Consider the following 72,089-nt stretch of genomic DNA (forward strand, 5'->3'; position numbering starts at 1 on the left):
CCACTCAATTTATATACTGACTAAATGGATTTTTAAAAAGTGATTTAAAATATTGTGATTTTGTTAGGATTTGTAGCAACCACAATTCCAAAATATTGCTGATAGGAATGTAAAACGGTATACTCAGTTTGTAAAAGTGATTATCAGTGTCTTACATAGTCAAACATACCTATCAGATAACCTAACAATTATACTCCTAGATTTTTCCTGACTGGAAATGAACACGTGTGTCCACACAGAAACATATATTCACGTGATCATGCAGATTGATCCAGAATAACCAAAGATAGAAACAACCTAAGTGCCTGTCAGCAGGTAAAAGGATAAATAAAGTGTGCTAAAAGTACTCAATGTCATACAACTCAGCAATAAAACGAATCAACTTCAATACACACCATAACATGGATAGATCAGACGAAACATAATGCTGAGCAATAGAAGCCAGATCAAAAGAATACATACTCGCCCTAACCAGTTTGACTCAGTGGATAGAGCGTCAGCCTGCGGACTGAAGGGTCCCGGGTTCGATTCTAGCCAAGGGCATGTACCTGGGTTGCGGGCACATCCCCAGCAGGGAGTGTGCAGGAGGCAGCTGATCGATGTTTCTCTCTCATTGATGTTTCTAACTCTATCCCTCTCCCTTCCTCTCTGTAAAAAATCAATAAAATATGTATTTTTAAAAAGAATACATACTCTATCATTTTAATGTATATGAAATTCTAGAACAGACAAAATGAATGTGCAGTAGCAGAAAGGAGGTCCATGGCAGCCAGTGGCCAGAATTGCAAAGAACAGATACCCTGCAAATCTGTGCTGGGGAATCTTGGGGTGACAGAAATGTTCTGCGTCTTAAGGCTGGCAGTAGCGGCATGGTGTGTGCATGTGCTCAGGTTCACTGGATTATATAACGCTTTTGGGACCCAGAACAACCGAGATGAAAGAAAAGAGCGCCTTGAAAATGGCAGGTACTGGCCATCCCTTTGTGGCCCTGGGGGGATCAGAACCAGATTTAATTTGATTTAGGAAAACAAAGCAAGGTGATGTTTCATGTGCCTGAATATTGTGAAGCAACTATCTCCCGCATGCCATTGATTGGTACCTTCCTTCCTGAACCTGGAAAATGCTAATCCCAAAGCAGGATACATACCCTACCCAGTCCTGTTATATTCCCCAGACCGTACATTATCTTGTTGCCAGGCCAGTTAGCAAAACTAACCATACTTTCTGTTGCCTTCAAAACAAACAGGGCTTTACTTAAAAACTTTAAATGGCACGATTGCTATCATGGTGTAAAGGTGCCCTTCAGCTTCTCGTGGTATTACAGCCAAGCAGCTTTGACCCTTTTCCTGTCAAAGACATCTGTCCGCCTAGACTCTGGCCTTTGCTGCTATTTGGGGTACTTATTATTTTTCTTACCGTTATTGAAACTGTGCTCCCTCCATCCCAGCCTTCTCCAGTGTTTGGTAAATTCTGCCATGGAGACCACACTGGCAGCTTGATGCCTGGTGTGTAAAATAACGTGTCAGTGGCCAACCTTGCTCGGCAATGAGAACTGGCGTGTCTAGGAGCTCAAGCCCGGCAGAGCCAGAGCCTTTTGCTGCGAGTGGATAATATATATTTGAAAAGAACCCTGATCACTCCTGTTCCTTATCTACTGCGTTGCATATTGTGTTCTTTTGATTTACAACCCACTCTCAGATTTCTGGTTTGGTAGTATCAATTATCTATGGTTGTCACTTGCAAGAATTGAACTTTATTTTCTTTACCTCTCTTAAATACTTGTGGTAGATAAGAAATGGTCTTCTCTGTGCTCTTATTTTCACAAACTATTCATTAAACAGTTGACAGGGAAGTCCCTCAAATGTACATATGAAAGGTGTATAACAAAGTGTGTGTGGCGGGGGGGGGGGGGTGGGGGCGGGAGCCTGGAAGAAAAAAATAATGAATAGACATTGAGTTCTTGTTATAAAGAGAAAGAAGGAAAATACGCGTGTGTTTTGACTCTCACGCAAGGGTATATTTATTGGTTTCAGAGAGCAGGAGGGAGAGAGAGAGAGAAACATCGATCGGTTGCATCCTGAATGCACCCCGACAGGGGACTGAATCCTCAACCTAGGTATGTGCCTTGACCAGGAATCAAACCACAGTGTTTTGGTGTATGGGACAATACTCCAACCAACTGAGCCACCTGGCCAGGATGAAAATATGCTTATATTTTATAGTTAGAAGCAAAGGGATGTTTGATAAAGAACTCAAAATGGATATCATGTACCTGGCTCTCCTGCCATTTTCTAAGTTAATTAATATTTCAGGAATGAATATTTTTCATGTTTAAAGTAGTGATTGTCATTCCTATCCCACTATTTTGTTTTGAAGATTAAATCAGAAAATGTGCAATGTCTCGCACTTAGAAAGTAGCTATTATGTACACTGGGTCAACACTAGTGTATCATGGTACATTAGGTGCCAATGATTAAACTGACACCATTTGGACAGAAACACACTGTCTTTGCCTAATGTCAAAAGAGCAAAGACAGCAGAAGTCATATTTAGTGTGCTAAAACTTCTAAATATCAATCCACAGACGGCTGCTGAGGTTGAAAAGCAAAATCCTAATAGTCACAAACAGCTGAGCGTCCTGGAATGGGCTAGCAAGCCTAATGGAAGACATGGACAGAGAACACAGCTTATAGTCTCAGGGGACATCACGTCTTCATAGGTAAGAAGTGGAAAAACTGCCTTTCTCTTCTGCCCTTGGCACAGACAGCCCCCCAAACAGGATTTGTGAGCCATGGGCTTAGTGGAAACCTGAATCTCTGTAGTAGTGATATAAGGCCTCTAGAATTTGCTTTGGGATCAGGCCATGGCAACTCCAGGCCACAACGGCCTTGGTCCAATGTATAGCAGCTTCTAGTTCCCTGTCTTGGGTTGTTGAAATAGTTTTATACATTTTGTCTTGAATGTAATATAAATAAACTTTTACAGTGTTTATTTTATTTTATAAGTTCATAGTGTCCCACTGCATAAGAAATCTCTGACTTCCAAGAACTTAACTTCTGAGTCGTTAGACTTATATATCATTCTTACAACCTATGGGCCAAGCACTAACATTTTGAGTGTCTGAGTTTTGTACCTGGGCAGAAATATACACCAAATCATAGGCAGGTCATATAATCCCAGAATGGAGGACACATTAGACATTGCTTCTCCAAGCAGCCATTTTTAAAAATCTTAGGACTGGCCCTAGCTGGTTCGGCTCAGTGGATAGAGCATCAGCCTGTGAATTTAAAGGTCCCAGGTTCAATTCCAGTCAAGGGCACATGCCCGGGTTTCGGGCTCGATCCCCAGTACGGGGCATGCAGGAGGCAGCTGATTAATGATTCTCATCATTGATGTTTCTATCTCTCTCTCCTTCTCCCTTCCTTTCTGAAATCAATCTATAATGATAAAAGTGTAATATGCTAATTCGACCAGACAGCCTCAGGACAACCTTCTGGATGAAGCCACAGCTGCGAGGGCCGAGGCAGAGGCAGCCTCCATGGGCCTCTAGTAAAAAATAAAAATAAATTATAAAAGTTTGAGGACTGAAAGGTAATTAATTTTAGCGATTGGTACCCACATCCTTTTCTTATATTATATTCAACAAAGTAGGAAAAAACACAGGGTTTTGTTGATCAGCTATCCCACTGACAATTAGTATATCTTATCTGTAGGTTCATCTCCCCATATCTATACACTTGGCTATATTACTCAACATTGCCACATAACGTTAGGTAGAAACCAATCTAAGACAATAACCATTACTGCCTCTCACAGTTTATGGGTTATCTGGGAAGTTCTATATGTGCTCAGCTGACATTGGTTGGCCTTACCTCTGAGTCTGCTAGTGGGCTGGATGAGGACCCCTGGTATAGAACGGCCTCTCTCCCTGACTAGTACTTCATCTGAGATAATGAGGTTGACTATTCTGCTCCATGTGGCTCACCCTCTAGAAAACTAGCCTGAGCAGAGGAGCAAGAAAGAGAGTAGAAGTCCACAAGACTTTCTGAGGGCTGAAGTTGGAACTAGCATTCTTTTGCTTCCATTACTTTCTATTGACTAAAGCGAGTCACAGCGTCCACTTTCAAGGATTAGGGGGAAAGACTTCACTGCTTTTTGGAAGATCTGGACAGATTCATTGTAAAGGTCATGGTTGTCGTAAACCATCGATATGTGCTACCATTGAGGAAGTTATTCTCTTGTGTAGTGATAACATTTATAATTCTTTTATGTAGATGTTGAAATCATTTTTAGCCTACCTTGACATTGATGGGGACTTTCAAGAATAGAACTTACAAATCCCCAAAGCTCACAGTTTGTTAAACCCCAGAGTGAGGCATCCTGATGGTGATATATGCGATACAAATTATGCACAATGAATCAGACTGCCAGGGTCTTGAGAGAGAACTTCCAAACCAAACCAACAGCTTCTAGCCTTAGACTCCTGGATTTGAAGCTTTAGGTACAGTATAGAGGGCTGTTTGTGGAAGACTTCCTTCCATTGCTGATCTGTTGAAAGGAGCTGTAGAAATATTGTTTGTGAGTTATAAAATTTATACAGTAAATTTACAAAAACTATACAAATATATTTATAATAGACATCCTATTTATAAATAAATATACACATATATGTTTGCATGTGTGTTTGTATATATGCTATATTTACATATGGATATGTGTATATAACATGTATTTGCATGTATTATAAATTGGTCTCTGTAAATTACTTATGATGGTGGCAAATACTGCTAGGTATAAGTTTCAGGCTGAAAGTTTGCTGAGATAAAAGATATCTGTAAGATTAAGGAAGAATCTGTATAACAGTTTGTCCCAAGTCCAGAGAAGGTGATCAGGGAAGCTGCACAGGTAAATAAGGCAAATCTGACCCTAAATTGAATCGAACACCTGGTGTAGGTATTCAAGTCTTAGGCCAGTCACTATATCATCACACCCATGCCCAAATTGAGTAGATTAAAATTCAAATAAGCCATCAAGATGGAAAACATGCATGTGCCCTTCTACCTTGAAATATTCTACAAGAACATTCTTATTGCTGACTCATCTATCTAGAAGCCTGATGTGCTGCTTGGACCCACCTTGTCACCAGGACCAAGGTCCTTCATTTGGAAGCCACTGTTGGGTAGTTGACAGCAGTGCATGGATAATAACCACGTCTAAAGAAGCCCACCAGCCCTGTCATAGTTCTCCACTGTCCCTAATAGCCCTGAGGCAATGTTGTCTAGAGCAAACAAATGTTAAGTTTGAAAATCAAACTCCAAACAGGACACTATATATTTGTACATAAGGATATATTATATGTGTTTTTCTATACTTTATGACATGAATTATTATGAACACACAGTATACATAAGACACTCACCAAAATCACACTTTCCTAATGACTGGTTTGTTGGTGAAGCTTTTTGGAAATTTAAAGAGCAAAATAATTTGCAAATAAATAGCAAGGGCTTCCATGTGGTTCTCAAGTAAAGCTTTCAATTTACAAGTCTTTCATCTGCCCTCACTTTGCATCTGCCTTCTTCCCTTCAACATTATTTGAACCACAGCGTTTCCATTAGCATGAAGATTCTGAAAATTACTTGAAGGCCTCCCCAAGGAGCACTGAGCCATCTATTTAGATATTTTAAGTTTCTTTTAATTGTAGGACAGTGGTCTCTGGATACCTCCCATATGGGTTGGTGAAATTCAATCAATTCAAGATTAATCTGAAATAATAATAATGGTGACAATAATAATAGCAGTAGTGGTAGCAATAATGCTAGTAATAATAATAGTAGTAATAATACTAGCCATATGATGATCACTACGTTGTCTCACTTAATCGTTTTGACAGCCTCTAAGATAGCTCTTTTAAAAGATGAAAAAACTGGCTTATATTTTTCTAAACCACACAGCTAACACATGGCAGAGGCAGGATTGAACCTAGGTCCATCTGACTCCAAAGTTCATGTTCTTAACTACTTTTCTATGTTGTTCCTGGATAGACTAAAATCAAGCTAATTTGCATGTTGCACGACTGCTAGGCTGAGACCACTAGACCAAGATTATTGGCGACTTTATCTGTAGATGTTCAAGCCTTGGCTCGTAGGGAACCAGCAGTACACCAGGCAGGCCAAAACAGTGACCATGGAGAACCACACGCCCAACTCAAAGCAGCAAAGGCAGCTTAGATCCCACCTTGACAGAAAGACACTTTGGATGGAGTCTATGATAACTAGAGATAGGCTGACTCTGAACAACCAGCAGGGCAAAAGCACAGAACAGAGTGACAGGTGACATGCAGCAATAGGCCTAGCAGGTTTTCAAGAATGTGGCTCAGAGAGGTCAGGTGCTACACTCATGGCCTTGGGCACTGTCCGCAATCAGAGAAATATAAGTCATATCACCCCTAAAGTGTCAACCTCTAGTTGATTTCATATACACTAAACATGCATTTGTAATAGTGTATATTTGTTATTCACAGGCCAGGTAGCACACAGAATTACCAATCCTTTAAAATTATTTTTAATTAAATAATTTCTGCATACTTTATATTAGATTCAATATGTTTCAGCCACTAGCTCCTGACTTTGAAAACTATAGAATCTAGAGGGGAGATAGACACATAATTAACAATTGGAATCTATTAAAAAAGATGGACACACGTATTTCTACCTCTCTAAGTAGAAGAATGTTTGAAGTATTGCAGTGGGATTAAAAAAACACTTCATTGAGTTATGATTGACATACAAATAGCAGTACATATTTAATGGCTACAACTTGATAAGTTAGTGGTAAGTGTACAGCCATCAAACCATCGCCAAAATCTAGCCATAAACCTATCTAGAACCTCCAAAAGTTTTTCCAAAGGCTTGTACTATCAGGCTCCTGCTGATAAGTTGGAATTATATTTATTATTGTGGAGCACAAGGTACCAACCTTATCCCATGATAGACGTGCATTTATTCACTTATCCATTCAGCCAATATTTCTCAGTGCCTGTATTAAATGCCAGATACTATGTTAATCGCTGGCATATGCTTACGGTCAATATAAAGTGGCTGGGACAGACATTTTAAAAATACAGAAATCTATGTGTCATTATAAATGTGATTCGTACTACGAAGAAGTTCAGGATAGTATGGAAGTGCAATATAGGAGGTCTAACATGGGCCTAATTCTGTGTCTTTTAAATCAAGAATTGAGTGAGAATTTGGCTCTTATTCTATAAGGAAGAAGGTGGGAAGCTTCCAGGCAGAGGAATAGAATATGAAACATCCATGAAGGAGAAAACTGGGACCTCTGATGAATGGAAATGTGACTGTCGTAAAAACAGAGGGAAAAAAGAGAGGCGCCAGAGGAGGCTAGGGAGACAGATGACATAAGACACTGTCAACCATAGTTTGTATTTCAGACTTTATTCTAAGGGCCCTGAGAAGTCACATGAAGGACTCAAAGCTGGGGTGTGACATAATAAGAAGTCAGGAATTCTAAGCACTTTACATATGTTAACTTTACAATCTATGGGGTCATAATTGGAGAAGGTCAGCCTGAGAAAATTTCAGTAACTGATATCAGGGGCCAGAAACAAAGCTGAAATGGGAGCCACACCCAAGCAGTCTGGCTCAGAACCCAGAGATCACACCGTCTCTGAGGATTAGCTCTGTGTTTCAGGGGGGAGTGGGTGGGTCAGTGTGTTCCATGCACCAGTCATGTCAGTTCACGTTAGCACATAGTGTTCACCCGCGTTAGAGTGGACTGAGCTTTCAGGAAGAAATCGCTGGTCACCTGTCTGCCTGGGGTACGTACAGCTGGAGGAGGCCTTTTGACAAATGCGAACATTACTGGCAGAAGTACTTTCTGCACTACTAAGCCGTCCTGCATTAAGAAATGGGAGGCAGTCCGTATTTCAGCCACGTCCATTAAGCAGTGATGTACCTTCCCTGTATCTCCTGCCTTACAGAAGCCTTGGATTAATCAGATCTTCTCTACTTAATGCAAGTTTTCCCCTCTCACCTGCCCAGCCATCCTGCATTCTGCTTCTGATATCGCAGTCTAATCACTGTAATGTCAGATGCATAAGGTCATACCCGCATCTTGAGCCCTTGGGTGGTTGTGAATCATTTAGCAATTGCAAAACTTTAATGACAACTAGAAAGTATTGAACGTTTTCAGCTTTCCTTTCCCCCAAAGGATCTGTGTAATAGAGCAGTGATAATCATGCTCATATGCAAATGTGCCTTTTCTGAAATTCTAGATAAAACTCTGCCCCACGCAGTTCCCGCGTATGAGAAACAAGGGGAATATAGTAGTAATATGTAATCATGTAATTTTGTTTTGTGTATGCTTGTATATGGAAAATTCAAGACTATCAATATAGAACTCTATAGATGTAAGTGTATCTTAATTCAGCATTTTAAGCTGTTGAAAGTGATTGCTTTGCAAAATTTATCTTTTAAGTAAGTAATATATTCACAACACAAATTTTCCACCCATCCCACTAAAAAATGTATGTATATGTGTGTGTGTGTGTATAGACATATGTACATAAAATTCTAGTTTCCCATTCTTTAAAATAAATTGAGGCATATTCAACACTAACAAGTTTCTTAACTCATTCACTGTTTTTAGGACATAGCATGTGTGGGTTGCACTTACAATTCTATGGTTCATGAGCCTTGATAATATTTTGACTATTATTCAACAGCTGAGAAAATTTTCTCTGATGCTATGTACTCATCATCTGAACCATTACTATTAGGATAATTGGCTTTCTTAAATGAGGCAAATTCTCACTACTCCATAGGTTAGTGGGTTCAGGAGAAAGGATGCAAATGACTAGCATTAAAACAATAGCATCACTTTTTTTACTTCTAGTCTGCTCACTCCAGCCCCATCTCATCACCTCACCTTCTACAACTATCAAGCAACGTTGTCCCTTTGGTGCCAAATGAGGGACTTGAAGGCCCCCTCTTGCCCCTCAAGTCATTTTACATGCTATTCAAATAGCTGTGGTGAGACGTGAGCTGGGGCAGGAGTATAGAATTTTAGAGCATGTACTTTGGGATGACACAGACTTGGTTTGAATCCTAGTTCTATAACTTGTTAGCTTTGGGCAAGTCGAACTCTCTGAGCTGTTCCCCATATGTAACATGAAGGTTATCATACATGCATCATGAGTTTGTTGAGGGTTAAATGAGAAAAGGTATTGAATTTCTCATCCCAGTACCTGACACCTTGCCAGGCATTATCATTGATATTATATATCAACAATATATCACTATTATGATTATCAGCTGTAATGAGGAAAAGATTAGACCCTTATCTCTCCCTCTAGCAGTCAGTTCAGTATCTCCTATCTCCTGTCCAAGACCTTTGAAGGGGTATGCCAGCCAAGTTCGGGCTGTTGTTGCTATTTTAATCATTTAATATTCACTGAGCACTGAGACAGCAAAGCACTTGCGGAAGCACAGAAGGAGGCAGGGGCAGCCTCTCTGGCTCTGAGTGGAGCTGGGAGCATGGAGCTGGCTGGATGTGTGACTGAGAACAGCTCAGCCAACAAAGACCATCTGGCCCAGTGCAATCAGGGCTCCCAGGAAACCTGTGGGGCCTCTGACTAAACCAAGATATTTGGCTTCTGATCAACTTCACATTAACATTCTCCAAGCCTTCCTGTCTAAGACGCTAATTCCTCCTAAAGAGGCGTGTGATGAATAAGAGACCTTCTCAATCAGGCTGCTGTTATTTCTTCTGCCTCATCTTGCTCCTGTCAGCTGGGTTGATCCACTGTAAAACACAGACTTTTTTCTTATACTAAAGCAGAACCTTCATTTGGATAAACATCCCTGCCACAACCTCGCTTTAAGAGGCCTGAACACATTTGGGGGTGTATGGCTCTGGGCCTCCAACGGTGCTTCTCCTGGAGTTGAGGCCAGTTTCCCTTTCTTGTTAGGGAAGTGGGCAAGCTCTTTTGAACCAACTGTGTTTTCTAGGACCACCCAGTCTTTAACTTTCAACCCTTCTAAAGGTGTCTGAAGGCCAAGGGTGTCCTTAATTCTAACTTAACATTAGTTAAGCTACTCCAACATGTTAGCAATAGGATCCTAGACAAAGCCACAAAATGAATCCTGTCATTGCTGTCTTGACTTCAATACCTGCTTCAGCCAGGTAAAGGCATTCAGAGAAGCCTAACAACAACTTAAGCAAGATCTTCCTATTTAAACGCTGTATTATAAAGTAGGCCTACAGTGCCGGGGGAGACTTGCGATCAGATCCTCTGCCTCCCTTTCCATTGAATTCCCTTGAGTTCCCCAGATAGTGTCAGGCATAGCAAGCTGCTTGGTCCATGTTTGCCGAACTGAGCACACCGTTACTACCAGAAGGATTATTTCTCAGCTTCCATGGATTTGGATTTGCAATGTTACTGTCAAGTAGTCTTACAGGAAGACCTCAATAAACAGTTCTTCATAATTCAGACAAGCAAATAGTCAATGTATATATGAGTATGTGTGTTTTACTGGATATGTTGGAGGTTGGAGAGGAGGGGCCGCTATACTCATACGGAAGGAGGTAAATCTATTGTACAATTTCTACAATTTAGGGCCATGCAGTAATATTTGCATTTAGTAATAATAATTTATATAATATATAATGTAATTATATATTGGATTATATAATGGTATATAGAATGGCTGATTATATAATGGTTTGCAGTTTACAAAGTACTTTTGACTATGCTGTCTCATTTGATCTCTATAACAATTGAAGGGAGTAAGGAGAGTCAAGATTCTTAGTCTCATTTTACTTGTGGGGAGACCGAACCCCAGAATCAGCCATGACTCATTGCAGTGACAGAACTGGCTCTGCTGATGCCTGTCCTGTTACTCTTCCTACCACCTGTTCCCATCTACTCCACTTCCTCAAGGGCTCTGCAGGGATCTGTGAGCCACATCTATGTTTTAAAAGTTGATATATTCCATAATTATTCATTCAACAAACTATCCCTTGATTACTTAGGTGCTAGGCACAATGATGGGTTCTGGGAGGGGATGAAAAGCTAAATAAGTTAAAGACCACTGCTTTTTAAGGGCTCAGAATCCAATTGACAGTCAAAATTGTAAATAACTATTTTTGTGGAACGTGGCAAATGCCTACAAAGCAAAGAAGACAAAGAAAATAACTCTTCTGAGGAGTTCAGAGAAGCTTCAGAGAGTCAATCATTGACAAGGCTTTGGGTGATGAATAGGAGTTTTGGTGTGTTTTTTTTTTCTTGCTTTCTTTCAGTTTTAATAAGATACTAGAGACCTGGTGCACAAGATTCGTGCACTCAGGGCAGGGGGAGGGGGTCCCTCAGCCTGGTCTGCGCCCTCTCGAAGTCTGGGAGCCCTCAGGGGATGTCCGCCTGCAGGGAGCGGGCCTAAGCCAGCATTTGGACATCCTTAGTGCTACTGCGGAGGTGGGAGAGGCTCCTGCCACCACCGCTGCACTCGCCAACCTTGAGCCCGGCTTCTGGCTGAGCGGCGCTCCCCCTGTGGGAGTGCACTGAACACCAGAGGGCAGCTCCTGCATTGGGCATTTGCCCCCTGGTGGTCAGTGCATGTCATAGCAACCGGTTGTTCTGCTGTTCAGTCGATTTGCATATTAGCCTTTTATTATATAGGATAATGGACTTATAATATTGCATATATTTATAGTATATGATGTATATAATGTAATCATTTGATAAGTTTAGTTATCATCCACCAGCTCATAAATTTCTTTGCTTTTGATGAGAACCTTTAAGATCTACTCTCCTAGCAGCTTTCAAATATACTGTACATTATCATCGACTATAGTCACCATGCTTTACATTACATCCCCAGGACTTATCTTGTAATTGCAAATTTGTAGAACATGAGATTTTAATGAGGATGGGGGAGGGGGGGAGAGCGGGTTTTTCAGGAGAAGAATGAGCCAAAGCACAGAGCCATGAAGCAGTATGGCCTACTTGTAAACAGATGAGAAGCTCAGTGTGTGGCAAGTATAGTATACTTAGGAAAAGTGATAACAGATGAACCTGGGAAATGAAATCAGGCCAGATGACCCCTAACTGAGAAGTCGTTTATTTTTAATCTTTATTGTTGAGATTATTACAGATGTCCCTCTTTTTTCCCCCATTGCCTCCCTCCACCCAGTTCCCACCCCGCCCCAGGCCTTCACCACCCTATTGTCTGTGTCCATAGGTAATGCATATATGCATATAAGATCTTTATTTAATCTCTTCCCTCCTACCCCTCCTTCTCTATGAGAATCATCAGTCTGTTACATTTCCTATTTTATTCACCAGTTTAGTTGTAATTTTGATATGGTTGTGGGAGGCATCAACTACAGGCATTTACCTACGCCACCATATTGGTCCCACCTCCTAAGAAGTCTAGTTTTTAACACCGTGTTATATGCATTTTCAGTATTTAATTTTTAAAAAGGCAACAAGATTTGAAAATAATTCTCCCTGACTCTATCTGACATGTAGTTGATCAATAAATATTAGAGCCCTAGCCGATTTGGCTCAGTGGATAGATTGTTGACCTGCAGACCAAAAGGTTCCAGGTTTGATTCTGGTCAAGGGCATGTACCTTGGTTGCAGACTCCTCCCTAGACCGGGCCCTGGTCAGGCTCATGCGGGAGACAACCAGTTGATGTTTCTTTTACATCGATGTTTTTTGTCTTTCCCTCTCTCTGCCACTGTTTTGGAAGATCAATGGAAAAATATCCTTGGGTAAGGATTAACCAAAAAATAGTAATAATAAAGTAAATATGAGAAAAATTAGTTACATGAATTAATAAAAAATATCAGGCTAGGAGATTACAGGTTTTCTTCAAAACCTATATATTGAAGTATCTCTGCTAAATTTTATACCCAAGTAAAACATCATCCATAATTGGGTATAAGTGCTAACATTCAGTATATTTAAAAGCTATCTCTGAGCCCTGGCCAGTGCGGCTCAGAAGGTTGGAGCATCATTCCGTGCACCGAAGGATCACAGATTCAATTCCTAATCTGGGCACATACCCAGGTTGCAGATCCCTGGTCAGTGTGTTTGCAGGAGGCAACCAATCAGTGTTAATCTCTCACATTGATGTTTCTCTCTCTCTCTCCCTCTTTCTTCCTCTCTCTAGAATCAGTGAAAAATTTGTCCTATGGTGAGGATTTAAAATAATAATAGCTACCAAAATAATATTAATAAGAAGGAGGAGGAGGAGAAAAATAATTTGCATGTTCTCATTGGGGCTCCTTGGTCATAGTGCCTCCCTCTGAATTTTTTCTTTAGTTAGCATTAAATATGCTATAATCAAAAACCCTAAAAAATCTTCTACATGGTTTTATGCTTATAAACAATTGGAGTTTGAATGGGAAAAGAATCTACTTCTTGTTTCTTAATTCAGAGCTTACTGAGCGCATGGAACCCGAACTGTTCCTCCCTCATACATATTCGTACAAGGTGCTGCACTGTCTGAGGAAGTGGAAACCAGAAGAAGAGGTGGCATCTTTCTGGGCTATTAATTATTCATAGAAAGTGTTGCTCTAATGAAATGTCAATACCGGCTACTCATACTTTTCTGATTGTGGACTTTGGCCATGTCAGAGAAAAAGTTGAAGTGAAGAATGGGGCAGTAACAGAAATTCTTGTTAATAAGTCCCATGTATATGCCACATAAAAGGCCCTATTTGTCTGTGAAAATATGGGAGAGAGATGGAAAAGCAGCAGGGCATTAGTTTATTAAGATCCTACCAAATCCCGTTTGGAGAATGTGGTTCAACTTCAAGCAAGACTCCAAAGTCACACCTGACTTTGATTCTATTGTGCAGGTTAACTCGCCATGGTTTACAATATCTTCAGGCCTGGCGCTCTTTCTTCTTCTGTAACCCCACCCCTCCCAAAAAAAAACAATCCTAAACCCCGCAAACCTAGGGAAATAACATCTGACAGTAGCATTCGACTGTGGTTTCAATGGCTGCACATGGGACAATTATGTTTTTAGCAAATGGGTGTCACTTTGAAGAAAGGAAATGCGGGGCAATTATATTGATGCGTGTCTCCCAGGGCTTGACCAACACACCTGAAAAGGGGGCAGTTCAGCTTGACATCACTCATCGCTTCTTGACCTTTATGGTGGAATACGCACAGGTGTGTTTGTGTTTTACAGCTGCCAAGGGCTGCTGCCGCCTCTGAAACCCATTGGGGTTTCATGCCAATGACCAGGATGGTTTCAAAAGTGACCCTGGCTCTTAGATCACCTTTGATCTCTCAAACCAACCTGCTCCCAAAGGGGCGATTCCCTCCAAGAAAAGGTTGACAGTGGAAGAATGTATTCTCATTACAATGGTGTCATAACAAACATTTTGTCATGATTTTAGTGGTAAAAAGATGACAACTTAACCCACAACTCTCTCTTTTTTCCTGATTTTGTTTTAAATAACACACTTTTAACATTTTAAAATAATTTAAACAGGTGTCCAGTAACAGAATGGCAAACGTTAAGTGTGAAATCTGAAAGTTAGGAAACCGAACTACATATGGCCGGGGTTTTTTTAAACATCCTCCTGGGCTGGACTGCTAAGTGGTTTCATCACTGTCAGGCCAAGCAGGACTTGTAAACCCTGGGAGGTGGGCATTCAAAGGCAACATTTGCTCGGTGCCTTTAATGATTTTTGTAATTAGTCATTTAAACAGATTGCCCTGTGATCCAAACCTGGGAATGCAGGGAGATGGACTGAGAAAGTCATTTTCTGAAGGAACTATAAAGCTAATTGCGGAAAATGAGGCTTGTCTTTGCAGGCTTTTCTGGCTCATATTTCATTGGGTGGGAATGGAGGTGGAGAGCCACATTCTCCAACAATCTATAAAATGAACATGCCCAGAAGGCCTTCTCTCTGATACCAGAGAGCTAAAGGCCTTTGTTGCCTTGCAAAGTTTAACAGATGAGTAAGTGGTCCAAATATGCAATGACAATTTAGAGACCAGAAGGAAAGGAACCAAGAAAGTGATATTTCAATGAAACGGGATAAGAGTTCTGGGAGATCGATGATTCTGCCTTCATTGAACACAGTTATACTTTGTTGGTGCACTTTGAGTAACTAATTCAGCTTTCACTTCAGAGATAAAAGTAGAATTTTTCAGAGCATGTCAGAAAGGGACTCAACTGTGTTAATGAATCCACGGCTCCCTCACTAGGTAACAGTCGCTCAGATAACTAACTGTCTTGATCTCAGCACGCCTCAGTTGCTCCACGTGAGAGAAAGGGCCATTTAATTCTCACCAACAATTTTCTCACTCCCTTCTGAGAGTTTTATTGATGGCTCAAAACTTTTTAAAAGTTTGGATGATATTAATCTCTGTGTTTGGTGCACACATACATACACACTCACTTTGTTTATAATAATAGATAATTGCTAACATTTACTAAGTGCTAATTGCATGCTATACACAAGTCCAACCTCTTTATGTGGCCTAATGTATTAAATTCTCAGAATAGGGAGGTTTTGCTGATCAGGAAACAGAGGGACAGAGCATTTAAGTAACCAGCTCAAGGTCATAGAGCTAATAAAGGAAAGAGCTAAGCTTCAAACTCAGGCAACCTAACTACTGAACTGATGTTCAAAGTACAAACCTTCTTTCCTCCACGTCCTTCAACATTCCCAATTCCCATCTGTAACCAAACATGAAACACATCAATTTCTTTTGTGGGCCCTCACATCACTATAGAGCTTGAGATAAAATATTGATTGGCTGCTGGGTGACAGAAAAGCATATTGTGGATGGAGGGTGGAGGAAAGTTGTTTGATTTCAGTACTCTGAAAAATAAAATGTGTAACTCTGAAAGATAGGGAAAATCATTAACTGTTTTTTTTGTGTGGGGTTTTTTGGTCTTAATCAGTTTTTAATTATTTTGTTATTATTATAATAGTTATTTTTTTATTGATTAAGTTATTACATATGTGTCCTTATCCCCATGTTACCCCCTATCCCCCCCCACTCATCACTTCACCCCCCTGTTGTCTTGATGGTCGGAGACAATACAATGCCACAAAGTAAAGGATGCTACTACGCTCTACCCATAACTTCAATGGCCGGGAGTTCCGACCATGCCAAGGAAGGGCAAAGGGAGAAGCCGACCTTCAAAACTGATGTCTGGCACCTAAAGTCCCTTGGTGGTATCAGCTCTTTCATCTTACATCCTTAACATCCCCTTGCAGATGCAGATAGTCTTGTGTGTTTTTTTAACCTTAAAATAACTTTGTAATGTATTTTATAGACAAATATTACAAGCTATAAGAATTTTAATTTGATAAGAATCTACAGAAAATAAGTATTTTTAAGTGGAGAAACAGTATGAATAGGCAATTCACAGAAAAGGAAATGGACTATAAACTTTAAAATATATTACAAAAAATGCAAATTTTATGAAATAATTGAATATTTTTTATCTATTAGATTGGCAAAACAAATTTTTTAAAATACATTTTATTGATTTCTTACAGAGAGGAAGGGAGAGGGATAGAGAGTTAGAAACATCAATGAGAGAGAAACATTGATCAGCTGCCTCCTGCACACACCTCAGTGGGGATATGCCTGCAACCAAGGTACATGCCCTTGACCGGAATCGAACCTGGGACCCTTGAGTCCCCAGGCTGATGCTCTATCCATTGAGCCAAACCAGTTAGGGCGGCAAAACAAATTTTTATAATATATTTGTAAAAGGGTATGGGCTAACGAAAAGTATCATAGACTGCATAAAAATTGGGTCACCCAATCTGGTGGGTAATTTTCTCGGCATCTATTTAACATTTTAGTGCAAGTAATCATCTCAGTATCTACTACAGAGAACACATAAAATTTTTATTTTTTATCAGAGAAACATCTGCCATCCAGAGTTTTCAATCTACCCAACTAAGGGAGTAGAATTTCAGGGAAATAGCAGAAATGGAGGTTGGGGTAGTTCCTTTGGTTGACTTACAAATCCCCCTTCTTGGCATTCAATGTGTTCTTGGCGTGAAATTTAAGATAAACATGACTTCAAAAAGAAAGCAGAGCAATGAATTACACTGGAACATGTGTGCTTGCAAGGTCATCTGGTCCTTAGGGCTCTGTCCTGCACAAAATATGGAAAAGCAAAACCATTCCGGGGCCCCTGAGGCAGGAGAAATGATTTGGGGTGAACTGTCCTTTCTGGTTTGAGAGCCATCTGGGGCAGGAGTCGTTAGGAACCTGAGCGGTTCTGATTCTGGTTGCCTAATTCACAGTGCCTACTGAGGTGGCGGACCAGTCTATGTGCCTCCACTGAGCAGGGCAAGCTGCCAGCAGAATGCTAAGTGGCTATTTCAGTGGCACTGATTGATTCGCAGAGATGGCACAGCTGTGACCTCCTCAGTCAAAGTCAGTGTTTTCTTGGTCCTCAAAATTTCAGAGAAATACAAACGCAAATGAAAAATAATGACAAGGCCCACATAGCACCCCAGAGCCATTGCCGCAACAATTATGAATGCCTCCTAGGCTTCCAGCATCCCGCTAGGTGCTGACAGTGACATAAAAATCATCGAAGACATAACTCCTGTTCTCTACGACATTAATAATGATAAAGTAGCAAAAGTTATGTAGTTGTAAAGATCACAGAGTTTATCATTTCTTTTGCCACCTATATTCTGCTTCTTAAACACTAACAGACAAATATAAACATGCCTTGTGCATAATCTTTTTATGTAGAATGCCCTTTTCTTTATCCACCTGGAGAACCTCCGTATATAATACAAAGTCTAGCATGACCATCGCCTTGATGACATGAAGCCTCAATGGCTGTGCACACACTGCAATCCTCCTCACTTTCTCTGTGCTCCCTTTAGACCCCCATCCCATCCACACCATTGCAATTCTAGATGTTATTGTAAGTATCCGTGTGTGTCTGAATCCCCCGCTTGGGGGATGGGGGTGGGGGTCCCCTTTGGTTGAGGTTCTTCTAGATTCTGGCTGTCCTTTAGAATCATCTCTGGATATGGTGTGTGTGTGTGTGTGTGTGTGTGTGTGTGTGTGTGTGTGTGTGTGTGTTTTAAAGTTCAGATTCCAAACCAGACCCATTGGTTCAGAATTCCCAGGGTATAGACCTGCACATCTTTATTTTATGTTACTTTCCACGAGTGATGTGGACTTAGAGTCAGGGCTTAGAAGCACTCACTGTGCCTGATTGCTTTTTATAGCTCCGATGCCAGGAACAACACCTAGCACACAGCAGATGCCCAAGTCATTGCTTGTGGAGGAATGAATTACTCACATCCACTTTATGTCTCTTTGTAGGTAAATATCTAAATTATACGTGACACCAACTTGCTGGGGTCAACTCGGATGTTTTGTAGGCTTCTCTTAAAGATGTCTGGGTTTCTACAGCTACATTCTTTGGTTGGTCCCAGTGCTTTAGCATTCAGATAAAGGAAGTGATCTGAGGTGGAAATATTTTCTTTTTAACAGTAAATGTATGAAATTTTGCAATACACAAGCTAGAATTTAAAGGTTGAAGGGATTTATTGCCAAAATGTGACAAGGAAATATAGATTAGTTGTAAAAGACCTCTCTGTATATTCATACGCATGTCCAAGTTCAGACTAGAAAAAAAAATCCCAAGAAGTTGTCTATTTTAAGGTCTGTGACCACATTTCTAACTGCTCAATGGAAGTTCACATGTTCAGATAACATACTCAAAATGGAACTTACTACATTCTTCCTACACAGCTCCTCCTCCTTGTTGGAGGTAAGGACTTAAGTGTAGATGTTGATAGTATTATATGGTCAAGGATTTAGAATGAGAGAATTTGGTCTTTCCTCTGGCCTCCCTTCCCCAAGGAGAAGAGAAGTAGCCAAACAAGGAATAATAGCCAAATATGAATCAAAATACCATATCACTGACACCTGAGTCAGGATCCAATAACCCAGTGAAATGTTTCCTGGTTTAGAACATATTATTGGGCTAGGGACTGAAGTGAGCCATCCATTTCTTTACTACTATTTAAATTTAAATCTTGAAAGCTGGACATTCAGTTCTCCCTGTGTACATTAACGTCTGCCTTTATACCCCCATTGTCACTGGCATAACTCAGGTTCCCTGGGAGAAAGGTCTTTTGGAGGGTCAGCCCACAACCACTTCCATTCACTCAGTGTCCTCTTTCCTTAGCCAAACTCTGTAGAGATGGTTCAAGTTTTGTGCTCCCCAGGATAAGATACACTAAGAAATACTCTCAGTTCTTCACTTTTAAACTCAGCAATTTTTTCATCTGATTCTTTTGAATAACACAGTCTTGTCATTTGCACGCAAATCTGAAATAATGGCTCATTCTCAATGTAGATTATTTGGTCAGAAAGATCATAATAAGTATGTATGGGGCTAGGTGGGTAGTTAAAATATCGGTGGGGGAGTGTGCTCTGTAAAGTACATGATTGGCTAACCACTATGCTGTACATCTGAAACGAATAGAGAGTCATAGTGAATGTAAACTGTATTTGAAAAACATAATAAAAGAAATAGCCAAAAAATAAAGGTGTTCAAAGATAAAGTATAGATGAGATTTTGGATAAAATACCGTAGATCTAGGTTTCAGCTACTTTCCAACATGCACTTGCTTATCTCTCCTGTTTCAGGTCCTTAAATTCAGCCCCTCACGTAGGGCCCTCCAGCCACAAGGTCCTCCCTCCATTCTTCAAACACACCAAGTTCGTTCTCCAGGGTTTCCAGTCATGATCTTGCTTCTCTGAAAACCAGCTTCTTCCTACTGTTCATTTGCTTATCGCCTGCTTTTTTGTTCAGCTCTCAACTCAGAAGCTATTTCTTCAGAGAGGGTCTCCATTGACCTCTCCCAATCTAAACCAGCCTCTTTTCTCTTATTGTCACTTGTCACTATTTGTATTACATTCTTGGTGGTATTTATTAGTGCAATTCCTGTCTCTCCCACAAAAGGGAAAGAACTCTATGAAGGCAAAGACCATATCAGCTTTGCCCACCAATGCTCAGTCCATAGCCTGCCTCAAAAAAATATTTTTGAATGAATGAATAAAAGACATGGTTAAGGCACTTAACCTGTATGAGCCTATGTCCTTATCTGTAGGCTCAAAGTTATCATTAGAGTGAAGCGAGGTGATAAGTTGACCAGTTAGACAATAGTCAGTACTCCATAGATATTATTCAAGACCTTATTAACTTTTTGACTAAATTATTTTCCATGTGACTTGAAATAAGTAATCTGCCTCTTTGTGTCTCCCCATTTTCTTTTATTAATAGGTCCTACCATATGAAAACTCTCAAAAAGCAGTAAACTTTATAATTTTGCATTTGTCCACAATTTTTATACAGAGAAGTACAATATAATGCAATAATTTCAGACACTGTACAACATAATTTGTAAGCAAGATGGAGCGAGGGCATTTCTACCCCATTTAGTGAATAGTGATGTTGATAGAAAGGGATTCAAAAGAATTGCCTTAAATCATATTACAACCTGGTGGGATAGTCAAGTTCTTATGAACTATTGGGCCTCCAGATTCTCTTTATCCTTGACTTGACTCTTCTTATTTTTATTTCTCCAGTTTTGGGAAATTGTTGTGACTCTTTCCTTGCCACAGATTCCTGATCAGACTTCCCTTAGTTCATCTTGACCCACTCATCCTTGGGCTGTGCTATTGAAGGGCGATGCACTTTTTAAGGCCTGTAGTTACAAACAGTTGTTATTTCAGCCCCAGTTAGGAATGGCCCACACATGTATTCCTGAAATGGAACACAGCTACTGATGATAATCAGTATTGATTAGTGAATCCAAATGCATCTCATTCATGGTGGGTGGAGCTAAATAAAGAAGTGTAATATGCACATTGTACTGTATCATCAATTTCTCAAACGTCTTCCTTTGGTTCCTTATTTTTTATGTTCCAGGAACTGCAGAGCATCACGTAGTGACCTGTCAACTCAGGAAGCTGATGGTCTGACTGAACTAGTCCTGGGGCTCTTCACAGAAAAGGCAGCCGGGGTCCTGGTCGGCAGGAGATTCCATCTGAACGGTGAGTGAATGCACAGGAAAGCTATTGCTGAGGGCTTTAGCAATCTCTCTCCGAACGCTCTGGCTGTCCCGGCTGGCTGCTGTTGAAGAGGAATCATAGTGAGCCTGACATTGATTGCACACAAATAGGCAACTACTACATCTCCAGCTTCAAGTACTTAGTGGGGCAAGGCACAGGCCTAGTGCTCAGAAGGAGCCAGGTTGGCTCTGACAATCAGCTACATCTACACAGACAAGGTGTGTGTGTGTGTTGGGGGGGGGGGGGGCAGGATTTTAGGACAGCAAAGTACCCAGACACTATGGGAGCTCTTCTTCACAATTATCTCTGGGGTCTGGCACTCCTAGGAGCTGAGTATGAAAGTGGAAATGAGCCCTGGAAAAAGCCAGAACTGTTATTTCTTATACAGCCTTGCTCACCAGTCCCCAGGGACCTCTGGGTTGCAGCCCTTATATCTAATCAGAACCTATATTAAGGCTGGTGACAGGAGGCAGAGAGCATTTAGAGCTCCCCACAGGCCTTTCTTAGAGCAGCAACCCTCACTCCATCTTTTCTCTTGTCCCCAAAGGTATCAGGAGGCTGTAAAATTCCCTCCACAGTAACATGATTACTAGGTTCTTCCATTTGCAATAAAATATTAGTGTTGTGGATGCTGTAAATTCCCTGTAGCCAGATCTGAGCCTCTCAGCAAAGATCGGGATGTCTGAGAAAGCAAAGTCCTCAAATGACTGTCACCGATGTTTCTATACCCTGCGTCTACATAACTTCCTGAGTTATTTTCTAGCAGCCTAATGTGTCTTATTGGCCTGTCTCCTGAGGCAGAGAGACACCTCCCACCACCCAGTTTCTCAGCTCTAGGACATACCCTGGACAAAATCACCTTCTCCTTGAGAAAGTCATTTTTAGAATAAATCCAATTTCCTAAGAATTATCTCACATGGTTATAGAATTTCTAACCATCCAGTAAAAAAAAAAAATCACCATTAATTTTTACTACCAAGTTTTGTAGGTTGTTAGAACCTTAAGGCCCAGCCAGCATGGCTCAGTGGTTGAGCATCAACTTAGAAACCAGATGTCATGGTTCAATTCCCAGTCAGGGCACATGCCCAGGTTGTGGGCTCGATCCCCCATGTGTGGGGCATGCAGGAGGCAGCCAACCAATGGTTCTCTCTCATCATTGATGTTTCTTTCTCTCTCCCTCTCCCTTCCTCTCTGAAATCAGTAAGAATATATTTAAAGAAAAGAAAAAAAGAACCTTAAGGATGGAACCTGTGTATGCTTTATCTTTCTTCAGTGATAGGCAGAGCATCTCATACACAGGAGATACTCAATGAAGATTTATTGTTGAAATCATCCCTATTATTTAACCGTTTGAGTTCCAAGCCAAACAGGTGAAGTCTAATTTTCAGAACCTAAGGACTTCAAATTTGGGTGGCATTTTTACTCACTTTGTCCTACCCTTTTCAGTCAGCCTCTAGGAATACCATCAGTATCATTGTTACCATGACAACATTGACAAGGGGTATGGTTTTCCAAGGCCCTTGGTAATACAAAGTATTTCACAGTTGTTTAGACAGGTATCGGCCACTAAGGGCAGCTCTACAAAAAGGAGGAAAATTACTGACTTTACAGAACAAGGACTGAATTTTGTCCAGTCTTACTGACCTGCAGCAACATGAGCCGAGAGAATCACCTGGTTCGTTGTCAAAGACCAGATGTGCAAGCTGTGCACAGACACCACCCCATCCACCGCTAAGATGAGCTCTTTCACAGCATTGTAGTTGAGGTTCTTGGGCACACCTGACAGAAGGAAAGAGTGGGAGGCTATTGTTATTCCACTGAATATAGCTCATCTAGATGGCCAATTGGGGCTGTAAGTGGGGAGGATCCTTAACCCGCCTTTTTCAGGATTTGAGAGCCTTACTCATTGGGATTTTCTCCTTAGGGCTAATTTAAAATTCTCTACAATTTGAGTTTAGTTTAATCCCACTTCATATTATTTCGCAGAGATAACAAAGAGTTGGTCAATATGTAATTTTACTTAATTAGCTGCACAAAGCTCAGGATAGCAGAAACAAATTAGTGGGTTTTTTTCTCAGATTAGTCATAGAATATATATACAATCATGGGTGAAATTGTTGAATTATAGTAATAATAATAAAGACATAGCTTTGTTGAGAACATATAGTAGGTCAAGGTTTATGCTAAGTACTTTATTTATAACTAGAGGCCTGGTGCACGAATTCGTGCATGGGTGGGGTCCGGCCCGCCCCAATTGGGGCTGAACGAGCTGGGCCAGCCGGGGGGAGGGGCCACGGGAGGTTGGCTAGCCAGCCCTGCCGCCTGGTAAAACTCCTGGTAGAGGGGACAATTTGCATATTAGCTTTTTATTATATAGGATGATTGTCTTATTTTCATATTTACAAGAACTTTACAAGCTAGTTTTATCAGTGCTACGATTCCTATTTAACTGGAGGAGAAATTGGGAGACAGAAAGGTTAAAAAGCATTGCTAAGGTTACATAGATAAGTGGGATGTGAGGGTCTGCAGTTCCTGCTCTGAGTGTGAGGTGTTATGCAAATGCTAGACTCTAGGGATTGCAACCTACAGTTGACTGTTATGCCTAGTGTGTCATCTCTGCAGAGTTTCATTTGGCTCTTGAAGACCTGCTATCATTCATCTAGGACCCTTATGATGAAGTCATGATCCCATTACTTTTTGTCTCTCTTGCCTCATTTATCTCTTTACGTTCATGAGGAACACAAGTCCACTATTACTTATTTTACTCCATGAAATAATGTCAACGAGCACGAGGCTATGCTCCCACGGACCTCCGTGCTCCATCACATTCTAGGGACCATTTTTCCCCTGACGGAGAGCCTGCAAAAATATTAATGTATCCAGGAAAGTACTCAAATTAGTGTTAAAAAAATAATTTCCCAGATTAATAAATAAATGAAAAAAACGCTCAATTATAGAATTGCATATTAAGTAAATAAGATAAAATATTCCACCAATCAGATTAGGAAGGAAGAGAATCAACAGTTTGATAATACCCCATATTGGTGAACATGTGAGGAAATGGGCACTGTTATATTCTATTGGCCAAAAAGATGTTGAAATAGTTTTTTTGGCAGAAATGACCGTATCTGTCAAATTTTAAAATGCACAGAACTTTTGAAATGGAAATAACATTTCTAGGAATTATTCCAAAGGTGTACAAATGCTAAATATGTATATATGCACATGAATGTTAATTATACCATTGTTTGTAATGGCCATCAATAAGCAAGTACATGCATACAGTGGAATAGTTTATAGCTATGTAAAAAAAATAGGGCGTTTCTCTGTATGTATTTAAATGGAAAGATATCCAAGTGATAAAAACAAGTGTAGAGCAAAATAAGTACAAATCCAGAATCCTATTTGTTTAAAAAATACATACATACATTATATGTGTATATATACATTATATGTGTATACATACATTATATGTATATATGTAAATATTTATATGTATATATTATATACAATGTGGTATACATTATATGTGTATATATGTAAATATATGTGTATACATTTATGCATATATATATATATATACATATATATATATATACATACATACTAGAGGCTGAGTGCACGAAATTCATGCACAGGTGGGTCTCTAGCAGCTGCCAGCCACTGGCTTGGGCTCCCTTCCTGTGGTTGGCCCACCAGCTCCACCCCTGATTGAAATACTGGTTGAACTCCTGGTCCAGGGGACAATTTGCATATTAGGCTTTTATTATATAGGATAGTTATCTTTTGAAAGATGTATGTCAACTTATAAGTAGATGTTACCCCTGATGAATGGGACTGAGAATTCCAAGTAGAAAAAAAAAGGGAGACTTTTAAAATTCATTTCCTACCTTTGCATATTATTTTAAAATGTTACCAAAGATAAGTATTCTTTTATGCTATTCTAATTTGAAAACCTAGTTTAGAAATTAAGCATCTACCAGATAGGAGTTATTTGGCAGTTTCCATAATTAACTGTCCTTTCTTTAAATAAATAAGGAAGATAATCACCAGAGCAGATCTACACTGAGAGACAGGGAAGTGGAATATAGTCATCTCCACCAATAGTGCGCCAATCTGCCTTTTATCCCCCTGGTAGTCATAAGTGCCATCCTAGCGACAACAGCTGCAGCTCAGCACTTGGCCCTCAGGAAAGGAAATGGATGTATTTGTGACTTGACAAATCAAATATTGTCACCTCCAGAGCGAGGAAGTTCACTTGTTACTCAGTGACATTTGACTCCATTTGGTTTCACTGTTGTCAACATTATCATCTGCCAACAATGATACTGCCCACTGAGAACAGAAACCTTAAATGCAGCCATGGCAGTGAACACTAAAAACGTGAACTGGTTTGAAGGCAACTGTCCTCTGAGACTGTGTCTCCCTTATTTCAAAATGTGCTAGACAAAAAAGAAAAGTTCATCCAATATCCGGATATTCATGATCATCCAAATGTTTGATACGATGCAAACCTCTGGCTCTGATAGAATTTTCTGGGAGCCATTCCCCGCACCCTCCTGTAGGAATCTCTAAGTGCTATGAAAAGACTGATTCAGTGGTTCTCAAAGTGTGGTCCCCAGACCAGCAGCAGCAGCAGCATGTTGTTAGAACTTCAGATTCTTGGGCCCCACCCCAGACCTATGTCTCAGGAAGGGTGTGGGTGGGCCCAGCAATCTGTGTTTTAACAAACCCTCCAAGCAATTCCGATGCCACTAATGTTGGAGAACTGCTGGCCTAGTCTAACTAGGGTGGTCGGCAAGCTCTTCTGAATAGCTACAGCGCTGCTAAGGATAGGTTTATACTGTCTTTCTTGGGTCTTGCCCATACATTTAGGGATAAACTAATATCTTTACAATAACTTCCTCCATGTCTATCTTTAGTGTGTGTGCATATTGTTTTTATACTGAACCATAACATTTAACAGTTACTGGAGGAAAATTGAAACCATTACTTTTTAGTTGTTCCATATGAAAGAAAATCATAATATTTGTTTTCCCCCAATTCTTTATCAGTTTAAATGTTCTCTGTGATATATATTAATAGTGAGCATGCCTTGAGGCTACCACCTCTTGTGGTTATAGGGAAGAGAAAACATGGGTCTTGGGAATAAAATGAAATCACTCCTACCTTCCATGAGTAAGATGGAGAAGTCCTTTAAGACTGTGACGGTACTGGCCAACACCAGGACAGAAAACACAAATGTGCAGATTGAGTCGGCCATCTTATAGTCTGGCTGGAAAATACAAGAGCTTTAGGTTAACTGAATGTGTGTCTCCTTTGAAGAAAGTCTGATGAATAAAATATGTAAACCTCCCTTTTTCCTTCCCTCTCTATCAACCTTTCTCCTCCCACTTAACATCCAACTTGACACAATATCCAATTCAGAGGCAACTTTCTGAAGACTCAATCTTTCTTTTAAGCCAGGGGCGGGAACCTTTTTTTCTGCCAAGGGCTATTTGGACATTTATAACATCACTGGCGGGCCATACAAAATTATCAACTTAAAAATTACCCTGCTATATTTGGTCAAACATTTAGTTAACTCACCCCTAATGCCTTGGCAGGGCTGAACCAAATGATTTCTCAGGCCTTATATAGCCCTCAAGCCAGACATTCCCCACCCCTGTTTTAAGCTTGAAACTACCAGTGACGGAAGAAGAGAGACTACAGGGCATCTCCCATTATTTAAGAAGTGAAGGGAGAGATATTCTTGAGTATTTTCTCAAGAGGCCTGATTTGACTTCCCAGAAATGAACAGAAGTACAGAGTTTACGATGAGCTGATTCGCATAATGCTCATTGACTTTTCAGCCTTAATTATGATGAGAAGAAAGCCTGTCATCTGCTGAGAGGTTGCATATGCCCGAGGTACAGCTGGAGTTTGGTCTTGGCAGACTGGGGTTAGTGTGGTTTTTTTCCCTTCTAAGTATGAGACATACTCGAGATAGACATCTTTGATCCAGTCCTAATAGTACAAGCTGAGGCCTCATTCTTGCCTCTCTCACCACTGAAACCCTTAGCCTCAGGTTGAAACACCTGCTATTTTGTCTCTGATGCAGTTTTGGGCCACAGAGAAGTCTGCCTCATTATGTCTAAGAAATTTAACCTTTATAAGCATACTCTCAAACTCGACTAACCCATACAATTTTGAACTATTTTTCCTTAAACTTAAAGCTTTCAGTGAGTGAGCATTTGCTCAACTGAATTCAGATATGTTTTTGTAATTTGTATTTACGTGTTTTCATTTTTAGTAAAATTAATGTAGAGTCCCTGCTAACTGGGCAATCATGATAAGAACAAAGATAAATGCTCTTCTCCATTACCCTCTTCCCCCCTCCCCACCTCCACACCCCACCCCCCCCACCACCACCACTCTCACACCCCTGTTGGTTCTCAGTACTACCAAATGCAAATCTGCAATGAATATTTCCTTAGGGTCAGAGGCCCACCCACAGCCATTCCTACTTTTCATGAACACTCTGACCTTTTGGAGAGAAGTTACCTCTGGCCAAGCAGCAGGTACAAGACCCACGCTAGACTCCTTTCCCAGAAATATGAATCTTCAGCAGAATGATAAGAAATTTAAAAAAATGAGTTGAGTCATATTCATTTCAGTTTGGTGTCTGGGACAGAAGTTGGATAGTTTCTGAAATCTAGATAACAAAAGTGACCCTTATTTGTATCTTGATTTCTGCCTGGAGTACATTCAATAAATTTCATATGTATATATAATTATATATAATTTATTTTTACATATATTTTATTTGTTTGTTTATTTATATATTTATTTATTACTTAAGTGAGCTAGAGATTTTTTTCTGTTGCTTACAACCCAAAATCTCTAAGATATTTATGGCTCCATTGTAGTGCATATTGACCCAATGACAAAAGGAACTACTTTCTTAAAAGACTGGAAGCCCTGCAATTAAAGACAGAGCTCTCAGGAATTTGGAAAGTCCAAGGTTTCAGGCTTTGAATGTTTATTTGTTTAAAATTTACACAGTAGTGTGTTTAGGAAAAGAATAGCCTGTCCACCCTCCTTTCTGTTAATTTTGGAGGACCCCCTTTCATACTACTTGGTCTATAAAATTGCTATGACAGTGAGTTAAAGCAAACATACTCACCTTGAAGTAGATGATGAGTGCGCTGGTTAACACACTGATGCTCTGAAACAGATCCCCCAGCGCATGCACAAAAGCTGCTCTGACACTGGCATTAGCTTGCACTTCCTTGTGACTGTGGCCAGGAGGCCTCTGGTGCAAAATCACACTTAATCTGAACAAGAGAACATGTTCTCAGCACACATGAGATTAACCCTTAAAAACCTACCCGGCATAATGGAAGAGTTAACAGTAGCATATATTATCCAAATTGACAGGTAATTAAAATATTCCTGTTTTAAGATATACTATTTCGGACTAATTTTGAACACAAGTGGATCATAGCATTTTCAATTTTCCACAAAAGGGCAGACAATGAAGATTCGCCTCAGTTTTCCTTTCCGCCTAATGCTCCCCTTTCACATTAAAACTGGAAAGCATCCACTACTCTGATGAAAGCCGAGTATTTTACAATGAGGAGGAAAAATATCATTTATTGAAGGTCTACTTACTGAGCTAGGCTTAAAGCTGAACTTTGATGGGAGCTTAATTAAATGTATTAGTTTCAAATGCATAAAGCAGCAGAAAGGAGTAAAACAAAATGAGTAGTGAATTTCATCAGGGCTGGATTTTTAAATCTTTTATTTAATTTTGATCATCTACATAAGAATTTGAAATTTGAATAATTTTAATGGCCAATGATGAGCATACTGTGCTTATGTATATGTAGCTATTTATCCAGAGAGTAAAATATATTAAAATATTATAAATGTATTGCAAAATTTAACATTTCCTATCCAAATCAAAGTGTTAAGTAGTAGCCATCATAAATTATGCACCTGGTTCTATTTCTCTACAACCTCAAGAGGTATTAGACCAAAGGCAAAACGAGAACTTTTTTTACTGATGGCCAACAAGGAGTGTTTTGCCTAGAAACTTCTCTGTACATTTTGTAACAGAGGTTTTAAAGAAATATTGTTTAGTACCACGTACCCTTATTTTCAGAAAAGTGTCTGTCAACTCTCAGATCATCATCACAATGTGAACTGACTGCTGTCCACCAGGATTTGCTTTTCACATAATGTTTCCTTTTTAGACTGTCAGTGTTTTGGCAGAAATTGACCCTCAATTCGGAGCTACCATTTCAGGGTCTTCAGACAGCCTCCCACGGCTGGCAGTTACTAGACTCTCTTTCTAGGTCTGCTACTAGTATGTGTGCTCATCATGTTGTCATTCATTCTTTCACTCATTTTATTAAAAAAAAGAAAAACTTACTTAGACACCCGTGTATGCTAGGCACTGTTAAATGTTTAGGGCATAAGAGTAAGTGAAAACAGACATGGTCCCTCCCCATTGTGGCTTCAAGCATGAAGCAGATGCAGAGAATTTAAAAAGACAAACACACACATACATGGAAAATTCTAATTATAATAAGCCTACTAAGATAGTCAAACAAGGGAATCTGATTTAGTTAGCAGGACAAAGCAATTGAGTCAGATGTGAAAGGTTAGTGTTTGGCTAGGAGGGGAGGGAATGTTCAGGCAGAGGAAATTTGGCATGCAATGGCCTTAAGGCTCTGTCAATAATTTTCATCCTAGAATCCCTTTGTAACCTGTATTATAACTTTCTGTCCTGATTTTGAGTCCCCAAGGAATAGATTTATTCCCAAATTGTGGTTGTCTATTCAGACAACACAGCCTCTACCTGTACTTGGAACCTGTAATCCCAGTTCTGGGAGAAAACATTACAGTCACTCAGTAGCCTTATCCGTTAATAACTACCTGCTTCCACAGGGAAGTCAAAAGCTTTTTAATTCCCTTATCTTTCTGAGCACCTGAAAATTAAGGTCAAAGTTCAACAGCAGTTGCAGTAAAAAGAAAGTGTGGATGGTATCTGTTTAGAAAGTCAAACTCAATCACCGAGGGTCCAGATTTATGTGGTAGTTAGCTAGGGGACCCTTCATCTTTGTGTAGCATCAATACAATTATGTGCCATATGACTTGGGAAATTATTAACATTTTTATTCTTCCTGCTGCCTTGTGGACATGTTGTTCTCCTATGCAAAGATGATGTTATTGATCCCCCGTCAGCAGGACATGTGCTCTGGCTTGTCTCCTAGTGGTGATAGATTGGGATTGATCTCCCCAATGCCAACGTGAAACACTTTTTCAATATAACTGGGTGGAAATAGGGATCTAGTCAGTTACAGCAGATGAAATATCACCCTTCTAATGGTTTAGCTCAGAGATTTTGGCAATGGTTTGCAAACTAAGAGGTGAGGAACAGAGGCAGGCACAAGGTAAGGGTACTAGAGGGACCTGGGGAGCTTTCTCTACATGTACATGCTCAGCTTTTCCTCTAGTTCCAGAGATCCACTGTGCCCTCGCTTTAAAAACACTGTTTAAGATGCCATTCTTCTATCACTGTCTTCTTCACTTTCATGTATAAGCCTATTGCAGTATATCACGTGGCAGTGCAAGATAGACAAGCAGATGATGCATAGTGTATGAGTTTCCTATTGTTGCTGTAACAAGTTGCCACAAGCCTTTCTGGCTTAGAACAAAATAAATTTATTATCTTATCATTTTGGAAGTCAGGAGTCTAAAATGATCGTGCAGGACTGCATTCCTCCTGGAGGCTTTAGGGGAGAACACACTTTCTTACCTTTCCCAGCTCCGAGATGTCACTTACATTCTGTCATCTTCAAAGCCAGCAATGCAGCATCTTCTCCCCTCTCTGACCTGATGCTTCCCTTCTATAAGGACCTTTGTGGTGACATTGGGCCTATCTGGATAATTCAGGATAATCTCCCCCATGTCAAGATCCATCTTTAACTTAATCACATTTTTAAAATTTCTTTTATCATGTAAGGTAACATATTTAGAAGTGCTAAGCCTTAGAATATGGAAAAATTTGAGGGGCCATTGTTCTCTGTACCACAGATGATACAGATAGATGGACAGGCAGACAAATAGATACAGTTTTAAATAGGGTTGTCCCGAATTATTTTGTCAAATGGGAAGGAGCAAATCGACCAAAAGGATCAAATCCCTGGCCTTAAAACCCCATTGTCATAAGCAACCAAGTAGCTCATTTGGGGAAAAGCAGACAAATATGGCAATGATCACATGTCCAGTAGGACATGATCACATGTCCAGTAGGACATGGTCACACATCCCATAAGAGTGATTTATGACTACCTGGTTAAGGGGATGAACCAACAGGTAGAAAATGAAGAGTTTAGCTAACATAGCTTAAGGCAGAATTTTTATAGTCAAAATATTGCAAAGATATGGTAGAGTGCTTATGAGAGAAATAAATTCTGCTATTCTGTTAAAATATATGAAACTAATGACCATTTTATAGGATGTTGCAAAGGAGAATTCAAAAGTAGAAAGGGGACTAAAGTAAATAGAATTTAAGATCCCTTCCACTCCAGCTCTGTAGGAAGCCATAATATGTCCCTGTAGTAAAAACTGAGTAGGAGTAAGTCACGTCCCATGTGGAACCATCAATATGCATGAGAGCAGAATGGCTAGGACCCCATTCTGAGTATGGTGGGTCTAGAATACATTCAGATCCTGGCTCTGTACCTCCTCACTGGCAATTCATTTAACCTCACTGAGCTTCAGTTTTCTAATCTGGAAAGTAGGGATGTTGTGAACATGGAGCTTGATAATGTAGATCAAAAGATCATATCACAGTCCTTGACACATAAAAAGCATTGAAAATGGTAGCTATTAGAAGCTGATAGTAAGATACGTAAATGAGCACAACCGACCTTACCTTCAGCCATAGAACCACGTGAGCACTCTGTCAGGTCTCTGCCATCCTCACAAGTAGAGGAATTAAACACACGCAAGAAATAGCAACAAGAACAAACACACATCTGAGTCCAGACAGGGTTAAAGGCAAGCTTCCTGGGCAGTGTGTGGGGTGACTTACACAATGTTGGCTGCCACAGCACAGCCTGAAATGATGATCATCACGGTGGCCTGGATCTGGTAATCAGGGTACAGCAAGCGCTCACACGCCAGGTACACCAACACACCAGTCACTGCCCAGACACACAGCATGGACAGCAGGGCACCGAGGATCTCTAAGGATGCAAGCACACAGACGTCCATACACAAAGCATTCATGAATCACCTTAACGTCCCCAAGAGTCAAGAGATATTCATGTTCCCTCCCCCCAAAAAGAAGCTTTAGATTAGTTCACTCTGATTCAGAAAGCAAAATGTTGGAAGGATTTTAGCACTAAGACAAGCTGCTTTCATGTTGCATTTATAAAACACCAGCATCTGAGTTCATTATGCTCCGTGTTACTCAGTAATTTGCAGCAAATTTTAAAAGCGTATTATTTGTTGCCCACGCGTGCTGTTTTCCTTAGGGATTTTAATTTAAGCAGGTGCTAAAATGATTGAAACTTATTAGGAGATGAAATAATGAGACGCAAATAGTAAAAGGCATTAGAAACTCTTAATTTTGCCATAAAACATTTACAACGTGCCAGTACCAGTAGCTTCTGTGGATTACAACAGTAAAAGGGGGAGGCTTCAGAGGGTACTTGAAAAATGAGTTTCATTTGCCAACCCAACAGCCCATCAACACAGAGGTGAGCTCAGAGGTATATCAACACTCTAGATGCGTTTTAAGAGCAACGGTAAGGAAAAGAAACATAGAATGTGACATTTACATTGACATTTAAAGATAGGATAGTGTTCAATGTGCCCACTGAGTAAAGTACATTTGCTCACTTAGGAGTTCCTTTATGCCTCTCCCTGATCTGCAGCTCAGCGTTGGAGGTGGATTCGAAAAGCCTACCAGGGTCTGGGAACATTCTGTGAGTCAGTGATTAGGCACATTCCAGAATTTTGACCTCCGCCTTTACGCAGGCACTGTAACCTGTTGTTTCTCATTGCGGGCACTCCACCATGAGCGCTCCGTCGGTGAACTGTACCTGCCCGGTGCCATCCAAAGGTCAGCCGCTTGGAGGGAGGCTTGGAGGACAGCCACAGGGAGAAGAGGCTGAGCTGGAAACTGGTCAGGTCAATCAAGAGGTGGGCAGCGTCTGTGACGACAGCAAGACTCCCCGCAATGTGGCCACCTGGGGGGTGCACAGTATCACACGGGGTGAGGATATAATGCCCCACACAGGGTTCCCAACCCACCCAGGGTCCCCAACCCATAATGGGAAATCAGCCTGGAAAGGGAGGTTGGGGACCCTTGTGTGGGGCACAACTAGATTCGTATGTGCGAACCCGAGTTGGTGAAATGTCACAGACCCACAGAGCATTAGAAGAGACATCAGCATGGATCCAATCCGCCTCTTCTTCCCGATTTGACAAGTAAAGAAACAGAGACCCAGAGAGTGGGTAGGATTTGAACATGTAGAAATGAATGTCAAGGCCAAGGCCATTCCCAAGGGGGAAAGGTACAGAGACTGGAGAGTGTGGGCATTCTTGGGGATCATCCCCGTCAGACAGGGGCATGGGGATTCAGAAAGGGCAATGCAAAACGATGAGGCTGTGGAAAGGCCAGGTTCACAGGCTCTCACACTGCAACTGAGGACCTGGACTTCCGTCTGTAAACCCGATGACACAATGGCCCACTGATGGGTTTTTATTTATATTCTTGCCTTGTGATTTTACCACAGTCTTTACTGCTTCTGTCTTCTCTGCTAATTTGCATTATCCACCTGAGTTCGAGACCCCTGTTAGGAATAGGGGCAACAGTAAGGCGAAAGGACAGGCAACTTCTAAAGGGACTGCTGAGTGTCACAGTCCGGTAAAGCATAGAAAGAAAACCCACGCGGCGAAGGCCTGGCTGGCTCTTCTCTGTGTTCCCTTGGCTTCCTCTGCTTCCCTCTAGTTCTCTTTTGAGCAAAGACCTCCAGCCTCCACAGTGGAAGCCAAAGGAAAGCCTCGCTTCCTCCCTCCTGGACAGAGCTTGTTGTTCGAGAGCAATAACCTTTATTACTCCGGCTGCGTCTTCCCAGCAAAGAGCTTCTGCTGACGGATCGTCCTCCCGGCAGCTGTTTATTCCCTCCTGCACTAAAAGTGACGGCGGCTGTCAGTCATCAGCCCTCGGTCATCAGACTCACCTTGTCGGCTAATGATTTTTAAGAATTACATATATGGCTCATAATTGCAATAATCCCCACAGACTCCTGGCTCTCGCTGCAGTTAATAACGGGTTTGTCAAAGTTTAATGGTCTGAGGGAAAGTAGTCTTCAAGCTTGTTACTGAGCTGTCAGTGCAAAAATCACAATGATTCATTAGCCAAAAAGTAACATTTTGCTAACAAATCAGCTGTCCTTCCAATTACCCTGGAATGTTGCTCTAGCTGCCAAACCCGGGCCTGATAATGAAGCTGTGTTCCTAATGCATTATTTCTTGCCCAGAAAATGACTGCAGGCAGATAAGCAGCACACCACCATCTCAGCAATGAATGATGATGGTGATTCTGTGTGCTGAGCTGAAATCGTAGCCCAAGTCAAGGAAATAAGGTCTTATAGGGTTTCTTCAAGAGGCTCCGCTGAGTCAGGAGGCAATTGAGGGAAAAAAATGGCCTGACTTTGGAAGAAGCATGTTAAGGGGGGTGATGGGGGGCAGTCCGGAAACCAAGAACCATTTTGCAACCATCAGAACTACTTTTAAGAACCATCTAGAAAATTGTGAGCAATCATGATGAGTGGCTGTGGAGCAAAATTGTTTGCAAGAGGTCGTTTGCAACTGAACTTGCATTTGCTTCTGAATGCATGGGGTATGAGTGACAATTAATTCAATCAGCCCATCAATATTTATTGAGCCCTTACTGTTCACGATACAAGAATAGGATACACAAAGATAAAGTTTAAAAATCCCAGTCTCCCCCAGCCTACATGGCTCAGTGGTTGAGCATCGACCTATGAACCAGGAGGTCACTACTGGATTCCTGGTCAGGGCACATGCCCGGGTTGTGAGCTCAATCCCCAGTGGGGGTGTGCAGGAGGCAGCCAGTCAATGATTCTCTCACTCCCTCTCCCTTCCTCTCTGAAATCAATACAAAAAAAATATCCCAGCCCCTCTCTTCTGTGATCTCACTAACACTCACTGTGCTGAAGACACACATGACAAATAGGCTAGAAGACTAGAAAGCCACTCCCACTGGGAGCTTTGGGGAACTTTTCACAGGAGAAAGGGGGAAGGATTAGCTAGAAGAGAAGGGTTTCTCAGGGAGAGGTAATAGCAGGAACAAGAACAGAGAGAACTGGAAGAGCATGGAACCTTCGTGGAAAAACAGGAGGTGTGGAGTTTTGGCAAAATAATGGGGAATCAGACTGCAAAGGTGGATTGGAGAAACTTGTGTGGGGCATTATATGTCATGTTAAAGAACTCGACTGTCATCCTATGGGGTCAGGGGGTCTACTTATGATTTGGAGGCTGGGTTGTGACATGTTCAGATCAGTATTTATGAGGGAGATCTTTGCCAGCAATACGGAGACTGGCCTGGAGGGAGAAGCAGCTAGCAGTTAACAGACAAGGGTAACAGCCAAAGGAAATGATGATAAAGGCATGACGTCAGGCGGCAGCACTCATATGTCTGGATTGCTTGGCAAGATGTAGAGAGCAATGCACGTATAACAAGGTAGGAGAGGCAGTAAGGACTGCATTCTGGAAACAGACCCCACTGAGGGCCTGTCGGGTGGAGATGACAGCAGAAGACCAGCGGGGCCACTGGGCCTGGGTCTCATGTTCACCTCAGAGTCAGAGTTGTTGTGAAGCACGCATGATGCGTTCTGTGCAGAACATAGGCATCCTGATGGGAATGAAAGAGCGAGCTGGTTGTCTGACAGCATTCGCCTTGTTTCCCATTCCTGGACTACACCATTGTACGCTAGTAAGCCATATTTTAAAAATTCTTTCATTGCCTTATGAATAGCATTATTATACGATGTAGCTTGTTATGCCAAAAACTCACTGTCTGTGAGTTTGAATTATGTAACAAGTATTCAAAACACACCACAGTTTGCACAGGCATGTTTTGACATTTCTTAAATTTTTAATACCAGGAGCATCAGGAAATGTAAGTGGTGGAAGCTATTGAGACATCCTGGCTCTCGTGGAGACTAAGTCTCTTATCAGTGAAGCTTGTGGTTATCACACTACCCACCTGTATCTTTTTCTTACTATGAAGATACACATATTTTTTTACTCTGAGATACTTCCCATCTCCCCCAGCCAGCCTCCAGCTCTGTATTTCTATCTAGCAACCTAGTGCCCCCTCCATTCCTGCTTGCCTCTAAGCAGTCCTGCTTCGGGATGCCTTTCCTAACCACGCTCAGTTTCTTCCAGGATTGGCCTTAGCTGAGCTTATCTTTGGTGAGTTTTTCGTGTCTTTATGTCCATCTTTTCAAATTGGAATACATGTTTACATCTACAATGTAACTCGTCTCTTTATGGCCTTTCTACAATTCGGAATTTCACAAGCAATCTGAAAGAGCCCCAATTCAAATTCTTACCATTTGCAACAGCATGGGTGGAACTGGAGAGCATTATGCTAAGCAAAATAAGCCAGTCAGAAAGAGATAAATATCACATGATCTCACTCATATGTGAAATATAAAGAACATCATAAACCGATGAACAAAAATACAGACATAAAGAAGCATCGAACAGACTGTCAAACTTCAGCAGGAAGGCAGGGGAGGGTTGGGGTGGGGGGTCTGGCTAAGAGATCAACCAAGGACTTGTATGCATGCATGTAAGCATAACCAGACACGAGGTGGGTGAGGGCATGTGCTGGGGGGTGAGGGAGGCCAGGGGAGGTCAATGGGGGGAAAAGCAGACATATGTACTACTATTTGTAATACTTTAAACAATAAAAAAGAGTCCCAATTCAACAGGTTCAAAGGACATTGATGCTTACAGCCTTCTTGGATCTTGAATTCCTCCCTCCCATTTGCTCTACAAACTGAGTTCAGTTCTCTCTCTAAACACAGATCTATGACCTGATTCTCTTCTTTTTTAAAAAATTTTCTTTTATTGCTTAAAATATTACAAAGAATAGTACATAGGTCTCCTTTGTTTTTCCCCTTGACCTTCCCCCGGCCTCCCCTAGCCCCCAGTGTCTTGTGTCCATTCGTTATGCTTATATGCATGCATACAAGTCCTTCGTTTGATCTCTTACCCCTCCCACCCCCCAACCCTCCGCGGCCTTCCCGCTGTCGTTTGACAGTCTGTTTGATGCTGCTCTGCCTCTGTATCTATTTTTGCTCATCAGTTTATAATGGTCTTTATTATCCATAAATGAGTGAGATCATGTGGTATTTTTCTTTCACTGACTGGCTTATTTCACTTAGCATAATGCTCTCCAGTTCCATCCATGCTGTTGCAATGGTAAGAATTCCTTCTTTTTTACAGCAGCATAGTATTCCGTTGTGTTTTCTAATCCATTCATCTGTTGATGGGCACTTAGGCTGTTTCAAAATCTTCTCTTTTAAAATGTCAGTTACTCCTCCAGGCTTGCAGAATGAGTCCAGATTCCCCATTCCGTATGGTCCTTCTTGAACCCCCAACTACTGTTCCAGTTTTATTCTCCACAACCATGTTTTACCCTACACCACTACCTTCCGTAGGTCCTTTCATTGGTAAGTCATAACTGCCTAACTCAAACCAGCTTAAACAGTAACAACAATCAAGTGACAATTTATTGACTCAGCAACTGAGGACAGATCTGGGTGGGATGGGATTGGGTGCAGCCCACACTCAGATTCAAAAATGTTGGGGCTCCCCTCTGTGTCCAACTATTGCTATTTATTGTCCTAGAGAAGACAGACTTCCTCCCCCTCGACAAGAAAAGTGGGCCTCTGGAAGCTCCAGGTTCAGAGCATTTCAGCAGAGTATTTGCAGAGTAAACAGAGCTTTCCCCCCCAAGTCTCCCTATGTAAAGACCCGGAGACTCTGATTAATCCAGCTTGGCATCTCGCACCCAGCCTTGTCTATGAGCATGAGGCACCTGGGCCAGGATACCAGAACTGCAACCAGGCAATGAGTGTGAGAAAGCTTGCTGAACACGCAGTACCAGTTCACTACCAACAGTGGCACCCAAATGTGGCTGCCTGGCAGACTCACTTGAATTGCTTCCTGAGAACACATACTCCCTGTCCTTTTGCAGACCCACTCGCTCAGTCTCTCCAGGCAAGGCTGATGTTTACACTGCAGGACCACAGTAATAATCTGGTCCTGCTCTTTCAGGCCCCTCCATCTGAAAGGTCCCCTCATCTCCCTCTTAGCCACCTCTCCATGTCTACCCCCCTCCCTCAAGGATTGGCTCAAATCCCATCTCCTGCAGGAGTAATCTGAGAATAATAATTGCTTTCTCTGACATGGTCAAAATGACTTTAGGGAGGAAGTGAGCTGTGGGCTGGGTTCTTGAATCATGGCCAGTGTTTTGATGAGTGTGGGGGATGAAGGAAAGTGTTTTTTCATTCAAATGGAAAGTCATGAGCCAAAGCTACAGAGATATTAAGATACAATGATTATTTTTGCATTCAGTGAATAAATGGCTGAAACAGAAGAGCCGTGTGGGCAAGTAGTAAAGGAAAGAGACTGATAGTCTGTTTGGCAGCCAGATGGTGGAATGGCTTGAAAGCCAAAGTAAGAGGTTTTCATTTTGTCCAGGATGCCAGAGCTTCCCAATATATTGGTCTCTCTCACTTGGGGCTTAGCACAGAGGGAGCCCCTAAACCAGGCTATTGTTGCCACAGGTATTCTTGCCAGTTTACCTCAGTGTTCAGTAAAAGTTCCTACATCTGCCATGATGGGGAAAGGTTGTGAAGGGCTGAACTAGGCAAAGGGGAGCCAGGGAAGAATTTTGAAGACAGAATCAACATGATGAGAGCAATGTTTTAGGAAAATCTGCTCAAAATAAATACAGCTCAAATTCCAAAGGGTTGTCAGTATCCACATAATTTCTTTACTGACATTACTTTCCTTTGACTCTAAAAGTCACATTAGAGCCGAACCGGTTTGGCTCAGTAGATAGAGCGTTGGCCTGTGGACTGAAGGGTCCCAGGTTCGATTCCGGTCAAGGGCATGTACCTTGGTTGCGGGCACATCCCCACTGGGGGGCATGCAGGAGGCAGCTGATCGATCTCTCTCATCGATGTTTCTAACTCTCTATCCCTCTCCCTTCTTCTCTGTGGAAAATCAATAAAATATATTTAAAAAATAAAATAAAAGTTACATTAGAACTCACAGACCAGTTATCCAGGAATGAGAAGATAACTTCCCATTTTACCCCCTAAAAATGCAAGTCATTTTTTAAAAGCAAAGTGATAGAGCATAAGAATGGGGATAAGGAGAAAAGTGAGGTTTTTTTTTTAATGGAATAATCATCCATTCTCAGATGGTTATTAATTTTTTCTCTATTACTCAAAAGGTAGCATAAATTAATAACCATCTGAAAATGGACGGTTACTCCATTAGCATCTGCTAAGCTATTTTTTCCACTATAATGGCTAGCAATCAGAATTAATTGTTTTCTTCAAGCTATGGAGTCTTATGGCCCATGTACTCAGACTTTTATTGCTTTTCAAAACTGGAAAAGAACTTAGACTTATCCAGCCTAAGACAAATCCGGGGTTGTTAATAACCTGCTTCCACTTGGTTTACAAAAATAATTGATAGCACACAGTTCCTAGAGCCAGGGTAAGTCTTTTGAAGGTACTGACTTAATAGCTTGTGGAATAGCAAATAATTTACTTTTAACAGTTCCAATCTGGAAAACGCCCTGTGGATACCCACTGACATCTTTGCCAACGGAGTATTCTTTTTCATTATTGAAATTCATAAGGTTGTGGACAATATTGCATTGCTCATGAAAGAGACTGACAAAATGGAAAATCTAAAAAACAGAACCCATTCGAAATGCAATTTGAAAAGGTGATGTCTGGAAATTCACAGCCTTCCAATAAAGGCCTTGGCACCGCCCCATTTCGAACGCAGCTCAGGAAGAAGTAGAAACTGGCTTGTTTCCTCCAGTACTTTCTGCCTCTGCTTCTTCCTGGATCCGTGTGATGCTGAAATTGATGGCATCTTCTCCCCAGCTGATGTCTAATCAGTATTCTGAAGCGAGATGGCCTTTCATTCACAAAACTCACTTTTCTCCTTATACCCATTCTTAAAATCATAATTAGATTTTGGAGAAACCTGAGCAAAATGATTCTCATGTTTAATTAAAATAATAAACTAAAATAAATTATGTTTATCTTTTTTCTGTTAAACAAGGATTAATAAGGAAAGAATAAGAGCTATTATAACATATAAATTTGCATTAATTAAATGTGTTACTACTGACAAGAACCAGCAACAGGAATCATGAAATACCTTAGAACCAAACCCTATTGTTTATAAAAATTTGATAAATGATAAAAGAAACATCAAAAATCAATGGAGAAAATAATTATTTCATAAATTATACTGAAAACATTGTTAGCTGTTTAGAAAAAGATTTTTTTTTAATATGTTTTATTGATTTTTTTTACAGAGAGGAAGGGAGAGGGATAGAGAGTTAGAAACATCGATGAGAGAGAAACATCGATCAGCTGCCTCCTGCACTCCTCCTACTGGGGATGTGCCCACAACCAAGGTACATGCCCTTGACCGGAATCAAACCTAGGACCTTTCAGTCCACAGGCTGATGCTCTATCCACTGAGCCAAACCGGTTAGGGCTAGAAAAAGATTTTTTTCAATTCTTAAAACATATCTACTTTCACATTGATTTAAAACTGAACAACAAAATGGTATTTATCTTCTCAGTCCCTGGGAAGGCTTGCTAGGCACTAAATTGGTGAAAGAGTAGTAAAAAAATCAGCTAAAAATAAAATGTTCGATACAATTATCTCTATAAAATTTTAAACTTCTCTATGTCAAACCAAAAATTAAACAAAAATTAAAAAGCAAACAAAAAGCAGTTACAGTACTAATAAACATAACAAAAGTTTAATATCCTAATATATAAAGAGCTCCCAGAGATCAATATAGCGAATTATAAGTTCTCTAAGAAACAGACATTAAGAGGCCACCAGGAATGCATTTACAGAGAAATACAGATCACTAATAAGCATGCAAAAAAAATATTCTAGCACTAATGGATGTTAAAATAAAGCATATTCATTTACATATTAACAAGGATTTCTCAAAGATTAAAATGAGTTCTGGTAAAGATTGGAGAGCAATCATTTTCATGCAGACCTGGCAGACATAGGAATTGTATTAAGCTTTCTGGATAGCAGTTTGGCAATATGCATCAAGAAGTAATGAAAAAGCCGAAACCGGTTTGGCTCAGTGGATAGAGCGTCGGCCTGCGGACTGAGGGGTCCCGGGTTCGATTCCGGTCAAGGGCATGTACCTGGGTTGCGGCACATCCCCAGTGGGAGATGTGCAGGAGGCAGCTGATCGATGTTTCTCTCTCATCGATGTTTCTAACTCTCTATCTCTCTCCCTTTCTCTCTGTGAAAAATCAATAAAATATATTTAAAAAAAAAAAAAAAAGAAGTAATGAAAATATTCATGTCCTTCAACCAACTATTTCCACTTTTAGGACTCTCTTTGAAGAGATTAACCAGAAAGGCAGGCAGAGTTTTATTCAAGATTTTTTATTGCAGCATTGTCCATAAACAGGAAAAAAAAATCCCTACATTTCTAACAATAGAGAGATGGTCCTTTAAATCACAGTGGAGTGTGCATTGTTCAGGCGTGAAAATATTTTCAGAGCATTTGATGGCATGGTCAGAAGCATTTAGTGTGCTCTCGGTTGTGTTGAAAAACTGAGCTATGAATAGAAAATATATTGTATGGAAATACTTCATAATTTTATTGGCAGTTATCACCCTAATGTGGGATGGTGGTGAATGTTATTACGTTTCCTTCTATTTTCCAGCGTATCTACAATGAGCCCATTGTTACTTCATACTTACAGAAAGGTTAGCTCTCACTTTAAAAGAACCTAGGTCACCCTCCTGTAAGAATGGAGGATTTGATTTTCTTTGCTTGTTTAATCAGAAAAGCCTCATTGAGAAATACTCACCCACAACCTCTGCAATCATGAAGACGAAGCATATTCCCGAAGCAGCCCAGAGTTTCCACTTGGCGTAGAGTTGCTCACTTGCCCTGTTCTCTGTGGCCTTGGCATTACTGTGACAGTGATAGATGGCTCCAGGCTCCAGCACCTCTGGCTTCTCTCCAGAACAGTGATCTTTAGTCAAGGGTTTCTGCTGGCGATCCACACTGCGCATGAGTTCGACAGAAGCAAGAAATGAACATGGTTGCCAACACCACTGACAGCCCTGGCCTTTCTCTGAACCACTGTGAGGACATTTGCTAGCTATCTAGGAGGCTGTAATTCACAGCTCCCTCTACAGGAAATATCACGTGTAAGGAACAAGCAAGAAATGTCTCTCCGAAGTCTCCAGTACTAAAAGTTTTGCTCTTATTCAGTCAAACTCTTCTTCAGTCTCTACTACCAGTGATTAAGAGATATCAAAGGAGCAGGAGGAAGGAAGCAGATACATTTCCTTCCCAATAACTTCATTTTGAAAAGATATTGGATACTGTCCCACAAATCAAAAAAGGAATGGGAACATCATTAGATATGTGTCTGTGAGCCAACTGATGATTCGAATTCCCACCATTGCATGCCAGCACTGTCACTTTCTTCTCCACGACAACATTGTTAATAGATCATAGCAGATTTTCCTACTAAGTCCATGTGGACCCTAGAAACCTTCTTCACACAGCATTGCACACAATCTCTACCAATCCATGAAAGTTATAATGGAAGTTGAGACTTACTTATACTTCCTATAGCAAGCAGTACATATCAGTTCTGCTAGTTCTGCTCACACAGAAATCACTATTTAGAGCCGTTTATAGAATTATAGAAGTTCATAGATGGAAAGATTATACATAACATTTAGTCCAACCCCATAGTTTCTAAGCTGAAATAATTAGGGTTCAGAAAGGTTAAGTAATTGCCTGAGGACAAATAGCCGGGAAATTGCAGAGCTGGGATTCCAAGACTTCCTGTGTCTTCCAGGTCACCCCACTTTGCTTCCCTACCTGAACTTCAGTAAATCTAAAACCAATCTTTACTGATGCTATGTTGATGTTCACAGATCTTGAACTAATCATTTAATTGTTAAATAAACTTATTAGAAGCATTAATAAGATTATTAGAATTAAGAGCTTTGTATTCATTACTTTGAAAGATATAAAAACAGAAATAAATTAGCCTCCAGTTGAAGAGCTATTTCACTTGTCTAATCACCAGCTAGAATTAAAGATCTGCAGGCTTTGGCTTAGATGATGATTTTGATTCTGACTCTAATTATCATTATACTTAGTTTTTCTGAATAACAGAATATATTTATTATAGAAAATTGTGAATTACAGAAAAGCACAAACAGAGGGGAAAATCACTGGTAACCTTACCTGCAAGAGACAATGACTATGGACATGTTGTTTTTTAGCTTTGTAATATACAAACACACTTTTTGTACATAATTAAAGACCATATTAATTAGGATTTTTTATTACAAGTGCAGAAAACAAAGCTCGTGGTAGGTTAATCAATAAGTGGGGATTATTGGTTCTGAAACTGAAAATGTCGGGAGGTAGTGGGCTTCAGACTGATGTATCAGGGCTCTGGATCCATTGCTTTAGTTCTAACTGTGCTTCAGGCTGCTTTTCCTCATGATAGTGGGATGGTTGCCCCAGGCAGTCAGGGCTACACACTTGCAAGTGTCCTCATTTCCAACTGCTAAACAAGAGTTCTAGGTTGCACGCTGAGTTGGCCAAATGAAAACCAATCCCTAGACCCAGGGGAATTTGAATGGGCTGATTGACTCAGACCTTGTTCCAATCAGAATATTGGCTAAAGCCAGCCATGCTGACTCCTCCAGTTGAGAATGGGGCAAATACTACCTAAATCACATGGTTGCAACTCACTGGGGATGGGCCAGAATGGATTGTGAATGAAATGACAGTGTCACCACAGATCCTACCAAAGATACAGCTTTGGGACCTGAATCTTACCTGTATTTATTGTTAACATTTCCTCAACTTATTAAATATTCTACATCATTACTTTTAACCTATAGAGATTGTTATATTTAATATAGATATGTCACAACATAATTAACTGAATTCCTATTATTGGACAATTCATTTTTTCAAATTATTTGCTCAGATAAGCCTCACTTTGATTCATATTCTTATATTTAATCTTTGCTCAATATATTATAATCTCCTTAAAGTGTAATCTTAGAAGGGAAATTGCTTGGTCAAAGAGTATCCATATTTTTAAGGACTTTGATGTATATTGCCAAGTTGACTTCGGCAGGTCTGTACCAATGATGTTAATAGCACTCAGGATTTTGAGCAGTTCCACAAACTCTTCATATTGCAATAGGAACCACTTGGCAAGAGGCACATAAAGTATTTATATCTATACATTGTTGCCTTTGTAATGTGATATATGCCCTAATAATAAATAACCATATACTGTAATAGTGTGGGTCCCCAATGGTCATCAACCCAAAGGACCCTGAGAAGGCAGCATGAGCAAGGCAGGGCCACCAATTGTTCTAGCACTGTTTATATGAGCACTGGTTTATTTTATATTTTCCATGAATCTTGTGGCCAGAGAAAGATAATTTATCCCTGGACAGTTTAGAAGGCAGAAATCCCACCAGAGCATAGCCTGTGGGCAGTGCCACAAGGGAAAAACACAAGAACGCTGGCCAATTTTGACTCTTAAATACCACTTTCCTATAGACCTCAAATTGACCAGTATGGCTATCCTTTGGGCTGAGATTGAACTTGAAGCACTCAGCCAGACATCCATGGCTTAATAGGGTCCATGGACATGGGATGCAGAGTGTTCATATATGTGTATGTGTGTGTTTTATTGGTGCATGAAAAAGTCCACAGTCTTCATTGGGCTCCCCAAAGAATCTATGATTCTAAAAGTTAAAACCCCAAGTTAAAATGCATTCCCCAAGATCTCATTAGAGCAAAGTGGTCTAAGTGTCTAGATGCAGTGCAGGCTCTTAAGCTGAAGGATAATGTGAATCTCAAGAAGAATATTTTAAAAGATGGTTCTAAAAAGCAAATGCTATGATGCATCCAAAAAGTAAGTGTAAATTTGCTGCCACTGAATTAATCACTGTAGATTTCCACGTGTTATAATATAGTTGAGGCTCTGAAGAGCAGGAACAATAGACCAGAGCAAAGAAATTCACTACAGCATCACAGAGAAAAAGAGGGAGAAACAGGTTCCTGACCGGGAAAATGAGGGAACAGGATAATTTCTTCTGGGTCTAATTGTTTTTATTTGAAAAGAAAAGAAAAACAGGTTTGACCATTTTTATCATCACCATATCCTGCAAGCTAAACACATGTCTGAGGCAAATGAGACCCTATGACCATAAATGATTGGCTTTATGTGCCTCACAGAGTGCTAATGGTCTATTTTAATGAGAAGGAAAATACTGTTATTTCAATAATGTAGAGATGCTCTATTAATAGTGCCCAAAGTGTTAAAAATTTGTTGTACAAAATTTCTGCCTGACCTAACATGAGTCTTTATTGTTTATGAACTCAAAAAATCACATGTAATATTACTTTCTAAGAAAAATAATTCTTATAAGGTGAGATAATAGATGGTCTCGGTTCTTTGTCATATGTTTGCAAAGCAAAGTTATAAATATCCTGAGAGAGAAAGCTTTTCTTTGCAGCTGCTCAGAGAGTTGATTCTATCAAACATGATCTTGCTCCTCTTTGGAATATTAATTCGGTCCCATGAAACAAACAGCACTATGCATATTATTAATGGATAAGTATTTTCTTCACTTCTGCTCCTAACATAAATGTATTTCAGATCTTCATTCATTCATCTCTACGCACTGAGTTTCTCTTTGCTCCCCACTTGGATTGAATTCCCCAAACACGCAAAACTCATTCTTACATGTCTCTGTCTTTACCCAGCAATATCTCCATCTGATCAGCTTTCCTTAACCCTACTTCCTGTGTAAGGTTTCTCTAACCTTACTCTAATTCCCTTTATTTTTCAGTGCTCAACCTATTGCTTCTGAAAAGCTTTCTCTGACTTCCATAGTCCAGCTAAGACCTAGGTTTCCTTGAGATATTCTCATTGAACAACCTCAGAATGACACTTACATGCTATTTTGTAATTGATTTTTTTCTTATATGTATTCCATATTAGACTCCAAGTTTCTAGAGGACAGAGATCTGGGACTAGGAATCTTTTCTTCTCCATTATATATCCAGGTGTGTTCAATCCATAATTTTTAAATAAAGGAAAATGAATTAATATATTGTACATGGCACTGTGGGGGATATTCAAAGGAACTAGAACTATGTAGAACATTAAAACTCAGCTCTTTTTATTATAGGTGTGTATATTCAATAATGGTATTATATGATTAAGAAAATGGCAAATAATTTTCTTATATGAAGAGAAAAGCACTAGGTATAGATGGAATAAGGGTAGAGGGGTGAATTGGTAGAAGACGATGCAAGAGGTGGACAGGTAACTTTAAGATCAATGTAACCACAAATTTTGTCACATCGTTGAAAAGCCTCCGTTCTTTCTAAATATAATGTAATAAAATATACTATCTATTTTAAAAGTAGAAGTAATTGAGGAAAAGAAAGGCAAACACATTAGATTGTATACGTCTATTTTCTGGAAGGAAATCTACAGATGGAAATACATTCATAAAGGATGTCCTTCATGCTCTTAGGATAGTTAAGACTCAAATCATGGAGAGTGTTGCATGTTTCAGGATATGAATTATACAAGTCCGCCAACAGTTTATAAAATTTTACAAAATGTCCCAAGTTGCACAGCAAAAGTTCCCAGTCTGAAGCTGGGGGGTCTAGGGATGTATTGAGGATTGAAGACAGAAAGCCGTGAAGCAGAAACAGATGGCTGTTACCTGTCTAGTGTGAAGGCATACATCTTGGTGGCTTTGTCAGTCACAAGATAAGTTCTTTCGGGGAACTCCATGGTGGCCAGGATGAGAGCTTTTGCTGCGTCTGTAGTTATTCTTGTTATTGTTGCTCTGCTGCTGCTGTTTAACTCACTGTCCAGTTTGGGAAGCAAAGCAGCATTACAAGTATTCACACACTTTCCAAAGATAAAAATAAAAGGGCTTCCGGGACTTAATAGAACAAGCCTCCTACATCAGTGTTCTGGGAGGCCTGCTAAACTTACAGCCTCCTGGAGTACCTCCTGGCCTCGTTCTCTCACCCACAGGTTCCTTCCTAGAGAGACCTGCAGGGAGGATCCCATGGGGTGTGTGTGTGTGTGTGTGTGTGTGTTTTCCGTGCTATCTGATTCCACTTGCTTTCTAAGAGGCGGAGGGCTCAGAGCTTTCTTCTAATTGCTGATGTAGAGATTTGGTCTTCAGAGCACACCTGAGTGATCTGCAAACAGCTACCCTCTGTACAATCATCTCATTTTTTTTCTTTTTTTCCTTTTTTTGGGGAGAGGGTTCTCTCTCTCTCTCTCTCTCTCTCTCTCTCTCTCTCTCTCTCTCTCTCTCTCTCTCTCTCTCCATTTCTCCTGCCATTTAGTTCTAAGATGACCTCTAAGCAGCTGTCAGGATTGACTTCCCTTCTCCTAGGACCATTTTGGGATTTCAGTACTGAGCAGAGGACATGGGTCATTAGTCACTAAAGTCTGTAGACTGAAACCGTTCCTGGTGCGGCAGCTTTGAAACCCTTTTGACAGGCGGGAGGAGGGCAGACTCAGCTTCTAAGTAAACAACAGCCCTCAGCCATACAAGAACCAGAATGACCTGACTCACCAAGGAAACCCTGCCAGGCAAACCAATACCAACTCTTAGGAAAGGAGTTTTCTGAGCTGATCCCAGACACCTTCAACCACAGACTCCTAGGAATGAACATTTGATTTTACTACAAGGAACTTTCCTTTCCAAATAAGAAAAGATATGATAGCCCCAGGGGAACAGGCCTTTGTATGTGGGCCAAAGAGCATCCAGGGCCTCTAGGGATGCATGCAAGATGGGCAGTGCTGAGTGGGAAAGGGGGCGTGAACCCGACCATGGAGTCCTTTTATTCTTTTCCCTCTGTCAACACTCATTTCTAGTGAGAAAACTCAGAGCAGTGTGGTCCAGAGTAGCCCAGTGACCCAAAATCCTGACAGTTTGCCCATCTTGATGAGCACAAACCTCAATGACCCAATACAATAAATATTGTCCCCAGAAGGAGAATGGGCCTCAATGGCATTTGCAACAGCTGGTGAGGGGGAGAAGTTGTTTTGGCTGAGAGGGAGAAGGCAGGCCTCCTGTCTCATCTGTGGTGGAGCTGTGCCACTTCTGTGAGATTTCAAACACGATAATATTAATTCTATGGTGCCCGACGGGTGTGGCTCAGTGGGTGAGCGTCTATCTATGAACCAGGAAGTCACGGTTCAATTCCCAGTCAGGGCACAAGCCCAGGGTTGTAAACTGGATCTCCAGTAGGGGGCATGCAGGAGGTAGCCCATCAATGATTCTTTCTCATTATTGATCTTTCTATCTCTCTCTCCCTCTCCCTTCCTCTCTGAAATCAATAAAAATATATGTTTTGGAAAAATTAATTCTATGGTCTTTTTTTTTTATTGTTTTATTGCTTAAAGTATTACAAAGAGTATTACATATGTCTCCTTTTTTTTCCCGCCCTTGACAATCCCCTGGCCCCAGTGTCTTATGTCCATTGGTTATGCTTATATGCATGCATACAAGTCCTTCAGTTGATCTCTTACCCCCCTCCCTCCTGCCCCCCAACCCTCCCTGGCCTTCCCGCTGCAGTTTGACAATCTGTTTGAGGCAGCTCTGCCTCTGTATCTATTATTTTTCATAAGTTTATAATGGTCTTTATTATCCATGAATGAGTGTAGGACCCATTAGCTAAAAGATTATTAACTTTGCTCTGACACATGGATATGAGAGCAATGGCTCTGAGAAGCCATTTTTCCTTGCCAGAGAAGTTTTAGGTCTTGTGTTAGCAGAATAAAAAACAAACTAATTCCTTCTCATATACTTAACTTTGCAAAATAATACCTTATTCTGGAGAGGCAACAGTAGGAATCCAGAAAAGAATTATGCTTCCATCCATGTGACACATTGCCACATGTTACAGCATGAATCATTTGTGAGTAGTTTCTAGCACATGTGAGAGAAATGGAATTCAAGTGAATGAATGTCAAAAATGGAGGAAACTGCTTAAAATTGGGTTGAAATCCATTAAGGATAAGTGCAAGGAAGAAAAGAAATATTCATATGTAGGAAAGAGAATATTTTGCTATAAAAAAAAAATAATGTGGAAGTTTGAGATTTGAACAGTTTTGTCACTACCCTGTGTATGGATGCACAGGAATATTTACATCTGTTTGTGATTCTGCAAGGATAGAGATACATACTGTGTTGTTAAAATGAGTTGCTTATTGATACAAGGATAGAAGGAGGATCAATGAGAAGGGTCAGGTAAGACTGACTGGGACAGGATAAGGTGGAGATAGAAAAAGAAGGCATGGGGATCCAAGTAAAAAAGACAAGAATATAAAATATTGTGCCCCCAAAATGTATTCTTTCATCTCTCTTATTTATGTGTAAGTTGAACTATATAAAATTGCAATTTTTTAGTACCAGCATGGCCTATAATAAGCAATTTCATTCCATTGGACTTAAATATATATTTACACATGTCTACATAGCAATCCTATCTAATAAAAGACAAAAAAGGTAATTGACCGTACCTTCGCTATGCTTCCTATTAGCTAATCAGGGCGATATGCAAATTAACAGCCAACAAAGATGGCGGCCGGCAGCCACACAACTGAACTGAGCAGGAGGCTTGCTTGCTCCAGTGATGGAGGAAGCCAAGGTTCCCCGCCTGCCGCGGCCTGGCTCTGAGCTCCGAAAGCAACAAAGTTTCAATTATAGAAGCTAAACAAACCCCAGGTACCTGCTTTCAGCAGGTCGTGGCCTCAGAGTTGGAGCGAGCAGGAGCCGGCTCTCAGCTCCAGTGACGGCAACAAAGTTTCTATTATAGAAGATAAATAAATCCCAGAATAAAAAGAAAAAAAGAAAAAAGGGAGAGGATGGAAGCTTCAGTCGCAGGCCAGCCTGAAAACAACCCTCAGCCCCTCACCCAGACTGGCCAGGCACCCAAGCGGGACCCCAACCCTGATCCAGGACACCCTTCAGGGCAAACCAGCTGGCCCCCACCCATGCACCAGGCCTCTATCCTATATAATAAAAGGGATTATTAATTTTGACCCTAACAGCAGAAAGACTGGGAATGACTGGTCACTATGACATACACTGACCACCAGGGGGCAGATGCTCAATGCAGGAGCTGCCCTCTGGTGGTCAGTGCACTCCCACATCAGGGAGCTCTGCTCAGCCACAAGCCAGGCCGATGGCTGCCAGTACAGCGGTGGTGGTGGGAGCCTCTCCCGCCTCCTCAGCAGCACTAAGGATGTCTGACTGCAGCTTAGGCCTGCTCCCCACTGTCAAGTAGACATCCCCCTAGGGCTGCGGGCTGCCAGAGGGATGTCTGGTTGCCAGCTTAGGCCCAATCCCCCGGGGAGCAGGCCTAAGCCAGCAGGTGGTCATCCCCCGAGGGGTCCCAGACTGCGAGAGGGGACAGGCCCGGCTGAGGGACCACCCCCCCCCCCCGAGTGCACAAATTTTTGTGCACCAGGCCTCTAGTAAATGTATATGTATAAAGAATGTAAAATATTCATCTGTTGATCACCTTATCCTCTCACAAGCTCATTTTCACGACACCATTGTCCACCTCTCCCCCGTGTATTGTCAGCACAATGTTTATGAAAATTATCCCATCCTCCCTGACTCACCTCTGGCCCGCTTTGGCATGCACTGCCAACCAAGGGCCAATGGCCCTAATCAGACTCCACAAGAGTCACAAAATTTGTACTTGGAAAGCAACACAGATCAAAAAAACACATCCCCTCTCTTGTTCACAGTCGGTTTGGGTTGGCATTGTGCTGTTCATCCCAGTTTCCTAGGCAACCAGCTTCCAACCCATCTTGAATTACAGGTTGTCCTTTCCGCCCACACTCCATCACAAGCCTGTAGCAACTGAAGGGGCAAAATGCAATTTATAACAGTTTCCTCTGGGAATAAATATTCTGTCAGCCACAAGAACATCTCATCCCTGGCACAACCCAGCACTAGTTGGGCTCTCCGGTGCTAGCTATTGTCAGCAACAGTTTCTTAATAGGATTTTACAAACAGTAGCCCTGTGCAGAAATAAGTTACATGAGTGTCTTAGCTTGTTTGATATTTCACTTGCAGGAAGGATTTGTGTATTTGTACAAAAATCACTAATCATCCCTAGACATTAAAGTACCGAGCTTTTATGATTTGCATTCACAAAATTTAAACTCATATTTCAGAAACATGAAATATTTGTTTGCATGGAACTCTCCTTTAAAAAGAGACATGAAAATGTGCTTGTTTCTAAATAATGTGGATTTTTCATCCTGTTTGGCTCTTTCTTGTGTGTGGGGAGAGACAGGTAATATAGTGAGGTGGCTTAGTGCATATGCACATGGGCTTTCAAATTAGACTTAGTTTTAGTTCTGGTTTGAACACTGCCTTACATGTGTGATCTTGAACAAGTTACCTGACCTCAGTGGTTTTCAGTTTCTTATCTGTAAAATGGGTGCATTAGTAGAACGCATCTTAGAGAGTTCTTGTGAACAGTACGAGAGGTGATGTGTATAAAAGTGCTTAGCATAGTTATCTGGCATGTAAGCCATTTTATATACAAGTGAGTTGCTATGGACTTAGCCTTGTCTAAGTAAAATGTTTTGGCTGTCCCTGAGAAATTGGCCCGGTCTTGGCAGAAGACTAAGAATTACACAAGGATTGAAGGATCCAACAGGAAGTAGAGGTTATTGAAAGGCCTGGGGACTTTAACCTGCCATCAGCCATATGAAATGGATAGGTACCTCACTTTGGGATCAACTTTCTAAAATAGTAGATTTGTTCCTGCTTCATACCATCTGCTTAGCAGTAGAGTTCTATTCAAAATGTGTCCGCGTTAACTGGCATAACAGGAGAGGAAATGCAAACTCAATCAGTGTAATTGCCTGCTAAAGATTCTGTATGTATGTATTCCCACACAGACTATAAAGATCCTTTTTCTAAGTTGGGTAGCATTTCCTTATGAAGGTGGTTTTATGGTTATTATTACAGTGTGAGGTTTTTCAAAAGTTCCATCCAGGAACTTGAAAACAAAGACATTGGAAATTTAATTGGATTGTATTTTAAAGAACACTATGAAAATTTCATTTTAATCTAAAGTCAACATGTATAAAACATAAAGCATTCCCTGATATTTCATACTCTACTTGAAAATGAAATGAAAGTCATCTGAATTTTATTTTCTTTTTGATAAATTGGCACTATATAACTCTTTTTTTGCCACTTTGATTTTTAAAGAGATTAAGCTGTAGAAATGTTCCAGTGCAAATATAATTTGTATTTGTTGAAAAAAGAAAGACGTGATAAAATATTGATACTAAAACAATAAAAGAAAGATTTTATTAAGCCTGATAGATGCAAATAAATAATACGAAAATAAACTCACAGTTTTTTGGTGAGGGAAAAATATTAGGGCTGGGTACTTAAAATGTTTATGAAGTATATATTAGATTGATTAGTCTCCATGTTCTAAACCTCCTTTTCCAAGAACTCTGCAAACTTGGACTAACTAAACCTTAAATGCACCCTCTGAGCCAGATATGCTTGTGTCTTGCAAACTTCAAAGCAGTATTCTGCTGTATATGTCTCTGTTTTATTTACATTGCCAAGCAAAATAGGGTTCCAAGAACCTAAGCCATGATTTTAAGGCATTGGAATAAGAAACAGAAACAAAAATCTACTTTCAAATAGTTCATGTCCTTAATCTGCAAATGCACAGAGCATCACCAAAAACTAAAGCACTGGATTCCTGAATTTTAAAAAGAAAGAGAGAGTCCTCTTGTCATTATCTGCAATGGCACCATTTAATTTCCATCAGTACATTTACTTTCCTTTAGTGAAAGGCCTTGAGGCGCCCATATTTCCTCTTAGGAGGAGGATTTTCACAGCAAGTCCCTTCTCTGAATCTTGAAGCCTGGATTTGTTTGATTCGAGCCTGACAAGACTGCCTCTCAGGAGATAGTCCAGGAGACAAGACAAAAGCCGCCTGGAAGCTTTCCCCTGAAAGACTGAGCTATTGCTTTTCATGTCAAACCCACAAAATGCATCAAAGCAGCTGGGTTCTCTGCTTGGAAGCACAACCACAAGGCATTGCAACCAATTCATCTCTTCTTCTGGTATTAGTGAACTGGCTTCCAGTGCGTCCCCAGGTCTACATGCTGCTAATCCAATTGTAGTAAATCTCACCCCCACCAACAGAGGATGAGTTCTTTGAATCTGTATCCAATGCAAACATGTGAGGTATTATCATACTTTTTATATTCCTAAACTCTCCACTCTGCCACCCAGATATTGGTTAGTGAGATGGCGGGAGCTTCCGTTTTCCTCCCAGTCAGCTAACTCCAAAAGAGAAGAGAATAGTTATTTAATTATAACAAGCAAATACATGGAAATATGTTTGCAACAGATTTTTTTAAAGCTTATGTGCCTAGGATAATATTCCCCTTGACCCTTGGTAATCTAAGGATTTTCCTCTGAGCCTTCACCAGAATTATGATACTTCATTATTCAAGAATAAAAGGTTTTTTTTAACATGATAAATATTCAGATTAAATTGCTAACAAAAGTAATATCCCAAAAAAGTAATAGCCAAGACACAGATAATAACAATGTCCTATTTTAAGTACTGTCTATGCAACAAAAATCCATAGGACAAATAACAGTTTGAATAGTTTTTGATAGAAGTTGGTAAGAATAGGATTTTGGCATAACCTGCACTTCCTAGTCACAAGTTAGTTTCAAAGGAAGCTGTTAAATTATAAACTCAGGTGCCCCTTAGCCATTTTCTATTGAAGGAAACACAAAGAGAATTTGAGTCTATGATTATTGTAATGTCCCAATGAATACTAAGTTGCCATCATTTCTTAGACTCATCATTATGATGGAGTTACTCTCAGTAACTGAGGAATAGTTCTTTATAATCTGCTTTAAGCTACATAATCATTTCTTCTTAACTTTTTAATAAAGATGGGGCCCCAGCTAAAGTGAGGTTTACTTATTAATCCTAAGGTTTCAATACATTGGATTCATTGTCTGCTCAAATACATGTTTTCCACTGTTGACTGGACAGATTAGAGGCCTTTGGGCATTCCATTCTAATCCACCTGGTCATTTACCACTAATTCTAACTCTTTACCAAGTAGATATGATTATTTAATTTCTATCCAGTGGCTTAGACAATATGGTATTTTTCTGTTTCAAACTATCTCAGAGGTCATTTCACCTAAGACTAGCTTCTTTGAGCACAGCTGACATGGCTCAGTGGTTCATGGCTCATCCACCTAGGAACCAGGAGGTCATGCATGGTTCGATTCCTGGTCAGGGCACATGCCCATGTTGTGGGCTCTATTCCCAATGGGAGGCATTCAGGAAGCAGCCAATCAATGATTCTCTCTCATCATTGATGTTTCTCTCTCTCTCTTCCTCTCCCTTTTTCTCTGTGAGCAATAAAATATATATATTTAAAGACTAGCTTATTTGATACCGGAATCCAGCCCAACCATTTTAACTGATATGACTGCTCAATTGACCATACTGTGTCATGCTAAATGCAGCCAATTGGTAAAATCAGGGACTGCAAGTTCTGATTCCATCCCTTTTTCTAATTTCCAGTGTGTCAATGAATAAGTTTGCTTCTTTATGCCCCAATTTCCTAACCAGAAAAATTTGAATGACAGTATTCAGCCACTTCACAAGACTCTCATGAGTAAAATAATCCTTCAGAGGCAGCAAAACACTTCCCAAGATTTAATATGGTTAAATACATTAAATACTGACAAGTCATTTACAGATAAAATAATAAAATGTATCATAAGATAAACACCACCTAAATAAACATTTTTAACATCTTTTTAATTTAAAAAAATAACACATATGCACAGCAGAATGTCTCTAAAATTCAAGGAAGTAGATAATAAGTCCTACCTAGGTTAACACCCAGGGAATGAATCAATTTTAAGAATATCCTGAATACCTTCACGGAGTTCTTTGTGCATACACACACACACACACACACACACACACACACACACACACACTTTTTTTAACAGTACAATTTAATGTGTAGTTTGGAATGACTTATAAGCCTGTCAACAGTTAATTACTTACTTGTCATTTCTTAATTATTAATAGACTTTCTTTTCTACAACAGTTTTAGGTTCATAAAAAACTGAGTGGGTACAGAGATTTCTAATATACCCCAGCCCCCCAGTCATGCATAGCCTCCCCCATAATAAACATCCCCACCTACTAGGACAAGATTTGATGGCTGTGGCTACCTTTATATAATTCCTCCAAGAATCAGCACATACTATCCCATCTTTCACTTCATGTCTTGTTTACCAGCAATTTACCAGGCTAAAGTCCACAGAAGTTGCTTTACTTTGAGATAAAAGGGAAAGTAGAAAGCAAGATGTCTTCTGAGACATTGCTCAACCCAACAATTGGCCCATCAACCCATCCTCCTCTTCTTCCCAAGCAAGGATGGAATTCCTAGTGCTACTGGCTAAACTCAAAGTTCATGTTAGGTCAGCTCTAGTGATTTAGACAGACACAATTCCTACTCCCTGAGATTTTATAATATAAATTGGTACCGGGTGACATACCATAGTAATCACAAACTAGCAAACATGTCACAATACTGCCAACATATTTATTCTGGAAGTCTACAGCATTCATTCACTAAGTGAATATCATCAGCCCGTTATCTTCAATGCCAACACTAGAAACTCCTACCCCAGCCCCTTGGATTATTAAATCTGACTCTATCCATCAAAAACAATATCACATATCACACATTATCTTATACTTTATCATGGCTTTAAAAAGAAAATCTTACTCTCTAGAGCAGTGGTTCTCAACCTGTGGGCCGCGACCCCTTTGGGGGTCAAATGACCCTTTCACAAGGGTCGCCTAAGACCATCGGAAAACACATATATAATTACATATTGTTTTGTAATTAATCAGCATGCTTTAATTATGTTCAATTTGTAACAATGAAATTGGGGGTCACCACAACATGAGGAACTGTATTAAAGAGTCATGGCATTAGGAAGGCTGAGAACCACTGCTCTAGAGCCTTAAATTACAGATACCAGAGCTTATAATACTGTTCTGAGAAGCTAGGCAACTTAAAATGGAACTTTTGCTTTGTCATATGAATCCAAATATTTTCCTGTCTTTCAGATAAATGCCACAAGAAGGTCCATCTTTTCTGGCTTAGTCTAATATTGAAGTAATGACCATATACAAGAAATAATATCTCTCCCAACACCCTAAGGGCAAAATCATCCTTGTCACTCCACACTGAAGATCTCTTTCACAGAGAGTTTCAGTTATGACTCTTGAGCATAGTATTTACGAACACACAACATATTATTCAGTAGATGAGGGGAAATGGGAAGGCTACCAAAAAAAAGTAATTTAACTTAGACACTAAGTAATGTGAGAAGACTAATTAGAAGTGTGACTTTCCAATAATTTTCCCCTGAGAATTTCTACCTGAGACTTCTTTGTCCTAGGTTTTATATCTTAAATAGACTTAAGAGGTGTGTTTTTTTAATCTAAAATGAACACCTGATAATGTAATAGTGGCCTTAATGTAATCAGCAAAAACCAGAGGAGAGGTCCAGAGAGCAGCATGATGTGTAATTGGTTGTAGATAGTTTCCATTGAACTGGTTGCCTGGTTTTTGAAATGGGCACTCAAAAGTGTAAGTTTCCATAACTGCAAATGGCCCCCTCAGACACCTTGCCAATACTGCCTCCTTTCCCAGGAACACTCCTTCTGCCTTCTCATCTACTCCTACAAGACTGGAAGCTCTTGGTGGGCAAGGGCATTACTATTTCACACACTGTTGTATCTCCTCTTCTTAGTATAGAGTATATGGCATATTATGGGTGAATAAATAATTTTTAGAAATTAGTGAATGAACGAATGAATGATTGGATAGATAGGTGATGCATGAATGGATGGATGGATGGATGGATGGATGGATGGATGGATGGAGCACACTGGTGAGACGCTATTACATAGTGATTCAGAGTAAACCTTTTGAACTCATGAAGATTTGGATATCACTCTACTCATTAGCTGGGTTATCATAATCTTTCTGAACCTATTTTCTTATCTGTAAAATTGGATAATTAGATTTTTCTTATAGATTGTTATAAAGTTGAAATGTAATAATTTATATAAAATTAATTTCACATGTAAAGATAATAACAATTATTTAATAAATAAAGGATATGTATATTAATACTTCATCTATAAAACCAGCCTATAATCAGATAGGCAGTTCTGCCTGATTAAATATGAAAAAAATCACAAAGGACTTTCAGATCTAGTTGTCAAGTCAACTAAGATGGAGAAAAAGCTATAAAAGGTGGACTTTTCTACCTTAAAAAAATTAACAAAAACATTTGGAGCTGGCAAGCATATTAAGCTTAAAATTGCACTGATAAAAGACATGTCTTAGCCATATCTGTGCTCCCTTGAATGGGGAAAAAGCCAGCAAGAGAAAGGAGACGATCATGCAAGCTGTTGCATTGTGGAAGCAGAAAAGACTATTAGACTAAGCCAGAAAAGATTCGCCTTCTTGTGACATTTCTCTGAGCAACAGGAAAATATTTAGATTCATGTGACAAAGTAAATGTTTCATTTTAAGTTGCCTCGCTATTCAGAACAATGTTATAAGTTTTCATATCTGTAATTTCAGGCTCTGGAGAGTAAGATTGTCTTTTTAAAGCCACGATAGAGTATATGATAATGTGTGATATGTGATATTGTTTTGGATTGACAGAGTCAGATTTAATAATCCAAGGGACTAAGGTAGGAGTGTCTGATTTCTAGTGTTGGCACTAAGGATAACCAGGGCTATTCTCTTAGTGAATTAATGTTGTATACTTCCAGTATAAATATGTTGGCAGTACTGTCATATGTTTGCTAGTTTGTGATTACTGTGGTATGTCAGCCAGTATCAAATGAATTGCTTTTCAAAGCAATTCTCTCTTAGATTATAAATCCTCAGAGAGTAGGAATTGTGTCTGTCTAAATCACTAGAGCTTACTTAGCAAAAGCGTTGAGCTCAGCCACTAGCACTAGGAATTCCATCAAGGCTTGGGAGAATGGGTTGATGTGCCAATTGTTGGGTTGAGCAGTGTCTCAGAGGGCATTTTGCTTTCTACTTTCCCTTTTATTCCAAAGTAAAGTAACTTCTGTGAACTTTAGCCTGTTCAACTGCTGGTAAACAAGACATGAGGAATAGTATGTGCTGATTCTTGGAGGAATTATAGAAAGGTGGCCACAGCCATCAAATCTTCTTGTTCCAGTAGGTAGAGGAGTCAGAGTCTCCCAGCAAAAGCACAAGGAAAGAAAATAGCTTCATTATCAATGCTTCATTAACTCTGACATTTACTAGTTAAATTATTATGCATCTAGATTCTATTTTATTTTTTCTCCTCAAAATACAGAAAAGTATTGCTTATTTCTTTCACTAAAACTTGCAGAATAATTTTATTCTACTGTCATTTAAATTTATAAGTACATTTTGGACAGTATGTATGTGAATTTTAAAATATATGTGGAGAGAGCCAATTTATTATAAGATATGCAGAGTTCTGCATTATTTCTCATTGGTACAAAACTAATTGGCTTTTCCCAGTCATTGCACAAATATTTATTTTTCCATTTTATCATCCTTATAATAGCAGCTGATATTAGAAGAGGGCACAACCATCTGGAAAAACCTGGAGCAAAAGCCTTGCATTTCCCAGAATCCTACCCTCATTGCTTTTCTAAGCCTCAGCGCTATTGCTGATAAAGCTCCCTTTCTTTCCACAATGCCACCCCATTGATGGCACAAGTTACCCATGCATATCCCATTCACAAGAACATTTGGTAACATTTTTCCTTGAGCTGAAAAGAAATTCCTACAATATATGGGTTATCTAAGGCCCCAGAAGTAGGAATGAAAATTGGTGGCAAGAACTCCTGGCTCCTCCACTGACCACATTAGGGTTGTGCAAATCTGGGCTGCTGTCTCTTCATGTGAAATGAGAGGGAATGATGAATAGCGTAAGAGAATGGAAAAATTCAAAAGAAAAGAACTAGATCCCACAAGACCAAGTTAACTTTCTCAATTTGGGGACTAGACTCAAGGATGTCAATAAATGCAACAAAGAACTTTCTTAAACACCCACATTCCTTATCCTGATTAAAAAAAAAAAAAAACCTTGGGTATATCTATACTCATATATATAAAAAGCTAATATGCTAAGTGTCCAACCATTCGACTAGTAGCTATGATGCGCAATGACCACCAGGGGCAGACACTCAACGCACAGGCATGGAAACATGGAACAGACTGATGAGTCTCAGAGGGAAGGGAGGTGGGGGGTGGGAAGAGATTAACCAAAGATCTTATATGCATACTGGAGGCCCTGTGCACAGATTCGTGCTCTGGTGGGGACTCTCAGCCTGGCCTGCGGGGATGGGGCCGAATCTGTGCACTGGGCCTCCTACATCCCCCAAGGGGTCCCAGATTGTGAGAGGGTGCAGGCCAGGCCAAGGGACCTCACTGGTGCACGAATACGTGAACCGGGCCTGTAGTGCTGTTATAACTAGCTCGAGATCTGCTGGCTCCTTGAGATATTTCACTTTAATGCCAGATTCCATGGTATATGGATATCCAAAGTATCCCCTGTATTTTTGTGACTTTCTTAGAAATAGAAAGGGTACAAGGAGCAGAAGAGTGTCTGCCTCCATGCTCTGCTTCTTTGTAGCAACGTACTAAATCAGAAAAGAAACTCTCCTTTATTTTCTCACATAAGGAATGTGCCCACAGTGCATTGACAAATGTAGCTGACTTACTGAAGATTGAGGGCAAAGATGAAGGAGGAAGTCAAATTGCAGCCATGTGACAAATCTGAACTGGAACCATAGTCATTGTTGTTTTAAAAAGGTACTCCTGTCTTCTTACTAATAGGCTTAGGGTTTTGCCTCATCTTTCACTCACCTGTCTCAGTCTGTCCACCTTGCTGACTTCTATCTCTTCATTATCTTTTTTTTATTATTCTTTTCTCTTCCTCTTGGGATCATAGCAAATTCTTTAATGTATCACATTCAGAGTAATTCAGGAATAATCTTTAATTGCCTGGTTAGTTAGCTCTCAGCCCTCACACTAAGATATTTATCTTCCCAAATGAGAGGAGTTCTCTCCCTGAAAAGAATTATGATGCTAGAATTTTTGTATCTTGACCTTCTTCCCCCTCATTTCATTAAATAGTGCTACATGTGTGGCAATATTGACTGTCATTCACTGATTTTTAAATCTCTTCTCTTTCTGGACACAGGGGAGGACTTCTCGGCTCCCTTGAGATTGGATATGATCATGTTTCTAGTTATGTCCAATTGGTTGAGGGTGAAAATGGTTGAGGTATTTAAATGCCAATGTGAGATTCCCCCAGTACTGATGTTGCCCTGCTGTGGCTAGAAATTGAGTCTGCTTCAACCTGGGTGCCTAAATGACAACAATGAATGAACAAAGCCTCCCTACTGACCTGCACTGGACAGGGGAGACATCTTTGTTGCTGTGAGCACCTGAGGTCTGTGGCGTATTTGTTTTTGAAGCATAATCTAGCCTCTCCTGACTAATACAGTATTATGATCACAAAGGGGTGGCACAACTTACCTCTTCCTGTGGCAAAAATTTGCATCCCCTTGGATCAGATTTTACAATCAGGGGACTGAGCATTTAAAACGGGTTCTGCCCTTTGATAGTGCTCTCTCTGAATCTCAAGGCCTGAAAAGACACAATTTTTAGAGAATTTGCTCATGGGGATCAGTTGGTCCTTCTACGCATCCATTCCCTTTCCCACTTCTGCCTCTGCTTTGAACATTGCCTATCAGAAACCTTTCAAGTTGAAATTAACCAGGCACTTGCTTCTCAAGTGCAAACAGAAAGGTGAAAAAAGAGGAGGGGTGTTCCCAAAGCAAGTCCATATATAGTTGTACCAGCCAATGCCCAATGCAGGGTCTTTGTTCAGTTTCTTCATCAATAGTTCCCAATGTATTCAGTGTATCATCAAACCTGAAAATGAAGTGAGACATTAAAAGAGCAACTCTCTTGTCCGTGAGATATGTTCAGAATGACATGTTGTGTTCTGAAATTAGACTGTGATGTTATTGTGCAACTATGTAAAAGTACTAAAAATTCTTGAAATGTACACATAAAGCAAGTGAGTTTTATGGCAGGTAAATTAACCTAAAATTTTTTAAGGGACAAAGTAAAATATATTATTGCTTTGAATAAAGCATGATTTTAAAAACCAAATATTGCTTTGTGTTATAAAATTGTCATATTATTCAGCACAAAAAGATACCATAAACTTTCATTTCAGTATTTCAAGAAGTATGATCATGTCCCCAAGATATTAATGACTAGTCATGAAATTAGTTCAGATTCCAAATTAATGTTTCATTGAAAGTTTCCCTCATGCTATTTTAATATTGCTAGCCTGTTGACATAAATGTCATCATTAGTCTGGTTCCGATGTCTATTTATGCTTCACATAAAATCAGGAAGATTACATTTTTAGAACATGAGGGCCAGGGGAATACCAGTAGACCTTTTAGTCTCTGTGTCATCTGAGTAAATGGTAAAGTTTATATGTTGGCACATTCTGTCTACTGTCATGTATTTAAATCTGGTCCCATAAAAGGATGGTTAATTTCCCAGTGGCAAGGAGCAAATAGCGAAGGTGGAGGGGATGGAATCTGGCCTGAGGTATGCCCTCTAAGTTAAGACAGAAGATACAGAAACTTCCCACTCATTCGTCCAACCAATGTTGGTTGCATGCCTGCTCTGTGCCAAGCAATGGACTCAATGCTAATGCTGCAATGGTGACCAAATCCATAGGTCCCTCATATATTCTAATGGTAGAGAGGAGTGCCCAGTACAATGTCAAAAACTGACAAACTCAGGCCTGATTTGAGGAGCAATTGACTCAAGGATTTCCATACAGAGGAGCAGAGCCCCATGGTGGGGAATGGAGAATGAGGCCCTCCGTGGAGTAAAGGCAAAGTGTGGCCATCAGCAAGGACACCAGGGAAACTACAAAGCTCTGTGATCCTCGTTTGTCAGAAAGGTGCCTTGGGCTGCAATGAGGAATCAGGCAGCTCATGATCTTCAGTAGTCCCCACCAGAGCCCAAGTGCAGTAGAGCACCAATACCAAGTCCTACTGAATGCAAGTATGAGAATGCTTAAAATTGCTTGCTTCAACTATGGCTTCATCTGTGGCTCCCAGTGGGTGTCAGACCTCAGAGGAAGAGCCTTCGTCGATGATAAACCCATCCATTGGAAGCTGCGATGAGTACAGACAAGGAGAAGCTGCATGGCCGTGGTTAAGGGTAGGAGCCCTGGGAGCAGAAAACCTCAGTTTGAATCCACGTTCTGCCACTTACGAGCTAAGTAACTTGGGACACATGATTTAATCAGTTTCTTCATATGTAAAAACATCGATGATGATAATAGCATCTAATTTATTGGATTATTGCCGTTATTAAATGAGATGACATATGAGCAGTAATTAGAATATTGCCTAACCTTTCACAAACTCCCAAGATATATTATATGATTAAAGGATGCCAGGGCCTAACCTTTGCAGCTGCAAAGAGGTTTTTAAATTTCATTTACCCACATAAGATTCTACTATAAACCAATAAGAGTGAGTCTGCAGGTCATGCAAAAGCCAGTCTATCATGGCTTCTAAGCCTTAGTTACTAATAAGTAATTAGCTTGAGTATAAACATCCAATACAGCAGTTTCAAATGCAAATAACTACTCTAATACCATGGTTTCCATTTCAGTAAAAATGAACATGCCGTAGGTGATACTATAAGAACACCTTACATTTTCTATTAATATGCACTGCGCCTAGAGTTATGTACTAGAGTTTCTAGCACCTCCCAATATTCTAGGCCTCCTGAGAGCATTCTAAGGGTGGGGTCTTACATGGCATCAGCCAAGCAGAATGAAACTTTGGCTTAATGACCTCACTTAGGACCAGATGATGTGATATGGGAGTGGGGATCCAAGAGGGTTGTAACATAGAGAAAGGAAGAATGGTCAGGGTAGGATGGTAGAATCATTCTTAAGAGATTATATTCTTCTCACACTCTACTTAGCTTCCCCTTTGACTAAAGTGGATGTGACAAGTGAAAGAGCTACTTCAGCAGCCAGAGGCCTGGCATTGACCAGGAGTCTCCTTTCTCATTTGAAAACTCAATCTAAATTATGAAGATGGAGAAGAGGCGACATGAACTGGCTCCCACCGAATTCTAGCCCAAATGTTTCTCTAACACAACATGGATGAACTAAGGGTCTAGGATGGCTAAAGTTTTGAATTGCTTTGTGAACATAGTGGAACTTTGAGATTATTGTTTAGAAAATAACCCTCAACAGCTAACCTCACAGTTTACCACATTCAGGTTTCTCTTAGACTGCAAGTGGAGCCTGCCTGAACCCCTTCCAGAAAACTTGGATCTGTCCTTTCCAAACTGGAATTTGTGTATGCCTTGGCATGAGAGGCAAACAAAAGGGCACCACTGCATTCGATTTCTGCCAACTCTGATTCCCCACGGGCCTCCGGCCTGTCTCAGAGGGTCGGAAGCATTTGCCTGATTTCCAATACCACATCTTTGAGTTTCAACTTTTACTGAATTGTTTACAGTATTTTCTGTCTCTAAATTCACCAAAAGGTTACCACCACCCAATGGCAACGCAAAGATGAATGACTCAGATTGCTGTTAGGTAATTAAAGACCAGTTTTCACACATCAAAAGAAAATGAATATATCTTTCAAGTAAGAAGGCATGCTGAGAGAAAGAACAAGATACCTTTAGAGACATTTACACTTGGGATAGCTGATCTTTTTAAATATATTTGTGCAAAATAACTAAATAAAAGGGGCCTGCTGTAAAATATTACTCCAAATCTACATTAGCCTGGGCAGCTATACACTTTCAAGTTCTGAAAATATGACTTATCTGGTCTGGCAATGCATTAAGAATGCTCTGTAGTTTAAAAAAAATGAGCTATTGATCTTAGCAGATTTTAATTTAGATTAGTTCACTTAAAAGTGTAATAAATGGCAGGCTCACATGTTGAATCACTAAGGCAACAATTATTTTAAGAGCATCAGTCATCTGTGCTTCCAATTTAATCAGATCTCTTTATAGAGGTTTTAGACGGTGTTTGAAATAATCACATAGTCTGTCTGTGAAAAGGTGTTTTGAGTTGTATGTCAAAAGTCGAAGAGAAATTAGAAAGACAACTTATAGTTTTAAAAGACCCATGATGACAGATGGGTATTTGCTTTTATTTTATTTGTGAGCAATTGTGGGGTTTTTGTGAGGTTGTGTGTGTGTGTGTGCATTTGAGAGTGAGAGAGAGAAGGTATAGTATCTGAACTAGAAAAATAACCCAGACGGTTTAGATTTGCAAAGCCTAAACATCTTTAAGAAGTAAAGACAAGACCAATTACATTCCCTTTGTGACCGCTAGGAAATGAGTTCTTGGTCATGTTCTAAAGGAAAAGTCAAATATAGTAAAAAGAGAAAAGATGAGAAAGAGCTAGCTGTTAGCATTAACTTGCAGTTTTACCTTAGAAGCAAATATTTAGTCTAAAAGGCTTTGACCTCTTATCTTTGTTTCCCTAAAGATTTCATCATCTTGGTCCCTGAGATGCTAGTGGCTCCCTGCTGAGATAGAGGGGCCTTCACCTCGGTAGCTGAGACCTTGAGCCCTCTCTTAATCCTATGCAGTTTTCATACTGCCATCTTTCCTGGCATCTGTGCATAAAGCAATGTAAGAGATTACAATATAAATGACATCTGAGGGATTCATCTGAAATTCTATTTCACTGTTTAATAATTAAAAGTTAAAAACCTCTCTGTAGCTTTATAGCACTCTCTAACAAGAATAAATTTCATTGATAAGGCATCCTCCTTCCCAACACTGGAAGCTGTTGGCAATTTCTGCAGAAATGAGTTTTGTGATTAATAAATCATGTGCTCTGGGCTGTGACTCCATGAATGAAGCTCTGATTGAAGTATTGTTACATATTTCAGAATTCCCAAGTATCCACCCACTTACAAGTGTGTGAATTGAGCATAGGTGCCTCCATTTCTTCATTCATAGAATGGGGTTGGGCACTAGTACTTACTACACAGGACTGTTGCAAGGATTAGATGAGTCAATGCAAGTAAAGTGCTCAGAACAGAGGTTGGCATACAAAAAAACTCTACATGTGTTGGCTCTTGTTATTATTGTTGCTTTTTTGTGTTATTCAGAAGAACCTTTTGCTTCACATGACTGAGAAATTCTTAGAGGAAAAGCCCTAGTTCTGGGAGGACAAAAATGATGGTAGCTACAGATTGTTTTTCATTACTTTTTGAGTCTTAAGCATTTCTAGAATGTCCCCATGTTCACTTTCAAAAGCCTAAAATTCACCAACTAGTCAGGTGAGAGAGCAATGTTCTCCAATAGGAGCCGAGGCAACACTGTATGGCTGGAGAAGATTCAGGAGTCTGTTGGTCTCAACCCTGGCTCATGCTTGAACTCACCATATCCAAGCACTTCCTACCAGTGAAACCATGGCCCCTATTCAAATGCACATACCTGGAGAATAAACGTGTTAAGTCCCTACTTCCTATAGACACTTGAATGTCAACTAAACCATCAGAACGTTTACAATTAATTTCTGCTTAAGAAGAGATTGTAAGGGTGACAAGAAGAAAAGGAGTGATACAAAGAACAGCCAGGCTACCTCCCAGTTTGTGAAGTATGCTGGGAATAAGGTGCAATTAACAATTCGAATTCTACTTTTCATGTAAATATCAAGGCAGACTTGAACGTAATACCCATAATTATGTCACTCTTGCATTGTGGTGCTGGTGGTGATGGTGGTGGTGGTGGTGGTGGTGGTGGTTGTGGTGGCGGTGGTGGTGGTGGTGGTGTGTGTGTGTTTGAGCAGAACAGAAAAGAGTGGGCTTCTGACTAGGACACTCAGAATTGTCCATATTCTACCCTGTATTGTATCTGAGCCATAGCTCTTACTCCTCCATAAAAATCTATACAAACTTTCTCCACACCACTCACAATACAATATAAGCAAAAAGAATGTGCTTGCTCTGCAAATGCATCTTCTGGATAAGTCCTGACGCCAACCCTCCCTTATTTTCAATTTACCCCCAAACTCCTGGCTTAAAAATCTGGAACCACCAATGATTCTGCATCTGCAGTTTCTCTGTCTAGAGCAGGGGTGGGCAAACTTTTTGACTCGAGGGCCACAATGGGTTTCTTAAACTGGACCTGAGGGCCGGAACAAAAGCATGGATGGAGTGTTTGTGTGAACTAATATAAATTCAAAGTAAACATCATTACATAAAAGGGTACGGTCTTTTTTTTTTTTTTTTTTTTTTAGTTTTATTCATTTCAAACAGGCCGGATCCGGCCTGCGGGCCGTAGTTTGCCCACGGCTGATCTAGAGCCATCCTCTCCAGATCTCAGAAGGGCTGGCCCCTTCTCATCTCACCGATTAGATCTCAGTGAATCTCCCTCTGCCTCAATGAGTGCTTACTCAACCACGCTGTAGAAAGTGGCTCTCAAGCCTCACCCTACCTTCAGTTTCCTTCCCCCTCTTGCTAGCTGTGATGAACCTATTTCGTTTATTTGTTTGGTTGGCATCTACTTCCTTCACCCAAAAGGAATCTCAGGGAAAGAAAGGACCTTGTCTGGCTTCTGCCTAAGTAGGTGCTCAGTGCCTATTTGTGGAGTGAAACAAAATTACAATCACGAAAGAATACTTGTCATGTGAATGTTTGCTGCTACTAAAAAAAAAAAATGATAACCCAATGAAGGGCCTGGGAAGTGACCAAGGGGATCCAGATGGAAGGTGCACAAGTAAACACCCCAAAAAGGAACAAAGAGAATTGGAACAAAAGACTGGTTGGAGAAGGGAGGGCAGACAGGGACAATATGGCAAAGATAACCTTTAGCTATTCACAAATTTGCCCATATCACATACTAGCTAGAGCAGTTCTCTTGCTGGTTTTCCATTTAGAGAAACAAGGTGATTATCTTGGAGAGCTAAAATGTAATTCAGATCTCCTCCTTCTCTTGCTGGGGCTGCGTGAGCCCCCTCTGGCAGTTGGTCATTGTCTCACAGGTGTGGAATAGTCTATGGCTGGCCAGGAGGCATAAGCTCCAGAAGGCTCGTTTTCTGTCCCACCCCCAACTTGTCTCCAAGTCTCACAGAGCTAAGAATCTGCTGAATGCGAGGAGGTAGGAATCCGGAGGTAGGAATCCGGAGCCTCTGGCTCACTAAACAGCCAGCTCCTTCATTTTCCAAAATGAAACACCATGTAATAGGAAGGCTAGGGATTTAAGGCCAACAGGGGTCAGCTTACCCTTTGATGGGGGAATTCCCTCTAGAGGTTCCCCTACTGCTTAAGTGTTCAATAATAAAACTTAATTCCTCCAGATTGATTTTCCACTCTCCATCATCACCAAATCATTGCCACCCCATGGAGTATATTCCCTACTGGGGCTCCAAGGCTGTGTTGTGGAGTCTGAATAACAACTCAGAGGTGCAAGATGAGAGGGAGGAACAGGAACGTAGCGCTCCAGCGATGGTTCTTGTCAGTTGAACGCTGGCTTTGTTTTTCTCATCCAAATCCTACTCTAATTTCATCTAAAAGTTGCTTCTAGCTGTAGACAGGCAGTATGATAGCACTTCCATGGAGAAGCCTTGTATACCACGGGAGGAAAAATATCCTCCTTCTACGTCAGCGGTTCTCAACCTGTGGGTCGCGAACAATGAAAATACATCCTGCATATCAGATATTTACATTACGATTCATAACAGTAGCAAAATGACAGTTATGAAGTAGCAACAAAAATAATTTTATGGGTGGGGGTCACCACAACATGAGGAACTGTATTAAAGGGTCGCGGCATTAGGAAGGTTGAGAACCACTGTTTGATACGTGTCTGAATTCTGGACTTTCGTAGCTAATAGGACAAGGGGTTCATTTCAACCAAAGCTGACTCCTCACTTTCTAATGATCTGCTGATAGTTTTCTCCCACCTTTGTGGGTATTTCAGGGTCCAGCTTCACCGAGAGTTTACTAAAAGGGCAGGTGATGAAAATGTTGTCTCTACGTAATCTTTCATCGTTTTGTTTTACAAATCTCTCGTGTTTTGCAAACTTCCCATGTCTTCACCATTGTGTCAACCTACGTTATTGTACCATGAATTCTAATTATTTTGTATATCACATCGTCCTCCTGAAATAAACACTCATGAGGGCAGAAACCAAACCTGCCACACTCAATGGTTTTTCCCAGTAGTCAAGCTCTCATTAAGTTTTACTGAAATGAGTGGAATGTAGAAAACATCTCCCGCAACCATTTCTGTATCCATCTAGCTAAAAAGCAGTAGAACCTCACTGCATGCTGGCATCTTAACAAACCTGTTACTCACATCTCTGAATCCTAGAGATAAGAACGCCTTAACACAGACTCATAATGCAGGAAATTGTTAAATCAGAATCAAATTCCAGCTCCTGGGCAATGCAGCCAGGCACAGTATACAGAAACGTCTCCAAACCTTAATAACAGCAATGCCTGCTTTTGAACGGTGCCAACACTTTCACTGCTGTTTTCTCATTGGATCTTCACAATAGCACAGGAGGGAGAAAGGGCAGTTATTACTGACTTCATTTTGAAAAGAATGCATTGAATCACAGCACAGATATGACTTGCTGCAGTTCCATAGCAAGCATCAGAGCAGAAAGTTGGCAACCTAGGTTTCTAGACTACTTCATTCTTTTCCGACTAAACTGCACTATGACATCTGCCTTCTTCATGTGTACTTTTCATACATTTATGTGCATACCCATTGCCTGGGGATCTTGCTAATACACAAACACTGACTCAGTATAGCTGAGGCAGTACCTGATATTCTGTATTTCTAACAGACTCCTCAGGGATTACTGATGTCACTGATTTGAAGACCAGTTTGAGTGGTTAGGTGCCAGAGGGCGGTGACCATGCTAACCTATCTTTATATCTCCACTGCTTGGCACACAGTAGGTGTTCAATAAATATGTGTTGACTTAATGAAATAAGTCAACAAGTAAGTCAGCCATGCTTGGCCCACTTTTGGTATCTCTAGTGCCAAATTAATAGCAAAACACCCAGGAAATAACTGGTGAATTAATGAAATTAATTAAGCTGTCAATGGAACAAGGAAAGTGCTGACTGTAGAATTCCTTTGTGATCAGACTCAATGGGAAAATAAAGGCGTTTCAGAGCAGGACTGTCCTTGGGAAATACTCCAGTGCTCACCCTATGCTAGCCATTGAGTCCACAATAACACATTTTACTTCTGTGTTTGCGTCATCAGAATATATTCCTGACCCCCTAAGTAATATGACACCTTTTTTCCAAGTACTTTCTGTGCCTTGAAGACATGGCCTCCCTCGGACTTCCTGCCAAGGCTCAGTGAGGTAAACCAATCTCAGCATCCTCATTTTTGCTCTAGGAAAAGAAATCTGAGTTTTTCCTGTCTCCCGAGCAGAGCTGAAATTAGAGCCCAGGCCTTTTGCCTCCCAGCCCAGATCTTGACACTCGGCTGAGTCTCAAGGGGTTTTTCATACACAGCCACAATATTATCTGCACGGCGCTCCTGTGTGGTGGGGGGGTTAGGGGGGGGGTGTGCTTCAAATAAAATATTTAACTGTTCTCAACTGAGTTATGAAATAAAGGGCTTTGTTAAGAGTAAGGGATGAATAAAACAGAGCTTAATTAAAATTCTCTGAACAGTTCATAGGAGAGAACAATGCAACCCACATTCAACCATTTTCTGGGAATCTGGCTCAAGGTCTGGGGCGCAAGACACTCTGGCACTTTTAATCTGTTCTAGAAAGTATGAAAGTCCTCGCCATGTATAAATCAACCCACGAATGATGTTATCTTGACAGACTCCTAGCAACAGCAGTTACATTTTTCAGAAAGTGGGGGAAGGGGCAGGCCGGGGGTTTGGGAGGGTGGGATGCGGGCGGAGGGGAGGGGCGGGGAGTAGCAACCAGAATAGAGAGGAATCAAATGTCATCCCCTCCTTTACAGAGGGACTCAGCCCAGGTGTAGCCTATTCTCACCCACCTGGGGCCACTGGACTCCCACCTGAGGCACAGGTTAGCCCCATTATCTGGGACATTTCCAGATGTTGAGCAAGAAAGACATTTTGGAATTAAGAATCAAAAACTCTTTCATTCTAAAGAGAAAGAACAAAACGCCTCCACCAGGAGCAGAGCTGGCGTGCTGTGCAGGTACTGAGATCAGCATCAGGACTTAGTTTCCCTCCGTCTTTCAGCTCTGCATCCTCCCAAGTTGACCTCACTGTCGGAAAGGTATCCCCTCAGATGCCAAGATGGCCTCCAGCCCCTCGGACCTCCGTTGTGATAGTTCAGTAGCCGCAATGGAAAGAGGGTGCCTCTTTTACTAGTAGTTCATACAAAAGTCCCAGGACTCACTCTGAGTTGGTTAACTTATCCATCACCATAGCCAGAAGGTGTTCTGTTTAGCCAGGCCTGGGTGAGTGCCTCCTGGTGGGCTGGAGAACAGAGCCCCCTGAAGCACAATAACCAAGGATTTGGAAGGAGTAGTTCCCCCAAGGAAACCTGAGGTGCAGTTACTAACAAAGAAGGAAGGGATGTGAGGAGGCAAGCAGGGCAGGCTGCTACTAAGTTGTTATATTTTGTCTGAATTCTGATAGCTAGGTTTCTCCTTGGTTCCGAAACCCAGTCCATAATTGGAACACTATTTCTGATAACTGGTTCCCTATCTTTCCTTATATCTGGGTTCTATCTTGCTAACCTACTGGAAAGCTACAGTAATAACACATGGTAGTGTTTCTCAGATACTGACTTTGTGCTGGAATTTGTGCTAAATGCATTATAGATCTCATTTTATCATCACGGACACATATAAAGATGTGTTTTGTCAGAACTCCATGTGTAGTCGAGACACCTGGGGCTCAGAGTGAAGTAGCTTTCCTAAGGTAACATGGCAGCTATGGGGAAAGCAAGATATAAAGTTCTGTTTGATTTCAGAGTCTAAGCAAGTAACCCCCATGCCCTGTTGCCTGGCTCCATATTCATGGACGTCTCTGCAGGTAATGGGACTTCTCCACAAGGAATGCTTGCCGGTTCTGTGGCAAATCACTTGACATCTTTGGACCTTAGTCTCCTCATCTGTAAAATGGGAAAGAGGACAGCTGCCCAGATCTGCCTACCTCCTCTCTCAGCGCCATTGTGGAGATTAAGTGAGGTGATGTGCCTGTAACAGTGTGGTTAAGATTATTCCTCATGTAATCAACTATAAGAATAGGTACAGGTGTAAATTAGGATTTAGAAACATATATACCACACCAGTTCCCATAG

At 40.6% G+C, this 72,089-nt stretch overlaps 1 protein-coding gene across 1 annotated transcript; it reads right to left on the minus strand.

The window, feature by feature from the left end:
- Positions 1–20,326: 20,326 nt before the first annotated feature.
- Positions 20,327–47,626, minus strand: SLC30A8 (solute carrier family 30 member 8). The gene is made up of 8 exons (XM_059672735.1): positions 47,280–47,626; positions 42,347–42,546; positions 33,233–33,379; positions 32,218–32,371; positions 28,297–28,447; positions 26,301–26,406; positions 22,776–22,910; positions 20,327–21,192 (listed from the first exon to the last, which is right to left on the minus strand). Exons 1-8 carry the CDS (start codon positions 47,348–47,350, stop codon positions 21,047–21,049), a joined length of 1,110 nt encoding a protein of 369 aa, XP_059528718.1. The 5' UTR covers positions 47,351–47,626; the 3' UTR covers positions 20,327–21,046.
- Positions 47,627–72,089: the final 24,463 nt, after the last annotated feature.

This window comes from Myotis daubentonii, chromosome 17, assembly GCF_963259705.1.
Source record: "Myotis daubentonii chromosome 17, mMyoDau2.1, whole genome shotgun sequence".
NCBI classification, from domain to species: Eukaryota; Metazoa; Chordata; class Mammalia; order Chiroptera; family Vespertilionidae; genus Myotis; species Myotis daubentonii.

Excerpts from the sequence above, each read along its gene's own strand:
- SLC30A8 (XM_059672735.1), bottom strand. The coding sequence starts at position 47,350 with ATGGAGTTCCCCGAAAGAACTTATCTTGTGACTGACAAAGCCACCAAG. Across the intron at positions 33,380-42,346 it reads CATGATTGCAGAGGTTGTGG|GTGGCCACATTGCGGGGAGT; the intron begins GTGAGTATTTCT and ends TGCACCCCCCAG. Across the intron at positions 22,911-26,300 it reads CTCCATCTTACTCATGGAAG|GTGTGCCCAAGAACCTCAAC; the intron begins GTAGGAGTGATT and ends TCCTTCTGTCAG.